Source organism: Oncorhynchus kisutch, linkage group LG20 (assembly GCF_002021735.2).
Source record: "Oncorhynchus kisutch isolate 150728-3 linkage group LG20, Okis_V2, whole genome shotgun sequence".
Taxonomy (NCBI): Eukaryota; Metazoa; Chordata; class Actinopteri; order Salmoniformes; family Salmonidae; genus Oncorhynchus; species Oncorhynchus kisutch.
Genome location: NC_034193.2, coordinates 34,817,801 through 34,889,889, shown reverse-complemented (window position 1 = coordinate 34,889,889; position 72,089 = coordinate 34,817,801). Strand labels below are relative to the sequence as shown.

Below are 72,089 nucleotides of genomic sequence, written 5' to 3'. Positions count from 1 at the left end.
GGGGAATGTAGAATGTTTACATTCTGTCAAAATGTCTGTAAATATCAGTAAGGAGGAGACTTAGCATAAAGGGTTAAATACCAGCGCTTGTGTCTTGGTCTTATGCAGCTGTGACTCAGTGGGTGAATAAACTTGGTTTGAGCTTTACTTATCGTCTGAGTTTTTACTCTTTATTTACAACTTAACTCGGGTGTAAAAGAAACACAGACAAGACAAGTAGGCGCGCAGTGGATTTTGGTCATTGTAGTTAATTACAACGTTTTATGCGCTAAACTATGTAGAATATTGGCCTGTTGGAAACTACAACTCTACAACATCACAGTTCATTCTGGGTCTGATTTATCTCAAGAGAAACTACAACACACTACTAGTTCACACAGTTCAGACTGGATCTGATTGATCTCTAGAGAAACTACAACTCCTTACTACATCACACAGTTCAGGCTGGATCTGATTTATCTCTGTGCAATGTTGTGAGGGAAAAATCGATGTTCGCCTCTTTAAGTTGATATGAATTCTAATGTGTTGTTTGTCTGGGTGTGCAACCACACACCCTCTCGGCAGACAGGCCAAAGGAGCATGGCTTGCCCCAATTCAGGGAACATTTGATCTACTTCAGAGGAACTGTGTCTAGAGTGATTTCCTGTTGTTTTGACACCTCACTGGTAAACTAGAATAACTAGCTGTTGCTACAGAACGAACAATTCAGTTAGTCTGTGTCTCGTTCTCCACACATGTACACATACCAAGATCACGTGTTTTCTATATGCACAAGATAGTTTGACTATATAAGACTTCAGAACTCCTTGTGTCATCGAGCTCTCGGCCTTCCACCTTAGAGTGTAGGGCTGACCAGCTACATTATTGAAATTCTTATCAAATAAAGGTTGATTGTATGAAGAAATAACAAAGTCTCTCCTGATTGGTTAGATTTTCCACCACAATGTGCAGTAGGCTTTTTCAATACCAACAACGATGGACCAGACTCGAAGTACAGAATGAATGACTGACTGCCCAGATCAACATCAGTTCACCGTCTCACCTCATACTGTATTGGAGCAGCAGCAGCTGACTGCCCAGTTCAACATCATAGTTTAGGAGACAAAGCTGAACGATTTATTATTATGTCTATGCTGTCTGACTATGTGTGTTTTTGCTATAAAGGATCTCAGCTGCAATGTGTAAGGAACTCTCAGAGAATTCATTGATAGACACTGAATTGATCTGAGAGTCACAGGGTTGTGATAGAGCTCATATAATTAAAGATGGACTTTGATAACTAACTGACTTGTGTGTGGTTTGCTCTCATGATTTGGTAAAGAGGAAATTTCCATGACACACCTTCCCACTAACGAGATGGACAAGCCAGCACAGGTGTAACACATACTGACTAACGAGGTGACACCAATCAGTGCTCCCTGCGTGCTAACGAGCTATACGTGCTAAATAAAGTCCAACCTCAAAACATAAATGTAAAAACCAAAGCCTGTAAAACCTTCCCCTTTAAGACAATATATCCTATATTTTTGATGGACGAGTTTGCTCACCACCAACAGAAAACAACTTCCATTTCCACTTCCAACTTCCATTATAATCAACGACAATGCTTCACCTTCAAAAATATAAACATGGCGTCTACTGGCTCGCAACAATTAACACGTATTTCTAAATAATAATAGACAATATTATTAATTTTCTAAATGTTCTTTACACAATCCGAACTCACAAGCTTCTAGAACTCTAGTGCACTTTTTATAAAAGTGGACTAATGAATGTAAAAATAATTAAACAATTGTCTTAAAATGAGCAAGAAAAATCATATTTTGTCTTGTTTTCACATTAGTAGTAACATCGATGATTGTAGGCTAGAAATAAGTTATTCATGTTGTTGAAACTCTAAGCAGTGTGCCAGAAGACCTTGGGTCTCCAATATAGGCCCCTTTCTGTGTTTGCTAAAATTGCGGCACGAGGGCGATGCACATGCAATTTAGTTGTAGAAACTCCTCCCTGCTAATGAGGAAACCGATAGTTATGGATGTAGTATATCTGCCTGCAGCAAAAATGGTGAACAAAGATATTAGTTTTTCACAATGTTTTCTGAATGTGAATGGGGGAAAACTCAGGGGAGTAACCTCCATTTACAGGTTGCTTATGAGTGCATTTCACACTACTTTGGATTATAATTGTAAGGCTCGTTTGAATGTCCTGCTTAATATAATGTTTGTGTCATCCTCGCAAGTCAACTGCTTTATATTTAAAAAAACACTTCAACCAGGAAAATACTCTTTGGCTAGCTTTTCCATCAGCCTGACAATGAGGGTTTGTAAACTAAGTGTTTGCCAAATTGGCCCATAACTTCACCTAACAACAACATAGACCTACTGTTGGGCCCATAACTTTACCTAACAACAACATAGACCTACTGTAGGACCCCAACGTCACCTATGTCATGATGTTTGTCATTTGACTGGCATTCAGACAATGATTTCCTGGATCAGCTGATGATAGTTGAACATGTGACTGTAACTAAACAGCTACAGTATTAAGAATGTGTAATTATTGAAGAACCACATTAATAACAGTATCCATTTGGGTGTTGTCAATAAAGTAAAGATTTTTTTAAATTATTTTTTACTTCACCAGATAGGCCAGTTGAGAACAAGTTCTCATTTACAACTGCGACCTGGCCAAGATAAAGAAAAGCAGTGTGACACAAACAACAACACAGAGTTACATGTGGGATAAACAAATGTACAGTCAATAACACAACAGAAATATTTATATACAGTATGTGCAAATGGAGTGAGGTAAGGCAAATAGGCCATAGTAACTTAGTAATTACAATTTAGCAAATGAACTTAAATAAAAACATGTGGATGAGGTAGGCAGTTGGATGGGCTATTACAGATGGGCTGTGTACAGCTGCAGCGATTGGTAAGCTGCTCAGATAGCTGATGCTTAAAGTTAGTGAGGGAGATATAGGTCTCCAACTTCAGCGATTTTTGCAATTCGTTCCAGTCATTGGCAGCAGAGAACTGGAAGGAAAGGCGGCCAAAGGAGGTGTTGGCTTTGGGAATGACCATTGAGATATACCTGCTGGAGCGCGTGATATGGGTGGGTGTTGCTATGGTGACCAGTGAGCTGAGTTACGGCGGAGCTTTACCTAGCAAAAACTTATAGATGACCTGGAGCCAGTGGGTTTGGCGACGAATATGTAGAGAGGGCCAGCCGACGGGGGCATACAGGTCACAGTGGTGGGTGGTATATGGGGCTTTGGTGAAAAAACAGACGACACTGTGATAGACTGCATCCAGTTTGCTGTGTAGAGTGTTGGAGGCTATTTTGAAAATAACATCGCCGAAGTCAAGGATCGGTAGGATAGTCAGTTTTACGAGGGTATGTTTGGCAGCGTGAGTGAAGGAGGCTTTGTTGCTAAATAGGAAGCCGATTCTAGATTACATTTTGGATTGGAGATGCTTAATATGAGTCTGGAAGGAGAGTTTACAGTCTAGCCAGACACCTAGGTATTGGTAGTTGTCCACATATTATAAGTCAGACCATTTAGGAGATGCATTTAGTTTTACTTGCATTTAAGAGCAGTTGGGGGCCACAGAAGGAGTGTTGTATGGCATTGAAGCTTGTTTGGAGGTTTGTTAACAGTTTCCAAAGAAGGGCCAGATGTATACACAATGGAGTCGTCTGCATAGAGGTGGATCAAGGAATCACCCGCAGCAAGAGCAACATCATTGATATATACAGAGAAAAGAGTCGCCCCAAAAATTTTGCCCTGTGGCACCCCCATAGAGACTGCCAGAGGTCCGGACAACAGGCCCTCCGATTTGACACACTGAACTCTGAGAAGTAGTTGGTGAACCAGGCGAGGCAGTCATTTGAGAAACCAAGGATGTTGAGTCTGCCGATAAGAATACGGTGATCGACAGATTCGAAAGCCTTGGCCAGGTCGATGAAGATGGCTGCACAGTACTGTCTTTTATCAATGGTGGTTATGAAATCGTTTAGGACCTTGAGCGTGGCTGAGGTGCACCCGTGACCAGCTCGGAAACCGGATTGCACAGCGGAGAAGGTACGGTGGGATTTGAAATGGTCGGTGATCTGTTTATTAACTTGACTTTCGAAGGACGGCCGGGGTGTTAAGCATATCCCAGTTTAGGTCACCTAACAGAACGAACTCTGAAGATAGATGGGTGGCAATCAATTCACATATGGTGTCCAGGGCACAGCTGGGAGCTGAGGGAGTCTATAAACAGGCAGCAACAGCGAGAGACTTTCTGGAGAGATTAATTTTTTTAATTAGAAGCTCGATATGTTTGGGCATGGACCTAGAAAGTATGAGAGAATTCTGCAGGCCATCTCTGCAGCATATTGCAACTCCTTCCTCTTTGGCAGTTCTATCTTGATGAAACATTTTGTAGATGAGGATGGAAATTTCTGAATTTTTGGTGGCCTTCCAAAGCCAGGATTCAGACACGGCAAGGACATACATAAAGGTTGGCGAAGTGTGCTAAAGCAGTGAGTCAAACAAACTTAGGGAGGAGGCTTCTGATGTTAACATGCATGAAAACAAGGCTTTTACAGTTACAGAAGTCAACAAATGAGAGCGCCTGGGGGAGACACAGGGCCTGGGTTAACCTCTACATCACCCGAGGAACAGAGTGGGATGAGGGTACGGCTAAAGGCTATCAGAACTGGTTGTCTAGTGCGTTGGGAACAGAGAATAAAATGAGCATATTTTTGGGTGTGTTAGGATAGATTCAGGGCATGTACAGACAGGGGTATGGTAGGGTGCCAGTACAGTGGAGGTAAATCTAGGCATTGAGTGATGATAGGAGGTTGCATCTCTGGAGGCACCAGTTAATTAAGCAAGGTGAGGTCACCGCATGTGTGGGACAAAAGAGTTCTCTGAGGCATGTTGAGTGGGACTAGGGGCTCTGCAGTAAAATAAAACAATGATAACTAACCTAAACAACAGTATGCAAGGCAAATTGACAGAGAGGGACATAAAACGATGCATAAAGCAATCACAGGTGTTGACTGGGAGAGCTAGCTAAGACAACAACAGGTAAGACAACAACAGTTCATCAGCTAAGACAACAACTGGTAAAATGGCGATGCATGGGCAGAGGGCCAGTTAACTACACACAGGGCCTGAATTTGAGGCTGGGGCCGACAGATAAACAAAACAAACAAAATGGAGTACTGTGATTAATGAACAGTCCAGCAGGCATCAGCTATGTAGCCAAGTGATCATAGGGTTCAGTGAAGAGCAATATATGAACCAGGGAAGCCGTTAGGTAGTCATTACTACGCTAGCCGGGAGAGGCGCCTGGGTCCAGGCTAACTGGTGCTAGATTCGGGACAAGGGCGACGTCCGGCAAAGGCCGGTTGAGGGCACATCGGACGGAATTACGTCGGCAGACCAGTTGTGATGGATCGGCGGGGCTCCGTGTTGACAAAGGGTCCAGGCCAATTGGCAAAAGAGGTATTGTAGCTGGAGTAATTTTGTTTGCTAGCCGGGAGATGCACCTAGCTCGAGGCTCACTGGTGCTAGCTTCGGGACAAGGGCGTTAGCCACTATAGCCAATCCAGTGCAAAGGTCCAGAGCTTACGGCAGGAATCCGGTGATGTAGTGGATTCTAGTCGTCTTAGTGAAGAGTCTGGGAGGCATCAGCTGTGTAGCCGAGAGATCATAGGGTCCACTGAGCAGGCCGGGAGATGGGCCTGGCTCAAGGCTAGCTTCGGGGCTGGGCCCCTCGGTGGCAGCTAGCTAGCTACGATTATCCGGTGTAATGGTCCAGAGCTTACGGCAGGAATAACATGATGTAGTGGAGAAAAACAGTCCGATATGCTCAGGGTTGATATCGCGCTGTGCAAACTGGAAGGTATTATCCAGGCTAAAAGCGGTTGGTGTCTGAGCTAAAAAGGTAAAGGCCGCTAGCAGTGGCTAACAATGACTAAATAGCTAGTAGCTAATCAGCTGGTTATCTTCTGATGGCTAGCTTCTGATGGCAGTTCTAGCTATAAGGTCTAAAAAATTGCAGATTCGTATCACATTGGGTGAGGCGTATTGCCGGAAGGTATATTTAAAATTCCCAGCGCAAGATAAGGAGCCACTAATTGATACATAGTTTAAGTGCATTTCAGAATACAAAAAAACTGTACGACAGCATGATCCCGTATTTAAGTTGAAGTTCATCATATGACAAGCGTAACGTTGTGACTATAACTACTGTTCCCTGAAGGAGGGAAACAAGGTACAACATACTATTAAATTCACACCTTGCTGGAAGCTCCACCTTTTACAGGTGATGAGCGTGATGCTCAGGTTTATTCCTTAAATTTAATACCACTCTTCACCGACCCAGGAAGGGGGTGTTGTACCTCGTTTCCCCCCTTCAGGGAACAGTCATTATAGTGTTTGGTTCTAATTTTTCAGAGTAAATAACTCATACTATGGGAAATACATTCATCCCCCTTGCTGACCCAAACAGATACTAAATGAAACGGTCCCTGGCAGACCACCCAGACCTAACCCCGCAAGATGCGTCAGTTGTCAATTTATTGTCTCTTGTTTGAAACACTCCTGTCAATGTTGAGTAAGAATGCACACTTAATTACGCATATAGAAGTAGGACTAGTCTACCCGGCCTGCGCGGAAATGTAGGCCTATAAATGTGCCAATTTGGGGATGTCTGATAGTATTTCTGTTTGTCTTAACGCACCACCACTAATGAGTTGTGGAGCTTCTCAAATACATTTTTTCTTCACCTCAAACAGCAAGTAAACAAAGTCTAATCAAAATCAAATGCGAATGACAACAGTTCCTCAAAGTATTTTCGTAAAACATTTCCAGCTCTCACCATTTCGATAACCACTTGGCATGAAAGGGAAAAATGTAAAGTTCTGATCCAGTGGAAATGTCATAAAATACCTGATGACTTCTTATCCTTTGCAAAAATAGCCGACAGCTATGTCTGTCCCGAACTCACTGGCGCAGGGAAACTGAGGGCCCAGAATATTTTATACAATGTTTCAAGTTTCAGAGGACCCTTTTGATAGTTGATACAATGTTTCAAGTTTGTTGTAGACAGGCCATGTGCAGCCAAAGTGATTTCTAGGATATTTATTCTTATCAGAATATTTTCTACCTGAAAAATGAAATGTATTTATTTGTTGGCTTTATGTACGCTATTTTTTTTACATAGTTGGCAATGGCAAAAAAAGTTACTTTTAGATTTGTAAAATGTTCATTTAGATTTAGATAGAATGTAGATTAATTACAGACAATAATTTTGAGATAACATTATAAATTAAATTGTTCCAAAAAAATGTGCATATGAAAATCATAACGGGCACACAGATTGGTAGAAATGGTTAGATAATTTGGCACTCCAACCGGAAAAGGTTGCCGACCGCTGGTGTAGTCTATTACTAGTCTATCTGTAGTTTATTAGTCTATTACTGAAAACTTCAGGAGCAGAACGGCAGAATTTACAAAGTCCAGCAGCGGGGGGCGGGGGCAGCGTATCCTAGTGGTTAGAGCGTTGGACTAGTAACCTAAAGTTTTCTAGATTGAATCCCCGAGGTGACAAGGTACAAATCTGTCATTTTGCCCCTGAACAAGGCAGTTAACTCACTGTTCCTAGGCTATCACTGACTTGCCTAGTAAAATAAAGGTAAAATACAAATTTTTAAAAAGGTTGTTGATGACTGGCTCCCTCTAGTCATTTGTGTGTGTTATTTCTTTAATCAAATAGCGTGCTTAAAGCATCAGACAAGTTCAGAACATATAGATTTTATACAAACACATTGGGCGATTTTTAGAAAGAACAGATGGCTCTTGGTTGACCAAGAGTTAGTTGTTAGTTAGTTGGGGACAGCACTAGAACATGATTTTGGGGCTCCCGCTTGAGGCATCACTACAGACACCCGGGTTAAACTATCATTATGACATCATGGATGGCCAGTCCTTGTATTTATAGTGTAGTGAATTCAGGGGGTAGCCCTGAGCTTAACTCAAACCTGTGTCCAGCGACTGTCAAGTCAACACCTTATAACTGTTACGCCAAGATGTCTGAACTTCTTGACGAGTTCGCTAGGTATTGGGTTACGGTTTCTAAAATAAATCAAATCAAATTTTATTTGTCACATACACATGGTTAGCAGATGTTAATGCGAGTGTAGCGAAATGCTTGTGCTTCTATTTCCGACAATGCAGTAATAACCAACAAGTAATCTAGCTAACAATTCCAAAACTACTACCTTATAGACACAAGTGTAAGGGGATAAAGAATATGTACATAAAGATATATGAATGAGTGATGGTACAGAGCGGCATAGGCAAGATACAGTAGATGGTATTGAGTGCAGTATATACATATGAGATGAGTATGTAAACAAAGTGGCATAGTTAAAGTGGCTAGTGATACATGTATTACATAAAGATGCAGTAGATGATATAGAGTATAGTATATACGTATACATATGAGATGAATAATGTAGGGTATGTAAACATTATATTAGGTAGCATTGTTTAAAGTGGCTAGTGATATTTTACATAATTTCCCATCAATTCCCATTATTAAAGTGGCTGGAGTTGAGTCAGTGTGTTGGCAGCAGCCACTCAATGTTAGTGGTGGCTGTTTAACAGTCTGATGGCCTTGAGATAGAAGCTGTTTTTCAGTCTCTCGGTCCCAACTTTGATGCACCTGTACTGACCTCGCCTTCTGGGTGATAGCGGCGTGAACAGGCAGTGGCTCGGGTGGTTGTTGTCCTTGATGATCTTTATGGCCTTCCTGTGACATCGGGTGGTGTAGGTGTCCTGGAGGGCAGGTAGTTTGCCCCCGGTGATGCGTTGTGCAGACCTCACTACCCTCTGCTTTCCAATTTGCTTACCGCCAGTGAACGGTTTCTCAAAACCATCTTACGGTTAAGTTACCTTTGGAACCATTGAATGCCTTAAGATGCGTTTGGGAAACCGGGACCAGGTATCCAGTTTCCTCCTCTTCTTCCTCCTCCTTTTTGGGTGTGGCAGTCATCTCCCCCTCTTTCACTCCAAAAACTGCATCCTGCTCTCCTTTTACTGGAACATCCTCCTCCTCTTTCACTCTGAACGTATCTTCCGATTCTTTCACAGTAACAGCCTCACCCTCCACTTCTTGTTTGACTGTGATATCCTCCTCTTTCTCCATCCAGCAGACCTCATCTTCTTTAGCAGGAGGAGAGTAGCTTAGTGACCTCATGGTCGAGGATGTTAGCTAGCTAGGCTAATGCTAACTTAACCAGCCCGCTAGCTGACGAATGACAACACGGTAAATATGAAATTTAATCGGATAACTAACTAGACGACAGAAGTGGGTTTAAAACACAGTGGCTAATATCAACTAAAGCGTCTAAAGAGCTGTATTGGTTCAGCTATGTTGTCTAGCAAGCGACCGAGGTGGCTGACTAACTGTTGCTGCTGTTGAAAGAAGCGTTCCGTCCACTAGATTATATGTTACACTAACAGCATTGCCTTAAATTCCAAGACTGCCACCTGCTGACTGGAGTGGGTAACGCAGTTGAGTTAAATGTAGATTTGAATTATTTTGTAACACCATGTAGGAGCAGTATAGACCTAGTCTGTTCATTATATACATCTACATGATGTATTGTTACACCATGTAGCAGCAGTATGGAGGTACAAATTGGTGAACAAATTGTTGACACCCATGATAAAGATGAGCAAAAATGACTTTATAAAGTACAGAATTCAAATACTGAGCTATATTGTATGTAAAAACAAATAAAGGAAATTATATTATTTTATACTGATACAATTTCTCAGAGAAAGAGATATAGTTTAACATGTAATTCTCAAAAGGTAGGGGTCTGAATTATTGCCACCCATGTTTTCAATACTCCAGCGCCCTCCCCTTGGGAGGATAACGACACTGAAATGTTTTATGAGATTAGAGAACACATTGGGTGGGATCTTAGACCATTCCAACATACAGAATCTCTCCAGGTCCTTGATTTCTTTTGTCTGCGCTTGTGGACTGCCCTGTTCAATTCAAACCACAGGTTTTCAATGGAGTTCAAGTCCGAAGACTGAGATGGCCATTGAAAATGTTGATTTTGTGCCCAATTAACCATTTCTTTGTGGATGTTGATGTGTCCTGCTGGAAGATCCATTTGTGGCCAAGTTTCAGCCTCCTAGCAGAGAGGGAACCAGGTTTTGGGCTAAAATATCTGGTAGTGGGTAAAGTTGATTTATTTATTTTATACATATATTTCTGCTCATCTTTATCAAGGGTATCAATAACTAGGTGATCATTTTGATATCTAGTTATTTGACTGAATCAGAAATACAGATGTGGAGTAAAAAACATCTGACCTAATCAAACAACACTTGTTGCTTGTTGTACGTGTTGATATAATATTCTTATTTAATGGAGAGGAAAAAACGTTTCCCTAAACTGATTTATAATATTATAATTAAATGAAGAAGAAAAAAAATTCCCTCCTCAGCTGGGTTTACTCCCTCCAGACAGCAGACGGCGATATGTGTCTTTCAGGCGATGTTTCTAGTGTGACGTTTAATCTAGTGGACGGAACGCTTCTTCAACAACTGCAGCCACCTCGGTAGCTCGCTAGCCAACAAAGTCGGAACATTCAAGTTCTTTAGACAATTTCGTGGTTTAATTTGACACTATGATTTAAACATACTTATGTGTAAACAACCAGCTACCCCATTTAATTTAATATTTACGTTGTAAGTCAACTAGCTGGCTGGTTAAGTTAGCATTAGTCTAGTCGCTAATGCTAACTAGCTATTATCCCCGACCATGAGTTCACTAAACTACTCTCCTCCTGCTGAAGAAGAGGTGGTCTGCTGGACGGAGAAAGAAACTCTCGTGAAAGAGGAGGAGGAAGAGGAGGCTGTTACAATACAGAAACAAGTAGAGGGTGAGGCTGTTACCGTGAAAGACGAAGAGAACGACGTTACAGTGAAAGACGCGTTCAGAGTGAAAGAGGAGGATGTTACCGTGAAAGAAAATGAGGATGATGCCGTTTTTGGAGTAGAAGATGAAGTTTTTGGAATAACGGATGAAGAGGGGGAGATTACTGTCACACTTGAGGAGGACGAAGAAGAGCAGACTGGAGATCTGATTAACACCAGTAAATACAGTGAGTACTATCTTAAACAGGGATACAAACTCTGCAATTGTTGAACTAGTGTGCGATTTTTAAAAGGGCGTTCTACACTTGAATATGTTTTTGTACTGTATGAATTGTTCATGACGTCCCCCAGGGATGTTTCACATTTTCCTTTTTTTTTTTTTTTGACAACTGCAGACTAGAAGGGGCGGCAGGGTAGCCTAGTGGTTAGAGCGTTGGACTAGTAACCGGAAGGTTGCAAGTTCAAATCCCTGAGCTGACAAGGTCGTTCTGCCCCTGAACAGGCAGTTAACCCAGTGTTCCTAGGCCGTCATTGAAAATAAGAATTTGTTCTTAACTGACTTGTATAGTTAAATAAAGGTAATACAAAAAAAGGAGTGAGTGATGTCATAGTAAGGCCTTCAAGTAGTTGGCTTGATGGGAAGTCGTGATGTCATCCAATAGGTGACTGATCTTCATGTGAATATTAATTATTATTTTTAAAATCCTTCCTGTTCTGTCAAGTTGGTTGTTGATCATTGCTAAAAAATACATTTTCAAGTATTGCAAGAGACTTTCAAGATGATTTAAGTCCAAACTGTAACTAGGCCACTCAGGAACATTCAATGTCATCTTGGTAAGCTCCTCCAGTGTAGATTTGGCCTTGTGGTTTAGGTTATTGTCCTGTTAGTACAGTTTTTTGTATTCAGATCTCTGAAATGCTCTCTAACTACGTAACATTTAGTGTCTCCTTATATTACGCTGGGAAAACAGTTTTCATTGGCACAGAAATCATAAATAATTTCAGAGTTTGCTAAATCCAATGGTTCTAACCGAGAGTCACCTTAACTTTATTGACAACACCCAAATGGATGCTGTCATCAATGCGGTTCTTCAATAATTACTCATAATTCTTAATACTGTAGCTGTGTAGTTACAGTCACATGTTCAACTATCATCAGCTGATCCCGGAAATCATTTTCTGAATGACAGTCACATGACAAACATCACGACATGCAACAACAACCAAAGTGCTTCTTCATTCATTACTCTGGTAAAGACAGTTATGCTGTGCTCCACGTTGGATCCAACATCCCTAACAAATTGGTGTTAATAATGTGTTATTGTCTGTGATTTATAGTAGGGTCTCGTTAGTGAAAACAGAGATACTTTGCTCTTAATGTGTAGAGAACTGTTCCTTGATGGATAGGCTATTGTACAACACACATAGCTTTTTTCCTTAATTCAGGGCATTTAGAATGACAACACATTACAGAGTAGCCTAGTGGGATTATTCACAAAATTATCTGGTGATCAGGTTATGAAATGTCATGACAAATACATTCCATGTTTCACCTGAAATATTAAATGATTTAAAGTCCTAGGTCTATGTTGTTGTTAGGTGAAGTTATGGGTCCTACAGTAGGTCTATGTTATTGTCAGGTGAAGTTATGGGTCCTACAGTAAGTCTATGTTATTGTTAGGTGACGTTATGGGTCCTGCAGTAGGTCTATGTTGTTGTTAGGTGAAGTTATGGGTCCTACAGTAGGTCTATGTTATTGTTATGGGAAGTTATGCGTCCTGCAGTAGGTCTATGTTGTTGTTAGGTGAAGTTATGGGTCCTACAGTAGGTCTATGTTATTGTTAGGAGAAGTTATGCGTCCTGCAGTAGGTCTATGTTGTTGTTAGGTGAAGTTATGGGTCCTACAGTAGGTCTATGTTATTGTTAGGGGAAGTTATGCATCTTACAGTAGGTCTATGTTATTGTTAGGTGAAACTATGGGTTAATTTGTTAAACACTTAGTGTACAAACCCTCATTGTCATGCTGATGGCAAAGCTAGCCAAAGAGCATTTTACTGGTTGAAGTGTTTTTTAAGTGTAAAGCAGTTGATTTGTGACAACACACACGTATTAAGCAGGAGATTCAAGCGAGCCATATAATTATAATCCGAAGTAGTGTGAAATGCACTCATAAGCAACCTGAAAATGGAGGCTATTTTTGCAGTCAGCCAATGATGACCCCTTGAGTTTTCCCCCACAGTGGTGAATTAGTGAATAGACACAGAGTTGAATGTGAGTTTCCTTGAGTTGCAGTAGTGTGCTGTAATATTCAGAATACATTGGGAAAACTTAAATCTAAGCTCACCATTTTTGGCCCATGCAGATATACTACATCCATAACTAGCGGTTTCCTAATTAACAGGGAGGAGTTTCTTCAACCAAATTGCATTTGCATCACCATCGTGCGGCAATTTTAGCAAACACAGAAAGGGGCCTATATCGGAGACCAAAAGTTTTTTGGCGCACTGTTTCACGGAACCCAAACCGGCTGTGCGCTTGCGCCATCGTGCATACCTGTATTTTGTCCCCTCACACCAAACATGATCACGACACGTAGGTTAAAATATCAAAACAAACTCTGAACCAATTATATTAATTTGGGGACACGTCGAAAAGCATTAGACATTTATGACAATTTAGCTAGCTGGCTTGCACTTGCTAGCTAATTTGTCCTATTTAGTTAGCTTGCTGTTGCTAGCTAATTTGTCCTGGGATACATTGAGTTGTTATTTTACCTGAAATGCACAAGGTCCTCTACTCCACCAATTAATCCGAACTTAAATGGTCAACCGAATCGTTTCTTGTCATCTCTCTTCCTTCCAGCCTTTTTCTTCTCTTGACTTTAAATTACAATTGGCAACTTTCATAAATTAGGTGCATTACCACCACTTTCGTCTTTCAGTCACCCATGTGGGTATAACCAATGAGGAGATGGCACGTGGGTACCTGCTTCTATAAACCAATGAGGAGATGGGAGAGGCAGGACTTGCAGCGCGATCTGCATCACAAATAGAACTGACTTCTATTTCAGCCCTTAGCAACGCAGACGCTCGTTGGCACGTGCAAGCAGTGTGGGTGCAATAATTGAATAATATAGATTTCTAATTTTATTTTGCAACGCGAGCGCATGCGAGCCTGTTAGGATTTAAACAACTTCAATAACTTATTTCTAGTTACTACTAATGTGAAAACAAGACAAAATGACTATTGTTGCTAACTTTACTGTCTTAATTGTCAAATTTAACAGACATCAATTGTTGTTCAACCTCATGGGAATGCTCTGGGCATCACCTTTTACCTGAAACAGTGGATTTCTGCTGTTGTGGGCTGTCTGACTGTCTGACTTTGTGATTCACACAGGATTGAGACGGGACTATCGTGGATCCTCTGGGGATCCTCAACAACATCATGATGCTGAAAAGGCAGAGAAAAGTCTCTCCAGATCAGAACTCCTCAAGAAACACCAGCAGAGACCTACAGGGAAAAAAACTCACTGCTGCTCTGACTGTGGGAAAATATTCAATTCTTCAGTAGACTTTAAAATACATCAAAGAATTCACACTGGAGAGAAACCTTTTGGCTGTGATCACTGTGGGAAGAGTTTTATTCGTCTACAAACCCTGAAATCACACCAGAGAATTCACACTGGAGAGAAACCTTATGGCTGTGATCAATGTGGGAAGAGTTTTACTCAGCTAAACAGCCTGATGGTACACCAGCGGGGACATTCAGGAGAGAAACCGTATAGCTGTAATCGATGTGGGAAGAGTTTTTCTACATCTAGCTATCTAACTATACACCAGAGAACACATACAGGAGAGAAACCATATAGCTGTAATCAATGTGGGAAGAGTTTTATTCGTCTACAAACCCTGAAATCACACCAGAGAATACACACTGGAGAGAAACCTTATAGCTGTGATCAATGTGCAAAGAGTTTTACTCACCTTAACAGCCTCATAGTACACCAGCGGACACACACAGGAGAGAAATCTTATAGCTGTGATCAATGTGGAAAGAGATTTTCTACATCTAGTTATTTAAAGATACACCAAAGAACACACACAGGAGAGAAACCACATAGCTGTAACCAATGTGGGAAGAGTTTCACTCAGCTAAACAGCATGATAGTTCACCAGCGGACACACACAGGAGAGAAAGTTTTTAAATGTGATCAATGTGGGAAGAGTTTTGGTACATCCGGATGTCTGAAGACACACCAGAGAACACACACAGGAGAGAAACCTTATAACTGTAGTCAATGTGGGAAGAGTTTTGGTACATCTGGATGTCTGACAACACACCAGAGAACACACACAGGAGAGAAACCTTATAACTGTAGTCAATGTGGGAAGAGTTTTACTACATCTAGCCAGCTGACTTTACACAAGAGAACACACACTGGAGAGAAACCTTATAGCTGTGATCAATGTGGGAAGAGTTTTTCACGGCCAGACAGCCTGAATATACACAAGCGGACACACACAGGAGAGAAACCGTATAGCTGTAGTAAATGTGGGAAGGGTTTTACTACATCTTGCCAGCTTACTTTGCACCAGAGAAGACACACAGGACAGAATCCTTATAGCTGTACTCAATGAGGGAAGAGTTTTACTTTGCTTAACAGCCTGGTGTCACACCAGAGAACACACACAGGAGAGAAATCTCTTAGCTGTAATCAATGTGGGAAGAGATAATATGATAAAAGATCTCTGACTAAACATCAGAAAATACATAAAGGAGTTGTTTCATGATATCAATGAATTAATTTCACAATATAGAATGTTTTAACATTGTAGTAGGAGTATTTTAATGTCACAATGTAGAATGTTTTAACATTGTAGTAGGAGTATTTTAATGATGTCACAATGTAGAATGTTTTAACATTGTAGAAGAAGTATTTTAATGATGTCACAATGTAGAATGTTTTAGCATTGTAGTAGGAGTATTTTAATGATGTCACAATGTAGAATGTTTTAACATTGTAGTAGGAGTATTTTAATGACGTCACAATGTTGAACCCTAAACGTTTACCACCTGTTCTATTGATTTTAGCCTCAGGGGAAAAATCCAGGCTCTGAAATGAAACTATTTAGGTGATTTAACAAAAAGTGAGTAACAAAAAAATAGTTGTGTTCCACTTAAAACATTGGTGACCCACTTGAATCAAAATGCAACACTTCAAAATGTAGCTAGCTAATTCTTCAAATTAACGCACTGATTGGTGTCACCTCGTTAGTCAGTATGTGTTACACCTGTGCTGGCTTGTCCATCTCATTAGTGGGAAGGTGTTTCACCTGAGCTGGTCCAGATTCTATTTAATAGTGTCTGGCCCAGTGTTCCAGTTGTCTTGATAGATGTGGAGAGTCAGCACCTTTTTGGTTTGCTTCCTGTCTTTAAGTTTGTGGGTTTTTCTTTTGGGTGCCTCTTCTTGGGCAGATTTAGTGGGTCTCATGGTGGGTGTCTTTTAAGTCCCAGTTGTTGTCCCTAGTCAACTTTCATTGGACATCCCCCATCGTGTCTTTCAGAACCCCTCCTAAAAAACAAGCTTATATTTTGATTTGGATATTTTAACATTTTAATCATTGGCAGTTCTTTAGGATGCTCATTAGTCTTTAAGTTGTTAACCTTGTTTTTTATCCTCTTATGTTGTGTGGTAAATATTTCTGTTTTTTCTTGTGAAGACATTGTGTTGCATCCATGTCTGAAATGTGCTGTATAAATAAAGCTTGATTTGATTTGAACATATTGCAAAACAAATTAACCCAATGACTGACCAATCAACAGACTCTTGGTCCATCTTAGTATGAAAATGGTATCAATCGCACTTTTCCAGCCTGCTGAAGGCGTGGTGGAATGGTAAACACCACCCCCGGCTCTACCAGGGGCTTGAGGTGGTCTCCCCAGTTCTGCTTATGTCATGTTCTGTGGCCTTGCTGTTCCATTTCTTGACTGCCCCTGCAACACATTTAGTCATATTATATAAAACACTCAAACGTAATGTATATGGAGCATCTATGGCCTCAGTTACACCTGGCACCTAAATGTGACTTCTGTCATCTGATCACTCCAAGCTGCATTAGGTTCAGATCTACCAGGATGGGCCTTTGACAGTCTGGATGCAGTCAGGCCTCTGAATATAAATAAGCAGCGTAAAGAGATGGGGTGAATGAGTGGGGAAAAGTACATTCTACACAAATTACCTTCATAATATCAAAGAACAAAATGTGTGTGTCTGAGGGGAAATTAACTTTCATACAGCCAAAAGGAGTGAGAAACTACACCCACATCAGTGGACAATTTGCACTAATGTAAATAATCATAGATAATGGAACCTTTTCCCTTTTGCTAACGTGATGAACTGCTAAGGGGACATAAATATTTACCATCTAAACCATGTGTGACCACTCACCTCTGGCTGTAGAAGTGTTCTTCCTAACCAGTCCCTCAACAGCTCTCTGACTCAGCTCCACCCTCACTCTGTCCTCTTCAGAGGACAGGAAGGCTGAGGAGGGATGGAAGGATGAATGGATCAGTCACTCAAAGGTTAGGGTTTAGGGTAGGGATGTCCCAAGGATTCCAGATAGCATTGACCATTGTGCATTATTCTGTCTCTTTTACATAGCAGGTGTAAAAGGAACACAGACAAGACAAGTAGGTCATTATGGTCATTGTAGTTAAAAAAAATAGCATCTAATTATGCCAATCTGTATGTGGGGTTGTTTGAGAAGAATGTGATTGTCAGCCTTAACAATCCATTCTAGCACCTCATCAGGCTCTGAAAAAGTCTTCATTGATGAAGTGTTCCTTCTATTCCAGGGGACAGCAGAGGAACTTCATCGATTCCACTCCTTGATCAATACAAGCAGTGAACATCTGAAATTCACCCTCACCTTTGATGAGCATGAACAAGTTACCTGGACATTTTTATTAAGAGGGAAGGGGGTGGCTTTAACACAGACCTATACAGGACGACCACTGACAGGAATTCCCTCATACACGGAGACAGCTTCCACCCTACACCCCATAAAAACTATTTGAACTTTTTTCAACTTGAGTAAAGAAAAAAAGAAAAATGTAAATTTTAATTTTAATTTTGTAAATTTAAAACAAAAACATAACTGTTTGTACTTATAGGTAACCAGATTGTGACTACAACTCAGTTGCTAAGTCTTTAACCACACTGTATCGTTACACTGGTGAGTTAAAACTCATGCTTCCTACCCTTTAACTTATTGTCTGAAAATAAAATCTACATTTTACTCAATTGCGTCCTGTCAGCAGATGTGACAAATGTTGCTGCCCTGTTTCCAATTGTCCACATGGCTGGGAGAACCTATTCAAGTAAGTAAATAGATTTTGAAAATGTGAAAAACCAAACGATGTATTATTAGCTAACTAGCTACAGTGCAGGCTAACTCAAATTAGCTGCTAAATAAGCTATCTAGTTGGCTAGCTATCTATATAACTAACTTCAAATACTGTAAGATAGCTAGCTAAGTGAATGAAATATCACCATCTACCTAACTTCTATCTTGATGTATTTATCACTTTAAAAAACAAACTCCAAATGCATTTGTAGGTAGCTAGCTAACAGCCATGGAGGGTGAAAGGATAGCAGCCCCAACTGTCAGTAGGAGAGGAGGCTATTCTGGATAGGGCAGGTACTTTGTGTTGTTCCTGTCCCTAGAAGTGAGGACGGAGATAAAATAGTAACATAATATTCAGTATTCAGACTATAATGAAGTCTGTTTCTTGTGAGGTTTTCTGTCCTCAGATAAAGAGCACTATGAAAGCCAGTCTACATATGAAGAGGTCCCAATGAAGAGCAGTGGTTTTCAGTCCTGGGGACTCAAAGAGGCACATTGTTGTTTTTGCCTTAGCACTGCACAGCTGATTCAAATGATCAACTCATCATCAAGCTTCAAGTGGTATTTATGTATTCATTTCTGATGCTATCCTTGATATGATCCTGTTATTGTCACATGCTACACATGCACATATGTGTGCCCATGCATCTATCAATCCAATGTTATCATGATTTGTTATCAGGGATATTATACTTTAGTAATCCACAATGACCTGGTGATGTAACAGTCTAATAATTACATCGTCTTCCATATTCCTACAGATACCTAGTAACTGGAGATTCCTTCAAAACGATTGCCTACAGTTACCGTGTAGGGCACTGCAAGGTTGGGTGACCAGGGTCATCTGGGACTGCCTCCTGGAGGAATTCAGGTGTGTGAAGGCTACCTGTGTCCTGCGTAAGTTCATGAGGATGGACACGAGAACCAGGAGGGGATCTGCTGCTTGCCGCCGTGTCCCAGAGGAGAAGTCTGCTGCTCTGCAGGATGTTTCAAGGATGGGGTCCAACAACGCAGCAAGAGAGGCAATCCGTGTGCAGGAGATCTTCATCTCCTACTTCTTCAAAGAGGGTGCTGTTCCCTGGCAACACCATAGACTACACTATGCACAACCAAAGGCTCTTTTAAGATCCATTCACATTGCAATAAGAGTATTCTTCCATTTACTTAGCTGTGTCAACTGCAGTTATTAAATTCACAGTTTCTCTCCCTTTGATTTCTACTTCTCATGTGAGGGTGCTGTTTAAGTAAGGGTGTGATGTCTGTGCAAGAACAAAACAGGCTATTTTAAATCACCCATATTGAAAAAATGTAGAACAATTAGACACCCTATAACCCACACCTACACACTCATGCATCAATCTGATTGATGGATTGTGTTGTGCAGTAAGCAGGTTCAGGTGTATAACTGTGGCTCCTTCCACCTTCAAAGAATAGGCAAGAGGGGCAACCATGGAGAATAGTAAGACACATCATTATTTCTATAACTACGCTATATTGTTTGTCCTTGTGTGTCCGTTCATGTTTTTCAGCATAAAGTCCTCTGCAGCCACTTAGTGTGGTGTGGACACCAGGTGAGGCCAAACACAGATTCCTGTTGAACACTGTCACTTTAACTACCTTATTTTCTCAATAACAGTCTCTCCCCTTCTCCCTAAATCCTCTAGGTTATATCAGCTGTGTCGGTGAACCCCTCCTGCATCTGAACTGGCTACATCGAGGGCACAGCATGATCAGATGTGAGCAGTTACATGGTCAGGTCAACAGGTATTATTAAAGATATGCTTTACATTGAAATACAGATAGAGATGCACTAGAACACACCTCCATCTCCATTAACTACATCACACCTGCCCAGACGCACTAGAACACACCCCCATCTCCATTAACTACATCACACCTGCCAAGACGCACTAGAACACACCCCCATCTCCATTAACTACATCACACCTGCCCAGACCCACTAGAACACACACCCATCTCCATTAACTACAACACACCTGCCCAGACCCACTAGAACACACACCCATCTCCATTAACTACACCACACCTGCCCAGACCCACTAGAACACACCCCCATCTCCATTAACTACATCACACCTGCCCAGACCCACTAGAACACACCTCCATCTCCATTAACTACATCACACCTGCCCAGACCCACTAGAACACACCTCCCTCTCCATTAACTATATCACACCTGCCCAGACCCACTAGAACACACCCCCATCTCCATTAACTACATCACACCTGCCCAGACCCACTAGAACACACCTCCATCTCCATTAACTACATCACACCTGCCCAGACCCACTAGGACACATCTCCATCTCCATTAACTACATCACACCTGCCCAGACCCACTAGAACACACCTCCCTCTCCATTAACTATATCACACCTGCCCAGACCCACTAGGACACATCTCCATTAACTACATCACACCTGCCCAGACCCACTAGAACACAGCCCCATCTCCATTAACTACATCACACCTGCCAAGACCCACTAGAACACAGCCCCATCTCCATTAACTACATCACACCTGCCAAGACCCACTAGAACACACCCCCATCTCCATTAACTACATCACACCTGCCCAGACACACTAGAACACACACCCATCTCCATTAACTACATCACACCTGCCCAGACACACTAGAACACACCTCCATCTCCAGCGCCCGCATCAGCACCATTTTATTTCTCTCTGTCACTTTCAACTTTTAGATAATAAAGCATTTCACCTTTCTATTGAATTACCGAACAGAGGATCAGTTGATTTCCAGGTTTTAATTAAGTATAGTATTTAAGATGATTGACGAGAAAAGTATCGTCCAACTCTGGGGTATCTCACTGCACACTCAAATGCCATGTCTTGAAATATACAGACAGACAGATTAAAAGTAATTTTACATTGTATAACAGTACTTCTGACAGCCAACTTTCTAACTCCGCCCATAACTTTTGGACGTTTTAACATTCCCAGAAGGATTATTGAGTCATTGTTAATTTTACACTGAAGACATGACTCTGCCGTTGTGCTGTAGAATTTGTGAATTTTGTCTCTTGTATAATAAGGGACTATCATTTGTCCCAACATCACAGGCCACAGACTTTGATACAGTTAAAGACTTCGAAAAGTTTTTCCGCAGTTTAAGATACAACAGAGTTTTTATTAATGGGGTTTCTCCTTGTTTACCTGACAATATAAATCCATTGAACTAGACAAGTTACCAGACAGGACATATTGCTAATGTTATTCCTATTGATAACCTAAATGACTATTAACTTGTGGGAGGTGGTGGTGATGACGGCCTATTGGATGACGTCGTCCATCGGGATTCCCCCAAGAAAGAAGACGCTCTGTATTGATCACTGGAGTCAGATGTGAAGGAGGAGGTTGATCATCAGGAGTCAGATGTGAAGGAGGAGGTTGATCATCAGGAGTCAGATGTGAAGGAGGAGGTTGATCATCAGGAGTCAGATGTGAAGGAGGAGGTTGATCATCAGGAGTCAGATGTGAAAGAGGAGGTTGATCATCAGGAGTCAGATGTGAAGGAGGAAGTTGATCATCAGGAGTCAGATGTGAAGGAGGAGGTTGATCATCAGGAGTCAGATGTGAAGGAGGAGGTTGATCATCAGGAGTCAGATGTGAAGGAGGAGGTTGATCATCAGTGAACCTCTAGGATTGTGGCTGGGCTGGCGTTTACACTTCCAGCTTGGTCAAATAATTTGATACATTGAATGTTGATATTTTGAACCTATGTTATATATTTGTACCTCCTGTTTCATGAAGTGATGTCACTGAGTACTGCCCTTATATATATATATATATACAGTGCATTTTGAACGTATTCAGACCCCTTCACTTTTTCCACATTTTGTTCCATTAATTCTAAAATGGATTAAATAATGACATCACAATACCCCATAATGACATCACAATACCCCATAATGACATCACAATACCCCATCATGACATCACAATACCCCATCATGACAAAGCAAAAACAGGTTTTTATAAAATGTTTCAAATGTAACAAAAACAACTGAAGTATCACATTTACATACAGTACCAGTCAAAAGTTTGGACACACCTGCTCATTCAAGGGTTTTTCCTTTATTTGTACTATTTTCTACATTGTAGAATAATAGTGAAGACATCAAAACGATGAAATAACTTATATGGAATAATGTAGTAACCAAAAAAGGGTTAATCAAATCCAAATATATATATTTTATAAAGCTGCCTTGATGACAGCTTTGTACACTCTTGGCATTATCTCAACTAGCTTCATGAGATAGTCACCTGGATTTCATTTAAATTAAGGTGTGCCTTGTTAAATGTTAATTTGTGGAATTTCTTTCCTTCTTGATGCGTTTGAGCCAATCAGTTGTGTTGTGACAAGGTATGGGTGGCTCTCATGAGGATTGCCACCGGAAAGGAAGACCCAGAGTTACCTCTGCTGCAGTTAACTGCACCTCAGATTGCAGCCCAAATAAACGCTTCACAGAGTTCAAGTAACAGACACATCTCAACATCAACTGTTCAGAGACTGCGTGAATCACGCCTTCATGGTTGAATTGCTGCATGAAAAAACACTGTGTCACGAACGTCATAGTGAGACCAAAGCGCAGCGTGATGTGAATAATTTTTTTAAATGAAAGACGAAAAAACACGAAGTACACTAACCAAACAAACAAAATAACAAGACGAACGTGACCGCTATCAAAACTGAGTGCTAACATGCAACATCACATAGACAATAACCCACAAAATATCCAAAGAGGATGGCTGCCTAAATATGGTTCCCAATCAGAGACAACGATAAACAGCTGCCTCTAATTGAGAACCAATCTAGGCAACCATAGACATACATAAACACCTAGATGGTAAACAACCCCATAAACCTACAAAAAACCCTAGACAGTACAAAAACACATACATCGCCCATGTCACACCCTGACCTAACCAAAATATATAAAGAAAACAAAGAATACTCAGGTCAGGGCAGGGCGTGACAGTACCCCCCCCCCCACACAAAGGTTCCTCTCTCTCTCCGGACTCCGGCCGCAAAAACCTAATCAAAAGGGGAGGGTCCGGGTGGGCCTTTTTCACGGCGGCGGCTCGGGTGCGGAACGTGGACCCCGCTCTGCCTCAGTCTTGGCCCACTTAGGTGGAGCCTCTGGAGCGGGGACCCTCGCAGCGGGCCCCGAACTGAAGATCATCGTAGAGAGCGCCACTGGACGGAAAGGCGCCTCTGGACTGAGGAGCGGCTCTGGCAGTTACTAGTCCAGCGGCTCAGGAGGGAGATTCCTGCATCGTCGGCATGACAGGCGGCTCTGGCAGCTCCTGGTTGGCTGACGGCTCTGGCAGCTTCTGGCTGGCTGATGGCTCTGGCACAGCTCCTGGCTGGTTGACGGTTCTGGCAGCTCCTGGCTAGCTGACGGCTCTGGCTGCTCCTGGCTGACTGGCTGCTCTGGCAGCTCCTGGCTGACTGGCTGCTCTGGCAGCTCCTGGCTGGCTGCCGGCTCAGGACAGACGGGAGGCTCTGGCGGCTCAGGACAGACGGGAGACTCTGGCAGCGCTGGACAGGCGGGAGCACCTGTAGGGATGAGACGGAGAGACAGCCTGGTGCGGGGGGCTGCCACCGGAGGGCTGGTGGCACCGGATAGACCGGACCGTGAAGGCGCACTGGAGATCTTGAGCACCGAGCCTGCTCAACCTTACCTGGTTGAATGCTCCCCGTAGCCAGACCAGTGCAGCGAGGTGGAATAGCCCGCACTGGGCTGTGCTGGCGAACCGGGGACACCATGCGTAAGGCTGGTGCCATGGATGCCGGCACGAGGAGACGCACTGGAGACCAGATGCGTAGAGCCGGCTTCATGGCACCTGGCTCGATGCCCACTCTAGCCCGGCCGATATGAGGAGCTGGAATGTACCGAACCGGGCTATGCACACGCACCTGGGACACAGTGCGCTCCACCGCATAACACGGTGCCTGCCCGATTCCTCTCTCTCTCCGGTAAGCACAGGATGTTGGCGCAGGTCTCCTACCTGGCTTTGCCACACTCCCTGTGCCCCCCCCCCCCCCCCCAAGACATTTTTGGGGCTGCCTCTCGGGCTTCCAGACACGCTGCCTCCTCATACCGGCGCCTCTCTGCTTTCGCTGCCTCCAGCTCTGCTTTGGGACGGCGATATTCCCCTGGCTGTGCCCAGGGTCCTTCGCCGTCCAGAATCTCCTCCCAAGTCCACTAGTCCTGCGTTCTTTGCCGCTGCTGCTGCTGACCGTTACCACGCTGCTTGGTCCATTATTGGTGGGTTATTCTGTCACGATCGTCGTATTGAGGAGACCAAAGCACAGCGTGATGTGAATACATCCTTTTAATAATAGATGAAAACAAACACGAAGTACACTAAACAAACAAACAACATATCAAAACGAACATGACCGCTATAAATACTGAGTGCAAACATGCAACATCACATAGACATACATAAACACCTAGATGGTAAACAACCCCATAAACCTATAAAAAACCCTAGACAGTACAAAAACACATACATCACCCATGTCACACCCTGACCTAACCAAAATATATAAAGAAAACAAAGAATACTCAGGTCAGGGCGTGACACACTGTTTACAAAAGCTTTGTTAAAGAACAAGAAGGACCACACAATGTTTACATAAAATGTGCTTTTCTTTCAAAAACAAGGACATTTCTAAGTGACCCCAAACTTTTGAACGGTACTATACATCTACAGCTCCCCATCCAACTTGACAAAGCTTGAGAATATCTGCAGAGAAGAATGGTAAAAACTCCCCAAATACAGGTGTGCCAAGTTTGTAGCGTCATACCCAAGAAGACTCAAGGCTGTAATCGCTGCCAAAGGTGTTTCAACAAAGTACGTAGTAAACGGTCTGAATACATATGTAAATATGATTTTTCAGTATATTCTAATAAATTAGAAAAAATAAATCTAAAAATGTGTTTTTGTTTGTCATTATGGGGTGCCGTGTGTAGATTGAGTATTTAAAAAATTTTGAAATCCATTTTAGAATAAGGCTGCCATGGTAATGTCAGAAAAAAATGGAACATTTCAATTCCAATTGTTACACCATGTAGGAGCAGTATATACCTAGTCTGTTCATTATATACATCAGAGAGAGAATAAAGTAGACAGCGCACGTCAAAGTAATTGATTTATGACCCTGTGTCATGATGACGTGTACATGTCCAAATATGGGCCTCCGGCCAGGCCATCCTGTATTGCATCCTTTGAAGTAGTCATGGTGATTGATGTCTAGGGGCCTGGTTGAACTGGGGGGGTTGAGTGTTTGAACTTTTTTAATGTGTATGGCCCCCACCCCCAGTTTTATTGCCCTTATGGTTGTTATCTATGAAGCAGGAATGTGTGTGTGTGTGTTAGAAACAAGGAATGTGTGTGTGTGTGTGTGTGTGTGTGTGTGTGTGTGTGTGTGTGTGTGTGTGTGTGTGTGTGTGTGTGTGTGTGTGTGTGTGTTAGAAACAAGGTCCCTTGGCATTGTGTCCATTTCAAGCTTTAAACAACAATTAAACAGCCATCTAAATAATGTCTCTCAGCCTAGTTTCCTATTTAGTTGTCTTTATATGTACAGGCACAGAGCTTCCAGATGGCTCCAGCCTAATGATTTTCAGGGCCTGCACACCTGGGGAGATTAGAACCCCAAAGAAAAGATCCTAAAGGTAATTTCAGATTCAGGTTTATCATGACAGCTTCTTTATGAAAGGCCTTTACTTATGGCTAAACAGCTTCTACACAGCTTATTAATTAATGCTGTGGGATGAAATTAGGTGTTCCTAGGAGGTCTTAAACAAATCTACAGTGAAACAAACATGTACACTTTACACACATATTTATTGACATTTAAAAAGACCACAGTAACAGGACAGAATTTGTGCAAATGCGACGAAATCTGCTGTGTAGTATTCGGTAACAAGCAATACGTGTTAAACATGTGGCACAGGCAATCATGACAGCCTCTTTATGAAAGGCCTTTAACTATGGCTAAACAGTTTTCTACACATCTTATTCATTAATGATGTGGGCATACCCAGAATTTACATGCAGGACGGTTGATCTACACATGGAGGGAAAACGTAAGGAGTTTTGATGGATCGGGCAAGCGACTTTGCGATGGTGAATTGGAAACGGATAATGGTCAGGGCTAACCGGACCCTTTATCTGTAAGAAATAGTAAACATGTTGAATTATAACGTGTGTTAAAATGTATGTACTAAATATTTTGAATTAAATCACGGGTTTTAAAAATGTATCTCACGCTTTAACGATAGGGGAAGAGGGGGTTTAGGGGGGTTATTAACTTTATGGAAAACAATATTCACACTATGTGGATTATAAACATGTACATACATAGAGAGCCAACACATCAAGATCTAACAGGGATGAGGGGGGATTCATAGTACAACAGGAGTCTTCTGTAACCTGCTGTTAAATATGTTTTACATACATCCACGACTGAATGGTTTCACAAACTACCTTTAAAGGTTTTGTAAGAAAGTTGTAACAGGCCTCATTCAACAGTCTAGAGATGAACCTAGAGACACCAAAAAACATCACTGTTTAGAGCAGCTTGGAGATTATTACCCATGTAAGTGGGGAGCAAAAGAGCGGATTTAACCAACTCTGTACAAACCCCGACACGGGGTATGATAACTCTGACGCGTACGTCTAATGATTATTGTAGATGTTTACAACTGAGGGAGTTGACAGTAGGTCAATGAGATGTATAAAGGCAAATTGACATAACGGACCTCAAAGACCAACAGCATACTTTATAATATAGAATGCAGGGGTGTGTACTGAACATGTAACCATTATAAAACAAAATGGTCTACGGTCAAATGCGTCTATAGTTTTTAATGAAGGGGTCGCTGCATTCATTTAGATTATTTCAACATAGTCTAGATCAGTCCACAGGTTGCATATACATTTTTTAGTATCTCAATATTGTGTTATATGTTGGTAGGTCTAATAAACAAATATATTGTATACATTGATAATATTATTTTGTCAGAAATTGAAGCCGTTGATACAGTTGTGTACTCTATCGCCCGCCCTGCTGATCGTGCTCTATCTGAACTACATTAAGCATTCATTATTTTGCATCAAATATTTATGGATCTTAAATTATTATAGAATACACAATATCTCACCCTTTAATGACAGGAAAATATCCTTTCCATCCAACACCCCGTTCTGTCACGAAGAAAAAAGACATTGATATCTCTAATCAGCGCCCGGTGCCCCCCACCCCGGTTGTAGACAGAATGTCTCGACATCCCCTCCTGTTGTTTGAATTCACCGCCTTTGTTCTCTAAAACAAATATACAGGGTGTTGCATACATGATATCTCCCGAAACAATCCCACCACGGCCCTGCAAACTCATTCCGTACTTTCTCGAGTTAGGGACAGAACGTGGAGCATATACTTTAACACTATGTTACCACAGCTTTAGCGCAAACCCACAGGCCCGAATATTTAGCTGCCAGGACAGATTAAAAAAGAGATGTGAATAAGTGAATCCCTCCTAATGGATATTTCTGAAGGCTACTGGACATAAGTGATTGGGAAAAGCGACTGTTAGACGTGGATTCTCAGAAGCAAACTGCGCCCTGCCCTTTACATAGCCCTTCACGTTCACACGAGTTTAGGCGTAAATCCAAATAATCACATACCCAAGAATATTTATATATTAAAAAAAGAAAAGTGCGCACTCTGAACGACTTGGTAAGACACCAGGCAGCAGTCCCAGAACAGATAACATAGTCTGTGAAGCCCTCCTAATGGATATTTCTGGAGGTATTATTATTATTATTTTTTTTTAGGTATGATGGATGACTTGGATGCATTAGGGACTCTGAACGACATCGGAGGAACCGATGAAACAGACAGTATTCTGTCTTTTTGTATGAAAGGTTTTCCAAACACTCCAAGAACAGAGAATTTAAACGTCCAGACAACTCCCCCGGGAACCTCAATCCACTCGCTACACATTCCATGCCCCAACAACCAACGCACAACTGTGGCCCAAGTGCATTGCGCAGAATCACCATAGGTATTAATTCTAGGCATTTACATGTATGTTTTTAAAAATGAAGACTATTTATACAATGAAACAATGTTTTTTTATTCACACTGTTTGTAAACAATAGCTTCTGCCCTCTTAGGGTCTACTTGACCCGCTTATTGATTAGAAAGTATGATTAGAAGCCAAGGCTGTGGAATATATTCTCTCTCACAGGCTATGAAAAAGACAAAAGCTAGGACATTGACTCCTCAGTGTTGAACTTATGCCCACTCTACAACAACCCAGTTTGTTATATGCCCCTGAGGATCATCTATGAACGTTGGAACATCTACAACTATTGAAGTTGCAAAAAGGGGGTTTCAGAAATACATTTGGTTTGCAGATATGTATTATTATAAAAATAATAACATTATTAGCATAATCTTTAGTATTATTATGTTACATGTGAGACAAGCTGAATTTAAAAACATATTTATGAGTTAGTTAATAAAGAAGCTGAATATAAAAAGTGTGGCTTCTTACATAGAAATGGGTCAACAAAGTGCATATAACAAAGTATTGAGATAAACTTTTGTTATTGACCAAATACTTATTTTCCACCATAATTTGTAAATAAATTCATAAAAAATCCTACAATGTGATTTTCTGGATTTTTTTTCTTCTCATTTTGTCTGTCATAGTTGAAGTGTACCTATGATGAAAATTACAGGCCTCATCTTTTTAAGTGGGAGAACTTGCACAATTGGTGGCTGACTAAATACTTTTTTGCCCCACTGTAATTGGTATATTTGGATAGGAAACACTCTAAAGTTTCCAAAACGGTTAAAATAATGTCTGAATATAACAGAACTGATATGACAGTCGAAAACCTGAGAAAAATCCATCCAGGAAGTGGGATTTTATTTTTATTTTTGTAGTTTTCCATTAACTGCCTATATAGATTCCATTGACTTAGGACTCAAATTACACTTCCTATGGCTTCCACTAGATGTCAACATTCTTTAGAAATAGTTTCAGGCTTATATTCTGAAAAATTAGAGTCAGACCACTCAATGAGTGGACCATTCAGTGTTCCAGAGATGTTTCATGCGCGAGACCGAGAGCACGCCTTTCTTGTTTACCTTTTATATTAACGTTATTGTCCTGTTGAAATGTTATCTATTATTTAGGCTAAAAACAACCTGAGGATTGATTATAAACATCGTTTGACTTTACTGATACTACTCAGATTTTTCGTCTGGCTGTTGTAATTGCCTTTACATTTTTTTTCTTCCTTTATTTAACTAGGCAAGTCAGTTAAGACCTCTTGGGGCTAGGGGCAGAATTTTCACTTTTGGATAAATAGCATGTCCAATTTCAACTTCCTGCTACTCATGCCAAGAATATAAGATATGCATATTATTCATAGATTTGGATAGAAAACACTCTGACGTTTCTAAAACTGTTTGAATCATGTCTGTGAGTATAACAGAACTTATGTAGCAGGCAAAACCCAGAGGACTAACTGTTCAGATTTTTGATTTTATCCCCCCTCTCTCTGAGTTGTCATTGTTTTCAGTTCCTACCGCTTCCACTGGATGTCACCAGTCTTTGGAATTTGGTTGAGGTTATTCCTTTGTGCAATGAAGAAGTACGCCAACGAGGAACTGGGTACACTGTTGAGAGTTGCGCAAGACGTAAAAAGTATCGCTGGTTTGTTTTCATTCCTGTATTGAACACAGAAAGACCAGTCTACAATTTGATCGATTATTAACGTTAAAAAATACCTACAGTTGTATTACAAAAGTAGTTTGAAATATTTTTGGCAAAGTTTATAGGCAACTTTTGTAAGCTGTTTTTTCTGGATCAAACACGCTTTATAAATGGACATTTTGGACGGAATTAATCGAACAAAAAGGACCAATTGTGTTGTTTATTGGACATATTGGAGTGCCAACAAAAGAAGCTCGTCAAAGGTAACGCATGTTTTATATTTTATTTCAGCGTTTTGTGTAGTGCCTGCAGGGTTGAAATATAACACTTGTATGTTTTATGAATTTTTATAATGAGTATTTCTGTTTTTGAATTTGGCGCTCTGCAATTTCACTGGATGTTGGCCAGGTGGGACGATAGCGTCCCACACCCTCTAGAGAGGTTAAGCATATCCCAGTTTAGGTCACCTAACAGAACGAACTCTGAAGATAGATGGGGGCAATCAATTCACATATGGTGTCCAGGGCACAGCTGGGAGCTGAGGGGGGTCTGTAACAGGCGGCAACAGTGAGAGACTTATTTCTGGAGATAATCATTTGTAAAATTAGAAGCTCGAACTGTTTGGGCATTGACTGGAAAGCATGATAGAACTTTGCAGTTCTATCTTGACGGAATGTGTTGTCGATGGGGATGGAAATTTCGGAATTTTTGGTGGCCTTCCAAAGCCAGGATTCAGACACGGCAAGGACATCAAGGTTGGCGGAGTGTGCTAAAGCAGTGAGTAAAACAAACTTAGGGAGGAGGCTTCTGATGTTAACATGCATGAAACCAAGGCTTTTATGGTTACAGAAGTCAACAAATGAGAGCGCCTGGGGACACACAGGGCCTGGGTTAACCTCTACATCACGCGAGGAACAGAGGAGTAGGATGAGGGTACGGCTAAAGGCTATCAGAACTGGTCGAATAGTGCGTTGGGAACAGAGAATAAAAGGAGCAGATTTCTGGGCGTGGTAGGATAGATTTCAAGGCGTAATGTACAGACAGGGGTATGGTATGGTAGGGTGCGGGTACAGTGGAGGTAAACCTAGGCATTGAGTGACGAAAAGAGAGGTTGCATCTCTAGAGGCACTAGTTATGCTAGGTGAGGTCACCGCATGTGTGGGAGGTGGGACAAAAAAGCTCTCTGAGCCATGTTGAGTGGGACTAGGAGATCCGCAGTAAAATAAAACAATGATAACTACCCTAAACAACAGTATACAAGGCATGTTGATATTAGAGAGACATAAAGCGAGGCATAAAGCAATCACAGGTGTTGATTGGGAGAGCTAGCTAAGACAACAACGGGTAAGACAACAACAGTTAATCAGCTAAGACAACAACAACAGGTAAAATGGCGATGAATTGGCAGAGAGGGTCAGTTAACTACACACAGGGACTGAGTTCGAGGCTGTGGCCGACAGATAAGCAAAATGGAGACCTGTGATTAATTTACAATCCAGCAGGCATCAGCTATGTAGCCAATTGATCATAGGGTCCAGTGAACAGCAATATATGAACCAGGGAAGCCGATATGGTAGTCTTTACTACGCTGGCCGGGAGATGCGCCTGGCTCGAGGCTAACTGGTGCTAGCTTCGGGACAAGGGTGTTAGCCACTATAGCCAATCCGGTGCAAAGGTCCAGAGCTTACGGCAGGAATCCAGTGATGTAGTGGCTTCTCGTCGTCTTAGTGAAGAGTCTGGGAGGCATCAGCTGTGTAGCCGAGGGATCATAGGGTCCACTGAGCAGGCCGCGAGATGGGCCTGGCTCAAGGCTAGCTTCGAGGCTGGGCCACTCGGTAGCAGCTAGCTAACTTCGATTATCTGGTGTAATGGTCCAGAGCTTACGGCAGGAATAAGATGATGTAGTGGAGAAAAACAGTCCGATATGCTCAGGGTTGATATCGCGCTGTGCAGACTGGCAGGTATTATCCAGGCTAAAAGCGGCTGGTGTCTGAGCTAAAAAGATAAAGGCCGCTAGCAGTGGCTAACAATGACTAAATAGCTAGTAGCTAATCAGCTGGTTAGCTTCTGATGGCTAGCTTCTGATGGAGGTTCTAGCCATAAGGTCTATAAAATAGCAGATCCTTATCACATTGAGTGAGGCGGGTTGCCGGAAGGTATATTTAATTTAAAAATGGAAAAAGAGATTGAAATATCTACAAAAGAATACTAACAAGTTTTGGCATATTTATTTTATTTCAAGTTTACTAAATAGTGTTGCCCTAATTACTTTTTCTATAATGAGCATGGAGGTTTCCCCTATCAACCAGTCATAGGTACTGGAGACAAAGAGCCCCGTAACCCAGCTGGGAATGGGACAGACGGAACACTTCTGTGGTAACAGACAGGGGCGATTTGTAATCAAATCTAATTCCCAGGAATGGGGTTCATATGAACCACAGAGACTGTGTGTGGGATAATAACATGGCCGTGTCCAACCCTGCTTGTTCCTTCGACTCCGCTACCAATCTCCAACAGGGCCCTCAACCTGTATCACTAGACACCTCATAGTGAGCTACAGGTAGGAATCAACAATGAATCCCAATAATGAGACACTTCTGGGGAGGGGTGTCAGCAACATTTAAAAAAATATATATATAGTGTTTTATGACGAACCGTTTTTTACAAATCCGTCAAGAAACCAACTTAGACGTTTACCGTGAAATGCTTTAATTACAAGCCCTTAACCAACAGTGCAGTTCAAGAAGAAGAAAATATTTACCAAGTACACTAAAATAAAAACTAATAATAAAAAGTAACACAATGATAATAACAATAACGAAGCAATATAGAGGGGGCACAGGTATAGAGTCAGTGTGCAGGGGTACAGGCTAATTGAGGAAATCTGAACATGAAGGCGTCGTGACTATGCATAGGTAACAAACAACCAGAGAGTAGTAGCAGTGCACAAAAGGGAAGGGGTTGGGGGGGTCCGAAACTTGGCCCGCCGGTACCGCTTGCCGTGCAGTAGCAGAGAAAACAGTCTGGAGACTGGAGTCTGACAATTTTGTGGGCTTTCCTATTACACCGACTAGTATATAGGTCCTGGATGGCAGGAAGCTTGGCCACAGTGATGTACTGGGCGGTTCGCACTACCTTCTGTAGTGCCTTAGGGTCAGATGCTGAGCAGTTGCCATACCAGGCGGTGATGCAACCGGTCAGGATGCTCTCGATGGTGCAGCTGTATTACCTTTTGAGGAGCTGGGGACCCGTGCCAAATCTTTTCAGACTCCTGAGGGGGAAAAGGTTTTGTTGTGCCCTCTTCATGACTGTCTTGGTATATACCCGCGTGGGTGATTGAAAGATGAACTGAGGTCCACACTCCAGTCCAGTTGATGGTGGTAATGCACCTTAAAGTTGGTTGCCAACCGCCATATAAAGTCCAAAGAAGAAAAAGAAGCCTGAAGGAAGGAGAAATGACGAGAAACCAATTTGGTTTACCATCGCGACTGGTTACCTATTTTGATGTGATATGAAAGTATTGTGTGAAATTATTTTGATGTGATATGAAAATATTATTTGAAATTATTCTGATGTGATATTTAAGTATTGTGTGATATGACTTATGTTGATGTGATATGATTTATGTTTCTAGAAACGTATCGCAATTGAGAATCGTTTTACATTTACATGGAATATTTTACTATTTTAGCTGCCAGAGCCAGTCTACCTCTGAAAATAACATAAAGTCCTTGGACCTCGAGGAGTAACGGGAGCAGCAATCACATGTAGAAACAATAACAAAGTGAACTCCCTGCCCGTTTCGGTAAAAAGCTGAGGGATGGAGCTGGAGAAATGCAACCATCCATGACATCAACACGATAGTTTTAACCATGTTTTGAGGATATACAGTGTTTGTTTATATTAACTGACAAACATTGGAGTAAAAAAAAGCTTATATTTGGGGTACGACAGTTGAACTAAAGCTCATGAGACATTTATAAGTGAATTCTTCAAGAAACAGATGGGTACATACCATTAATGTATACATCCCAAAATGGATGTAACAACTGCTGATTGCCCCTTTAAGACTACATATTGGGCTAATCTAATAGGAGATATTGAGGACTACCGTATTTCAGGCATCGTCATTGGATGCATTTAATCAACTGGTAACGTTTTGTTGCTAGTCCACTCTTGATGTTCTACACGTTACAGTGTAGCTTCAGCCATTCCTACAGAACAACATTAAAGTGTAGAACCCCTTTACTGCATATTGGTTCACCGACTGCAGAGACGGTACTTACTGGTGTTAAACAGATATCCAACCTCCTCTTCTTCCTCCATTATGACAGTCATCTCCCCCTCCTCCTTCACTCCAAAAACTGAATCATCCTCTCATGTTACTGTAACATCCTCCTCCTCTTTCACTCTGAACGTGTCTTCCTCTTCGTTCACTGAAATGTCTCTCTTCTTCTTTCACGGTAACAGCCTCACCCTCTACTTGTTTTTGTATTGTAACATCCTCCTCTTTCACCAGAGCTTCTTTCTCCGTCCAGCAGACCACCTCTTCTTTAGCAGGAGGAGAGTAGCTTAGTGAACTCATGGTCGGAGATGTTAGCTAGCTAGCATTAGCGATTAGCCTAGTTCTAAGCTAACTTAGCAAATCAGCTAGCTGACAAACAACGTAAATATATAATTAAATGGGCCAACGACTACATACGACAGAAGTGTGTTTAATACACAGCGACTAATATACACAAAAACAGTGTAAAGAGCGTGAATGTTGTAGCTATATTTGCTAAAAAGCTACCGAGGTGTCTGTTGACTAGCTGTTGTTGTTGAAGGAGCATCCCGTCCACTAGATTATACGTCACACTGGCAGCGTCGCCTTTCTATTTGTAGTCTTAGTGGCCTCCATCATACTTAATGGAAGAAGTTTATTATTATTATATGTAGTCTGAATCCGTGGAGCTACAGGGATTTGTAGATTTAGTGGCCTCTATCATACTTAAATGGAAGAAGTTTGTTATTATTATTATTTGTAGTCTGAATCTGTGGAGCTGCAGGGATTTGTAGTCTTTGTGGCCTCCATCATACTTAATGAAAGAAGTTTATTATTATTATTATTTGTAGTCTTGCATGTTGTCTACTTTGATGCTAATTAGCATGATCGGATCCGTGAATAAAGGATCTCCATTAGTTCCTGCCAAGGCAGCAGCTACTCTTCCTGGGGTACAGCAAAATAAAGGCAGTTATACAATATTAAAAACATTACAATACATTCACAACACACGGTGTGGCATCAGTCACCTTGTCCTAGAGAGATTCACATGGTTATCAAAACGTCACACCAGGGTAAGCCTAAACAAACACAGCCCTATGGGAAAAATGAATGGTGGAAAAACGATTGGAGCCATTTCCCTGTTTGACCTCTAGTTGTTATGGATATTATGACTCTACAGCGCCCCACAGTGGACGTGTCAAAATATGTTACATTCATAAAGCACACTTTATTTAACCTCAATGTCATTCTCTCATGCTCCTTCAGGCTCCCTAACTGGGTACAACTCTTTCCACAATGGGAACATTAGAAAGGCTTTTCTCCTGTGCGTGTCCTCTCATGCCTTTCCACGCTCCCAAACCACCTAAAACTCTTTCCACACAAGGAGCAGTGGTCAGGCGTCTCTTCTGTGTGTCTTCTCTTATGTGTTTTCAGGCTCCCTAACTGAGTAAAACTCTTTCCACACTGGGAGCAGTGATGTCGTCCTGCTGGTTTGGACGTCTCAGGGTCTGGTTCCCCTGAAGGACTCTTCCTGCTGTCAGAAGGAGAGTCTGGTCTCTCTCCTGTCAAAGACAAACAGATTATTTAAACAGAGACCTGAATGAAACCTCACATGATAATACTTCCTATGACGTTTAATCTAGACTAGATCCCTCAATCACTTGAACACCACAAGGAGGCGCTAGAGCCCGATGGGACGGCCAAACCCTCCCCTAACTTGGACAACACTGGGCCAATTGGGATACAGCCTGGATTAGAACCAGGGATTGTAGGGTCTCCTCTTGCACTGAGATGCAGTGCCTTAGAATGCTGGCCCACTTGAGAGGCCCTGCTTAAATATTTATATCCCGGAGTCTGACATCGTTCTGATATTTCTTAATTTCTTTCTTGTTATTTTGGGGATTTGTGTGTGTATTGATTTGTATTGGTAGGTATTACTGCACTGTTGGAGCTATAAGCATCAGCATTTCGCTGCACCTCTGATAACATCCGTAAAATATGTGTAAGCAACCAAAAACATTTGATGACAAGTCTGATTTATTTGGACAGTTTTTAGGCTGTAGAGACCACTATAATAAAATATATTGTGGACTACAGTATTTAACTAAAATAATATATTGGATGCATGATTAATGCCTTTTGTTGGTGGCCCGCTCTTTGATGGTATACACACGTTACAGTTTAGCTTCATCAATTCCTACATTATAAACAACATAATAAAGAGTAGAACTTACAGTTTAAACCTGCATCAGTTCAACAACTGCAGACAGTTTGTGCCCGTTTCCAAGATAGTACTGAATGTTGTTAATCAGATCCCTAGTCGCCTCCTCCTCCTCGTTCGATGTGACAGTTATCTTCCCCTGTTCCTCCGCCTCTTCTTTCACTGTAACATCCTCCTCCTCTTTCACTCTGAACGCGTCTTCCTCTTCTTTCACCGAAACGTATTTTTCTTCTTTCACTGTAACATCCTCCTCTTCCTTCTCCTCTTTCACAACAATGTTCTGCCACAGGCTCTCTTTCTTCGTCCAGCAGACCTCTTCTTTAGCAGGAGGAGAGTAGCTTACTGACCTCATGGTCGGGAATGTTAGCCATCCAGCTAGCTACTAGAAAGCTAAATATGGAATTAAAGGGGGTAACTAGCTAAACGGCATAAGCCGACAGAAGTGTGTTTAAAATATAGTGGATAATATACACCGAAACAGTCTAAACAGCTTGAATCTTTCAGCTATGTTGGCTACGGAGGTGGATGACTCGCTGTTGTTGTTGAAGTGTTTCGTCCACTAGATTATACGTCACACTAGCCGCGTCGCCTGAAAGACGCACATCGCCATCGACAGACACGCCTGCTGACGCAGTGGAGTGAAAAGTTGTGTTTTTCCAAACAAATCGTTTAAAATGTTTTATTATTAAATAATAATATTACATTGAGACATCCCGAAATGGGATGAACTACCTGAAATGGTCCAATAACAATCAGATTTGTGTTTTGTTGCAAAATGTTTGTGTGCCCTAAATCCCATCTTGGATTAATGATTCACTCAGACTTCTCATTCCTAACTCACAATATTGAACTAACTTGTTATAGTATTTAGTAATTGTTATGGCTCGATCTTGTAGAGTACAGATGTTACCATTTTTACAGATGCACGTGTTGATTAGTGCAGATTTGAATCAGTGAGAATCAAACTTGACATCTGACATCTACATCCACTTGACATCTTCATTTTTAATGAAGTTTCTGATTAATTCAGTCAAACTAACAGAAAATAATAAATAAGCAGCGACGTCACAATACATCATGTAGATGTATATAATGAACAGACTAGGTCTATACTGCTCCTACATGGTGTAACAATACATCATGTAGATGTATATAATGAATAGACTAGGTCTATACTTCTCCTACATGGTGTAACAATACATAATGTGCGGCTTTAAGGCAATGCTGTTAGTGTGACGTATAATCTAGTGGACGGAACGTTTCTTTCAACAGCAGCAACAGTTAGTCAGCCACCTCGGTAGCTTGCTAAACAAAATAGCCGAACCAATAAAGCTCTTTAGACGCGTACGTGTATATTAGCCACTGTGTTTTAAACCCCCTTCTGTCGTCTAGTTTGTTATCCGATTTAATTTAATATTTTCCGTGTTGTCATTAGTCTAGCTAGCTAACATCCCAGACCATGAGCTCACTAAGCTACTCTTGTCCTGCTAAAGAAGAGGAGGTCTGCTGGACGGAGGAAGATGGTCTGTGGGTGAACATTGTCGTGAAAGAGGAAGAGGAGGCTGTCACAATACAAAACAAGTAGAGGGTTACAGTGAAAGAAGAGGAGGATGTTACAGTAAAAGGAGAGGAGGATGCCGTTTATGGAGTGAGAGGAGGAGGGGGAGATGACTGTTACATCGAAAAAGGAGGAGGAAGAAGAGGAGGAAACTGGATATCTGGGCCCGGTTTCCCAAACGCATCTTAAGGCATCCGATGGTTCCAACGGTGAACTTAGCCATAAGATGGTTTTGAGAAACCGTTCCCTGATTAAAGACTTAGTAACTTAGATGTAGCCACAATTTGGTTACCTATAAGTACAAACAGTTATGTTTTTGTTTTATATTTACAAAATTAAAATGACATGTTAAATGTTTTCTTTACTCAAGTGTGTCAATTGGGTACTTTTTCCACCACTGTATTTTTATAACGATCCATTGCGTCATACAGCCGTTCCTCTGGGTAACCCTGCTGTCTGAAACACTCATCCAGACATTCCTCTGGGTAACCCCGCTGTCTGAAACACTCATCCAGACATTCCTCTGAATAACCCCGCTGTCTGAAACGCTCATCCAGCCATTCCTCTGGGTAACCCCGCTGTCTGAAACACTCATCCAGACATTCCTCTGGGTAACCCCGCTGTCTGAAACACTCATCCAGCCGTTCCTCTGGGTAACCCCGCTGTCTGAAACACTCATCCAGACATTTGGCTTGTTTGTCATAGTCACTCTGTGTACTACAAATCCTGTGTATGCAATTGTATTGGCTGATGGGGAGGTAATTTTTTAGGGGTGTAGGGTGGAAGCTGTCTCGAAGTAACAGGGAATTCCTGTCAGTCGGCTTCCTGTAATAGTCTGTGCTAAAGCCACTCCCCGCCCTCTTAATCAAAATGTCCAGGTAACTTGTTTCATGCGCATCAAAGGTGAGGGTGAATTTCAGATGTTCACTGCTTGTATTGATGAAGGAGTGGAATCGATGAAGTTCCTCTGCTGTCCCCTGGAATGGAAGGAACACGTCATCAATGAAGCCTTTTTCAGAGCCTGATGTGCTATAATGGATTGTTAGGGCAGTCAATCACATTCTTCTCTAACAAACCCCACATACAGATTGGCATAATTAGATGCTATTTTGAAACTACAATGACCATAATGCACTGCGTGTCTACTTGTCTTTATTTTACACCTGCTATGATTTCAAGGTTTTACTGCTAACCTACAAAGAATTACATTAGCTTGCTCCTACCTATCTCTCTGATTTGGTCCTGCCGTACATACCTACACGTACGCTACGGTCACAAGACGCAGGCCTCCTAATTGTCCCTAGAATTTCTAAGCAAACAGCTGGAGGCAGGGCTTTTTCCTATAGAGCTCCATTTTTATGGAATGGTCTGCCTACCCACGTGAGAGACGCAAACTCGGTCTCAACCTTTAAGTCTTTACTGAAGACTCATCTCTTCAGTGGGTCATATGATTGAGTGTAGTCTGGCCCAGGAGTGTGAAGGTGAACGGAAAGGCTCTGGAGCAACGAACCGCCCTTGCTGTCTCTGCCTGGCCGGTTCCCCTCTTTCCACTGGGATTGTCTGCCTCTAACCCTATTACAGGGGCTGAGTCACTGGCTTACTAGGGCTCTTTCATACCGTCCCTAGGAGTGGTGCGTCACTTGAGTGGGTTGAGTCACTGATGTGATCTTCCTGTCTGGGTTGGCGCCCCTCCTTGGGTTGTGCCGTGGCGGAGATCTTTGTGGGCTATACTCTGCCTTGTCTCAGGACGGTAAGTTGGTGGTTGAAGATATCTCTCTAGTGGTGTGGGGGCTGTGCTTTGGCAAATTGGGTGGGGTTATATCCTTCCTGTTTGGCCCTGTGCGGGGGTGTCATCGGATGGGGCCACAGTGTCTCCTGACCCCTCCTGTCTCAGCCTCCAGTATTTATGCTGCAGTAGTTTATGTGTCGGGGGATAGGGTCAGTTTGTTATATCTGGAGTACTTCTCCTGTCCTATCCGGTGTCCTGTGTGAATTTAAGTATGCTCTCTCTAATTCTCTCTTTCTCTCTTTCTTTCTCTCTCTCAAAGGACCTGAACTCTAGGACCATGCCTCAGGACTACCTGACATGATGACTCCTTGCTGTCCCCAGTCCACCTGGCCGTGCTGCTGCTCCAGTTTCAACTGTTCTGCCTGTGATTATTATTATTTAACCATGCTGGTCATTTATGAACATTTGAACATCTTGGCCATGTTCTGTTATAATCTCCACCCGGCACAGCCAGAAGAGGACTGGCCACCCCACATAGCCTGGTTCCTCTCTAGGTTTCTTCCTAGGTTTTGGCCTTTCTAGGGAGTTTTTACTAGCCACCGTGCTTCTATACCTGCATTGCTTGCTGTTTGGGGTTTTAGGCTGGGTTTCTGTACAGCACTTTGAGATATCAGCTGATGTACGAAGGGCTATATAAATACATTTGATTTCATTTCATTTCATTTAAAAGAGACAGAAGAATGCATAATGGTCAATGCTATCTGGAATCCTTGGGACATCCCTACCTTAACCCCTACTTTCACCATTTTAAATGTCAACTTCAACGGGCTAGGGACGTCCCAAGGATGTATCTCTACCTGAAAATACATGATCTAAGTGATTGATCGTTGCTATTCAGCAGTCATAAAGCCTTATTTACTTTAATGAACTACTAAAATAGTGTCTTTGTCACAGCAGCTCTACACTTTATTGACTGATTGATCCATTCATCCTTCCATGCCTCCTCAGCCTTCCTCTCCTCTCCTCTGAAGACCCAGTGAGGGAGGAGCTCAGTCAGAGAGCTGTTGAGGGACTGATTAGGAAGAACACTTACAGCCAGAGAGGTGAGATGTCACAGATGGTAAATATTTATGTCCCCTTAGTGGTTCATCACGTAAGCAAAAGGGAATATGTTCCATCATCTATGTTTATTTACATTAGTGCAAGTTATCCACTGATATTGGTGTAATTTCTCACCCCTTTTGGCTGTATGAAAGTTAATTTCCCCTCAGACACAAACATTTGTCCTTTGATATTATGAAGGTATTTGTGTAGAATGTTCTTTTCACCCCATCTCTTTACATTGCTGATACATATTCAGTGGCCTGACTGCATCCAGACTATGTCAAAGGCCCATCCTGGTAGATCTGAACCTAATGCAACTTGGAGAGATCAGATAACAGAAGTCACATTTAGGTGCCAGGTGTAACTGACACCATAGATGCTACATATCCATCACTTTGAGTGTTTTATATAATATGACTAAAAGTGTTGCAGGGACAGTCAAGAAATGGAACGGCAAGGCCACAGAACATGACATAAGCAGAGCTGTGGGAGATCACCTCAAGCCCTGGTAGAGCCGAGGGTTGTGTTTCAAGCCTGTTGAAGGAGTGGTAAAAGTGGGATTGATCCATTTGTTTGTTTCTGAGTAGTTGAATCCTTTGACATGGGATTGATACTGATTTTCATACTAAAGAGGGACCAAGACTCTTTCGATTGGTCGGTCATTGGGTTCATATATAGATCTCCCTCACTAACTTTAAGCATCAGCTGTCAGAGCAGCTTAACGATGATTGCGCCTGTACACAGCCCATCTGTAAATAGCCACACCCAACTACCTCATCCCCGTATTTTTATTTATTTTTGCTCCTTTGCATCCCAGTATCTCTACTTGCACATCTTTCACCCCAGTGTTTAATTGCTAAATTGTAATTATTTCACCACTATGGCCTTACCTCCTTACTCCATTTGCACACACTGTATATAGATTTTTCTGTTGTGTACTTTTGTTTATCCCACGTGTAACTATGTGTTTTTGTCGCACCGCTTTGCTTTTTCTTGGCCAGGTCACAGTTGTTAATTAGAACTTTATCTCAACTGGCCTACCTGGTTATATAAAGGTGAAATAAAAATAACATTTTGTTGTTGAAATCAAATCAAGCTTTATTTATACAGCACATTTCAGACATGGATGCACAGGAAAAAACAAATAAAAGAATGAAAATAAACAAATATTTAGTACACAATAAACAAGACTAATAACTGAAAGACTAATGGGCACCCTAAGGAAATTCCATTGATTAAAATATTAATAGGATGCAATATCCAACCCAAAATACAAGCTTGTTTTTTTTAAAGAGGGGTTCTGAAAGACACTATGGGGGTGTCCACTGAATGTTGACTAGTAACAACAACTGGGATCTAAAAGACACCCACCATGAGACCCACTAAATCTGCCCAAGAAGAGACAAACAAAAGAAAAACCCACACCAAATATAGACAGGAAGCAAAACAAAAAGGTGGCGACTCTCCACATCTATCAAGACAACTGGAGCACTGGGCCAGACAGTCTTAAATAGAACCTGGACCAGCTCAGGTGAAACACCTTCCCACTGACGAGATGGACAAGCCAGCACATGTGTAACACATACTGACTAACGAGGTGACACCAATCAGTGCAACGAAGACACATTTCAGTTGAACACATTCAGTTGTTCAACTGACTAGGTATCCCCCTTTCCTACGAGCTAAGGTCCAACTTGAAAATATAAATGGAAAAACCAAAGCCTGTAACACCTTCCCCTTTAAGACAACAAATATATCCTATATTTTTGTTGGACAAGTTTGCTCAACACCAACAAAAAACAACTTGCTGTCAACAATTAAAAACAAGGAAAAAAAACAGTTCTAAATATTAATATACAATATAATTGTACCCAAAAATTGTCAGTTGGTTGCATAAATAATTATTACTGAATGTTACATGAATTGTAAATATGAAATATCAAAACCAAATATACACCTCTTCGTTAATATGTGTTGGCAATAATTGACTTAATGGTGAGGCATGGAATAATAAAACATCTTTCGTCAGGCTTTTGTCAGGCTGAATGTTTGAAATATGGGATCATTTGAGACATGCTTCTTCAGTAAGTGGAATAAAGACAAGTAGCATTTGAATGTTGTAAAGAAATACTGGAGTGATGTAGGATTTTTAAGAAAATTGATTATAGACCAATGTATTATACTGTGTCCATGTGTTTATGCTGCAAGTATGTTGAAATTAAGTTGTTTTCCAGTCATTGAAAAAACAACCCGAAAATACATCTTTTCAACTTTCACTTTCAACTACAATCGAACATAGTCCTATTGTCTTTTCAATGACATTTTGCTAAATTGGAATAGCGCAATGTCAAAACACAGTTTTAACATGTCGAAATCAATAACCAATATGCAAAAAGTTCAGGATATATTGAAAACCGAAACATGTTGAAGTGTTGCGTTTTGATTCAAGTGGGCCACCAACATGGTAAGTGTAACACAATTGTCACTTTTTGTTAAATCACATAAATAGTACTCTTTCAATTCAGAGCCTGGATTTTTCCGCTGAGGCTAATATCAACTGAACAGGGGACAAACGTTTAGGTTTCTACATTCTGACATTCATTCAAATATTGCTACGACAATGTTAAAACATTCTACATTGTGACATTGATATCATGAAACAACTTCTTCATGTATGCATTTTCTGATGTTTAATCAGAGACCTTTTATCAGAGTATCTCTTCGCACATTGATCACAGCTATAAGATTTCTCTCCTGTGTGTGTTCTCTGGTGAATAGTTAGATAGCAAGATGTGGAAAAACCCTTCCCACATTGATTACAGCTAAAAGGTTTCTCTCCAGTGTGTGTTCTCTGGTGTACTATCAGGCTGCTTGGGTGAGAAAAACTCTTCCCACATTGATCACAGCCAAAAGGTTTCTCTCCAGGAGTGTGTGTTCTCTGGTGTTTAGTTAGACAGCTAGCTGTGGTAAAACTCTTCCCACATTGATTACAGCTAAAAGGTTTCTCTCCAGTGTGTGTTCTCTGGTGTGATTTCAGGGTTTGAAGCCCAATAAAAGTCATTCCACAGTGATCACAGCCATAAGGTTTCTCTCCTGTGTGTATTCTCTGGTGTATAGTTAGACAGCTAGATGTAGTAAAACCCTTCCCACAGTGATCACAGCTATAAGGTTTCTCTCCTGTGTGTCCCCGCTGGTGTACTATCAGGTTGCTTAGCTGAGTAAAGCTCTTCCCACATTGATCACAGCAATAAGGTTTCTCTCCAGTGTGTGTTCTCTGGTGTATAGTTAGACGGCTAGATGTAGTAAAACCCTTCCCACATTGATCACAGCTAAAAGGTTTCTCTCCTGTGTGTCCACGCTGGTGTACTATCAGGCTGCTTAGCTGAGAAAAACTTGTCCCACATTGATAACAGCCAAAAGGTTTCTCTCCAGAATGTATTCTCTGGTGTGACTTCAGGGTTTGTAGCAGAATAAATCTCTTCCCACATTGATCACAGGCGTAAGGTTTCTCTCCTGTGTGTGTTCTCTGGTGTATAGTTAGATAGCTAGATGAAGTAAAACTCTTCCCACATTGATCACAGCTATAGGGTTTCTCTCCTGTGTGTGTTCTCTGGTGTATAGTTAGATTGCTAGATGTTGTAAAACTCTTCCCACATTGATCACAGCTATAGGGTTTCTCTCCTGTGTGTGATCTCTGGTGTGATTTCAGGGTGTGTAGCAGAGTAAAACTTTTCCCACATTGATCACAGCCGTAAGGTTTCTCTCCTGTGTGAATTCTTTGATGTATTTTAAGGTTTGATGAAGAGTTGAATCTTTTCCCACAGTCAGAGCAGCAGTGAGTTCTCTTCCCTGTGGTTTTATGTTGGTGTTTCTTGAGGAGTTCTGATCTGGAGAGACTCTTCTCTGCCTCGTCAGCATCATGATGTTGTTGAGGCTCCCCAGAGGATCCACGATTGTCCCGTCTCTCTCCTGTGTGAACGACAAAGTCAGACAGATGCTTAAAGGCCCACAACAGCAGAAATCCACTGTTTACTTGAGGTAAAAGGTGATGCCCAGAGCTTACCCATGAAGTTGTACAACAATTGACGTCTGTTAAATTTGAAAGTCAAGATAGCAACAATAGTCAGATGTAGTCTTGTTTTCACATTAGTAGTAACATCGATGATTGTAGGCTAGTTGTTGAAATCCTAAACAGTGTGCCAGACGACCTTTGGTCTCCAATATAGGCCCCTTTCTGTGTTTGCTAAAATCAATGCGCACACAATTTGGTTGCAGAAACTCCTCCCGGCTAATGAGGAAACTGCTAGCTTTGTATGTAGTATATCTGCCTGGAGCAAAAATGTTGAGCGAATATTTTAGATTTTCACAATGTATTCTGAATATTAAGAGTGCTACTCAAGGAAACTCACAAAGTTCTGTGTCTATTCACTAATTCACCACCATGGGGGAAACCTCAGAGAGGTCTCATAGGCTGAGAGCAAAAATAGCCTCCATTTACAAGTTGCTTATGAGTGCATTTCACACTACTTTTGGATTATAATTGTAAGGCTCGCTTGAAACACCTGCTTAATATGTTTCTGTTATTGTCGCAAATCAACTGCTTTATACTTTAAAAATACTTCAACCAGTAATATTCTCTTTGGCTAGCTTTGCCATCAGCCTGACAATGAGGATTTGCACACTAAGTGTTCAACAAATTGGCCCATAACTTCAACCAACAACAACATAGACCTAGGACTATAAATCATTTCATTGTTCAGGTGAAACATGGAAACTAAAATTTCTTTGTCATGACATTTCATAACCAGATAATTTTGGGAATAATCCCACTAGGCTACTCTGTAATGTGTTGTCATTCTAAATTTCCTGAATAAAGGAAAATAGCTCTGTGTGTTATACAATAGCCTGTCCATCAAGGAAAGGTTCTCTACACATTATGAGAAAAGTATCTCTGTCTCCAAACAGGCTAACGAGACCCTACTATAAATCAAGCAGACAACAACACATTATAAACATCAATTTGTTAGGGATGTTGGATCCAACGTGGAGCACGGCATAACTGTCTTTACCAGAGTAATGAATGAAGAAGCACTTTGATTGTTGCTGCATGTTGTGATGTTTGTCATTTGACTGGCATTCAGAAAATGATTTCCTGGATCAGCTGATGATAGTTGAACATGTGACTAACTAAACAGCTACAGCTACATCATTAAAAATGATGTAATTATTGAATAACCACATTAATGACAGAATCCATTTGGGTGTTGTCAATAAAGTTAAGGTGACTCTCGGTTAGAACCATTGGATTTAGCAAACTCTGAAATGATTTAGGATTTCTGTGCCAATGAAAACTGTTTCCCCAGCGTAATATACGGAGACACTAAATGTTACGTGGATAGAGTGCATTTCAGAGATCTGACTACAAAAAACTGTCCTAACAGGACAATAACCTAAACCACAAGGCCAAATCTACACTGGAGGAGCTTACCAAGATGACATTGAATGTTCCCGAGTGGCCTAGTAACAGTTAGACCTTCAAGGCAATTTAAGTCCTATGGAAAGACTTGAACATGGCTTCCTATAGCAATGATCAACAACCAACTTGACAGATCAGGAAGGACTTTCAAAAGAATAATGAATATTCACATGAAGATCAGTCGCCTATTGGATGACATCACGACTTCCCATCAAGCAAACTCCTTGAATGCCTTACTATGACATCACTCACTCCTTCTAGTTTGCAGTTGTCTAAAAAAAAAACTATTTTCCTCAAAACATTTATTTGTTTCCCTTTAGTGTGTTTATACTTTACTGTATTTATATATCACTTTTCTACAGGAAAATGTGAAACATCCCTGGAGGACGTCATGAACAATTCATACAGTACAAAAACATATTCAAGTGTAGAACGCCCTTTTAAAAATCACACACTAGGTCAACAACTGCAGAGTTTGGTCATCCCTGGTCATCCCTACTGCCTCTGATCTAGCGGACTCACTAAACACATGCTTCGTTTGTAAATTATGTCTGAGTGTTCCCATGGCTATTTCTTAAATAGAAATACAAGATAATTGTGCTGTCTGGTTTGCTTAATATATGAAAGGTCAAATCATTTATAGTTTTACCACTGATACTTAAGTATCTTTTAGCAATGACGTTTACTTCGTATTTTACTGGGTGACTTTTACTTGAGACATTTTCTATTAACAAATCTTTACTTTTACTCAAGTATGAGAATTGGGTACTTTTTCAACCACTGTTCAGGACGTTTAGCACCCAATACCCAACATTCACTTGGTGGCTTGAAATAGGAGTGCTGAACTAGGATCTGTTTAGCATTTGTGAGTAGAATGAAGAACATTACTTTAACACTACTGTCTATAAGCTATCATAACATGTGGGTTTTTTCTTGGGGACAAGGTATCGGAACGCTTTTGAATGGTCTACAAAGCATGCCCCCAGGTCAAAGTTGGCTTTTTGCAGACAAGGATAACAACAACATAGTATGTTATCACAACTCTATTAAAAGGATATTCTATACAAGGTGTCACTTCAGCCCTTCTATTTGATGGGAACTAGCCCCTACCCCCCTACACACCTCAAGTTAGCTCTTTCATGCAAACAAAAGGCAACATCAAAAATGGCTCTCTAAAAAGGCTCTCCTCAGATTTGAACTGTCAAACTCTGGTTTGGGGAGCAAACAACATAACCACTACTCTACCGGAGAGACAGAATCTTTTTTTTATTTTTAAAATGCAGAGACCCCTTTTTCCCATGCTATTACCCAACAACCTGTTAAGGGATTTTTTTTATCAATAATGACTAATTATGTATACATTTCAATCAGGACTGACTAATCAGAATACTATTATGTTACTGTATATGTATGATAAAAAATGTAAAAATCCTAGTACTGAATATAATGTGTGTAAATATAATCAAGAATTAGAACAATGACTGTCTGTTCCTTGGTAGAAATGAATGAACTATATCGCCAGACTGGCTAGAATGCTTATCTACACAGGCTGACCTTGGCTCTAGACGATGTGGGAAGGCTTGAGAACTATACAGCCTTTGTACCAGTGTCAAGAAGAGACGGAACAGTTAGAAAACGCTGACGCCATTTTCAGTTTATAACCGGTGGTAAAATGTATCATGGGCAGTACTCTCGAGAATAAATGCTGCTGGTTGATTTTAAAGACGGGTCTCTGTCCATTTTATACAAATAAGAGCCTTACAAATTCTTATGAATTGACAGAGTGTTTAATTTTAATTGGGTATTACAACATACAGGAATTAAATTCCTCTAACACAACCGTATTCTAACCTTATTCTAAAATCAAGCTAGATTGGAGACTTATTTTTGAATAGAAATAATCAGTATACAGAATTTGACATTGAATGTAAAGAACATGGATTGAAAGTGAATTACAATAGTATTTTTTTTTAAACCCTGTAATCAATGATCATTTCTAAATACATAACTTGCCCAATCATGTCTAAGCAATGATTACTTCCAGTGAGGATGGAATTGCGCTATGACGCATAACCACAGTGGGCTACAGGCATAATCCACATAAGCAGTAGCCAGGGGGCCACCGACCATTATTATCATTATTATTTATTTTTTATCAGCGGTCACTTACTGTTGTGTTACAATAGTGAAATACACAAGGTGACATTTAGAGATTTTGTTGTGAATCAGCAGTTGGTTATCAAATAAAAGTTTGTCACATACACATATGTTATCGCACGGACAGCAAAATGTTGGTTTCTAGCTCCAACAATGCAGTAATACCTAACAATACAAAACACACAATCCTAAAAATGTATGCAGTAAATATCAGAACAAATATTGCCAGTCACAATTAGCCATGTCAGCTACAAAAATGTCGATTGGTAAGTTAGTCTAGCCAGTTATCTAAACTTCTTGTAATAATGGCCCGATACCGACTGGGCACGCAGGGGCAAGTGCCCAAGGGCCCTGACCTCCAGGAGGCCCCCAATGATTGTGTTAGACACTCTCACTCAGATATGGTTAACACTGCATAAATCTTGGCAAAATGTGTAGAATTGCAGCAAATTCACTGTAATACTGCACCTTTTCTCTGCTCCATGGCAAAATGAGTCTAATTGCATGAAATGTATTCAAAATTGCTATAAACCTTTCCCTGCAAAATGGCCACAATTGAAATTGCTGAATTATTTACATCTCTCTCCACCGTCAAGAGGGGGGAGGGCACTACAACATTTTGCCAGCGAGGTGGGCAGCCCCCAAACCAAATATTGGTTAGGGCCCCCAATAGCCATGTTAAGATCCAAATGAACAACATAACATGGACAGAGGGGGACCTGGGACTTCATCCACAAATCATCTCAGAGTAATTGCTGATCTAGGATGTGTCTATAATCTTATTTTTGTTGTAAACTGATCACTCCTACTCTGAGACACTTGATACGTAAGGCCCCAGGCTAGATTGAATGTTAACACTTGGCCCCTGGGGTTGAGTGGGGTCATATGGGTATCAAACTTCATGCTAATGAATTTACCTGGAGTAGGAGTAATGAGTTATTGCTGATGTGGACGAGGCAGAGGCTCAAGTATTTCCACTGTACAAGATATATGTGGAATGGTTACAGACAATATACAGGTGACAGGTCAAAAGTATATTATATGCAAATAACAGGATTGGGTTGTGTAGCTGACAGTAGTGGCTCGCTCAATCTTTACATATATCCCTCCTTTTGTCCTCCCTAGTAGTAATCACTGATTAGAAATGACTAGACGGGTTAAAGCCCTGTAGTGGAGCCCTGCCCATTCCTGTCTAAGCAATGATTACTTCAAGGAGGGAGGCGCCGACAGAGATGGCCGCCTCGCTTCGCGTTCCTAGGAAACTATGCACTTTTTTGTTTTTTTACGTGTTATTTCTTACACTAGTACCCCAGGTCATCTTAGGTTTCATCACATACAGCCGAGAAGAACTACTGAATATAAGATCAGCGTCAACTCACCATCAGTACGACCAAGAATATGTTTTTCGCGATGCGGATCCTGTGTTCTGCCTTACAACCAGTGCCACGGGATGGTTCCCATGCAGCGACCCAAAAAAACGACTCAGAAAAAGAGGGAAACGAAGCGGTCTTCTGGTCAGACTCCGGAGACGGGCACATCGTGCACCACTCCCTAGCATTCTTCTTGCCAATGTCCAGTCTCTTGACAACAAGGTTGATGAAATCCGAGCAAGGGTAGCATTCCAGAGGGACATCAGAGACTGTAACGTTCTCTGCTTCACGGAAACATGGCTAACTGGAGAGACGCAATCCGAAGCGGTGCAGCCAGCGGGTTTCTCCACGCATCGCGCCGACAGAAACGAACATCTTTCTGGTAAGAAGAGGGGCGGGGGCGTATGCCTTATGGCCAACGTGACATGGTGTGATGAAAGAAACATACAGGAACTCAAATCCTTCTGTTCACCTGATTTAGAATTCCTCACAATCAAATGTAGACCGCATTATCTACCAAGAGAATTCTCTTCGATTATAAACACAGCCGTATATATCCCCCCCCCAAGCAGACACATCGATGGCTCTGAACGAACTTTATTTAACTCTCTGCAAACTGGAAACGATTTATCCGGAGGCTGCATTCATTGTAGCCGGGGACAAGGCTAATCTGAAAACAAGACTCCCTAAATTTTATCAGCATATCGATTGCGCAACCAGGGGTGGAAAGACCCTGGATCATTGTTACTCTAACTTCCGCGACGCATATAAGGCCCTGCCCCGCCCCCCTTTCGGAAAAGCTGACCACGACTCCATTTTGTTGATCCCTGCCTACAGACAGAAACTAAAACAAGAAGCTCCCACGCTGAGGTCTGTCCAACGCTGGTCCGACCAAGCTGACTCCACACTCCAAGACTGCTTCCATCACGCGGACTGGGAGATGTTTCGTATTGCGTCAGCCAACAACATTGACGAATACGCTGATTCGGTGTGCGAGTTCATTAGAACGTGCGTTGAAGATGTCGTTCCCATAGCAACGATTAAAACATTCCCCAACCAGAAACCGTGGATTGATGGCAGCATTCGTGTGGAACTGAAGGCGCGAACCACTGCTTTTAATCAGGGCAAGGTGTCTGGTAACATGACTGAATACAAACAGTGCAGCTATTCCCTCCGCAAGGCTATCAAACAAGCTAAGCGCCAGTACAGAGACAAAGTAGAATCTCAATTCTTCCTGACGGGCCGCCCCCAGGTGGTGAGGGTAGGCAACAACATCTCCTCCCCGCTGATCCTCAACACTGGGGCCCCACAAGGGTGCGTTCTGAGCCCTCTCCTGTACTCCCTGTTCACCCACGACTGCGTGGCCACGCACGCCTCCAACTCAATCATCAAGTTTGCGGACGACACAACAGTGGTAGGCTTGATTACCAACAACGACGAGACGGCCTACAGGGAGGAGGTGAGGGCCCTCGGAGTGTGGTGTCAGGAAAATAACCTCACACTCAACGTCAACAAAACTAAGGAGATGATTGTGGACTTCAGGAAACAGCAGAGGGAACACCCCCCCATCCACATCGATGGAACAGTAGTGGAGAGGGTAGCAAGTTTTAAGTTCCTCGGCATACACATCACAGACAAACTGAATTGGTCCACTCACACAGACAGCATCGTGAGGAAGGCGCAGCAGCGCCTCTTCAACCTCAGGAGGCTGAAGAAATTCGGCTTGTCACCAAAAGCACTCACAAACTTCTACAGATGCACAATCGAGAGCATCCTGGCGGGCTGTATCACCGCCTGGTATGGCAACTGCACCGCCCTCAACCGTAAGGCTCTCCAGAGGGTAGTGAGGTCTGCACAACGCATCACCGGGGGCAAACTACCTGCCCTCCAGGACACCTACACCACCCGATGCTACAGGAAGGCCATAAAGATCATCAAGGACATCAACCACCCGAGCCACTGCCTGTTCACCCCGCTGTCATCCAGAAGGCGAGGTCAGTACAGGTGCATCAAAGCTGGGACCGAGAGACTGAAAAACAGCTTCTATCTCAAGGCCATCAGACTGTTAAACAGCCACCACTAACATTGAGTGGCTACTGCCAACACACTGTCAATGACACTGACTCTACTCCAGCCACTTTAATCATGGGAATTGATGGGAAATGATGTAAATATATCACTAGCCACTTTAAACAATGCTACCTTATATAATGTTACTTACCCTACATTATTCATCTCATATGCATACGTAGATACTGTACTCTATATCATCGACTGTATCCTTATGTAATACATGTATCACTAGCCACTTTAACTATGCCACTTGGTTTACATACTCATCTCATAGGTATATACTGTACTCGATATCATCTACTGTATCTTGCCTATGCTGCTCTGTACCATCACTCATTCATATATCCTTATGTACATATTTCTTATCCCCTTACACTGTGTATAAGACAGTAGTTTTTTTTGGAATTGTTAGTTAGATTACTTGTTCGTTATTACTGCATTGTCGGAACTAGAAGCACAAGCATTTCGCTACACTCGCATTAACATCTGCTAACCATGTGTATGTGACAAATACATTTGATTTGATTTGAGTTGCTCAGTAATTTGTATCAAACATCTCAGTTCTCCCAAAGTGCCCCCTTTCAATTCTCTGCATGAACAGGAAATATGGTGGAAACTCCTTTTGGGCCAATCTAATGCTTTTACATTTATGGCGAATAGTGAATCATATTATGTACGCCCTTCAGGAGAAGTGAGTGTTTGATGTCATTACACTAAATTGAAATATTGATCATAATAAGTGATTTCTTACAGACATCCCACCAAATGATGTTAAATATTTTTCAAAAGGACAAATTAAGAAAGACTACAAATGAAATGCATCACCCACACATATTCAATGTCTACATGAACAAATATAGCAATGTGTAGAATAAATTAGCAATTTCAATTGTCAATGATTGACATTTCCCCTCATCCCAAATCACACGTCATGTCTACATCAAGTAGCTCCTTTCCATCTAACTGCACCGTAGGTCGGCCCACGTGGGACAAGTGAGAGGGGGAAAAAAAATTGCACGCTAGATCAAACAATGAAAGTTCAGCAGGATGTCATCCAGAATGTGGAAATTTAAGGCCCTTTGCAAGGGGTCAAAGGTCACAATAGGGCAGAATGGAAAGTATCACCAATAACCAGAGACTGGATGTATTATTAGTGTATTTGTATACTGTTCTGCATATACACAAAGAACCTGGTAAATTTTTCCCCCGTTAGTTGGAATTTCTCTACCCCACACTGTCAGATAGTCAAGTTATAGTTGTCATAGTTCATGAATGTCATTGACAGGAAAGTTGTGGTTAGCTAATGGCCAACTTTCACCAAAATGGAGAAATGTGTTGTTCTTGTGTATATGTAAGACTTAAAGCATAATAAATGCAAAAAGTAACTAAATGTTTTCTGGTAGGGTCCACTACATTATAGGCCCTGTCCGGGGGAATCATAGGCCCAGTCCGGGGGAATCATAGGCCATTGGCCACAGTGTCTCCCTACCCATCCTATCTCAGCCTCCAGTATTTATGTTTTTTAGGAGGGGTTCTGAAAGACACTATGGGGGTGTCCACTGAATGTTGACTAGTAACAACAACTGGGATCTAAAAGACACCCACCATGAGACCCACTAAATCTGCCCAAGAAGAGACAAACAAAAGAAAAACCCACACCAAATATAGACAGGAAGCAAAACAAAAAGGTGGCGACTCTCCACATCTATCAAGACAACTGGAGCACTGGGCCAGACAGTCTTAAATAGAACCTGGACCAGCTCAGGTGAAACACCTTCCCACTGACGAGATGGACAAGCCAGCACATGTGTAACACATACTGACTAACGAGGTGACACCAATCAGTGCAACGAAGACACATTTCAGTTGAACACATTCAGTTGTTCAACTGACTAGGTATCCCCCTTTCCTACGAGCTAAGGTCCAACTTGAAAATATAAATGGAAAAACCAAAGCCTGTAACACCTTCCCCTTTAAGACAACAAATATATCCTATATTTTTGTTGGACAAGTTTGCTCAACACCAACAAAAAACAACTTGCTGTCAACAATTAAAAACAAGGGAAAAAAACATAGTTCTAAATATTAATATACAATCATATTTTTTTCTCCTTTTCCTAGAATCCTATTTTAGAATCCTAAAATTCACAAGCTTCTAGAACTCATGAGCTTCTATAACACTTGTCTTCCTACAACTGCAGAGTTTGTGCCCCTGGTCATCCCTACTGCCTCTGATCTAGCGGACTCACTAAACACATTCTTCGTTTGTAAATTATGTCTGAGTGTTCCCATGGCTATTTCTTAAATAGAAATACAAGATAATTGTGCTGTCTGGTTTGCTTAATATATGAAAGGTCAAATCATTTATAGTTTTACCACTGATACTTAAGTATCTTTTAGCAATGACGTTTACTTCGTATTTTACTGGGTGACTTTTACTTGAGACATTTTCTATTAACAAATCTTTACTTTTACTCAAGTATGAGAATTGGGTACTTTTTCAACCACTGTTCAGGACGTTTAGCACCCAATACCCAACATTCACTTGGTGGCTTGATCATCATAGGCCCAGTCCGGGGGAATCATAGGACATGGCCACAGTGTCTCCCTACCCCTCGTATCTCAGCCTCCAGTATTTATGTTGCAAAAGTTTGTGTCAGAGGGCTAGGGTCAATCTGTTATATCTGGAGTATTTCTCCTGTCTCATGCACCCTCTAATTCTCTCTCTCTTCCTCCCTCTCCCCTCCCAGAGGGCCTGAGCCCTGGAACCATGCCTAAGGACTTCCTGGCCTGATGACAACAACCTCTCCCTCAATGTGAGCAAGACAAAGAGGCTGATCGTGGACTTTAGGAAAAGGAGGGCCGAACAGGCCCCCATTAACATTGACAGAGCTGAAGTGTAGCGAGTCGAGAGTTCCAAGTTCCTTGGTGTCCACATCACCAACAAACTATCATGGTCAAAACACACCAACACAGTTGTGAAGAGGGCACGACAAAACCTTTCCCCCTCAGGAAACTGACCATCCCCAGATCCTCAAAAGTTCTACAGCTGCACCATCGAGAGCATCCTGAGAGATTGTATAACCGCCTGGTACGGCAACTGCTGGGCATCTGGCCATAAGGCGCTAGAGGGTAGTGCGTACGGCCCAGTACATTACTGTGTCAAAGCTTCCTGACATCAAGGACCTATATACTAAGCGTTGTCACAGGAAGGGCCAAACAATAGTCAAAAGAGCCCCCACCCCCCCAGTGTTTTTACACTGCTGCTACTCACTGTTAATTATAAATGCAAAGTCACTTTACAAATGACCTCAACTAACCTGTACCCCCGCACATTGACTCGGTGCCGGTACCCCATGTATATAGCCTCATTATTGTTATGTAATTGTCTTGTGTTATTTATGGATGTAATTACATTTTTTTACTTTAGTTTACTTAAGAAAATTTTTACGAAAATCTTAATATTTCTTAACCTGCAGGAGTGCTGATCTACGATCAAACCCACCCCTGTCCATATGATCTTATTCCAGAGACAACTGATTCAGAATGATCTAGGCAAAGCTGATCGAAGAAAAATTATCCTCTGTACGCATTTATGAAATGTCTCAGGCTAAGAATGCTGAACTGGAATCAGCCCCCCCCCCCCCCCCGTCAAAGTAATGTTATTCATTCTACTCACAAATGCTAAACAGATCCTAGTTCAGCACTCCTACATCAAGCCACCAAGTGAATGTTGGGTATTGGGTGCTAAACATCTTGAACAGTGGTTGAAAAAGTACCCAACTGTCATACTTTAGTAAAAGTAAAGATATGTTAATAGAAAATGTCTCAAGTAAAAGTGAAAGTCACCCAGTAAAATACGAAGTAAACGTCATTGCTAAAAGACACTTAAGTATCAGTGGTAGAAGTATAAATTATTTGACCCTCCATATATTAAGCAAACCAGATAGCACAATTCTCTTGTATTTTTATTTATTAAATAGCCATGGGAACACTCAGACATAATTTACACATGAAGCATGTGTTCAGTGAGTCTGCTAGATCAGAGGCAGTAAGGATGACCAGGGATGTTCTCTTGATAAGTGTGTGAATTGGACCATTTCCTGTCCGGCTTAGCATTCAAAATGCAAAAAGTACTTTTGGGTGCCAGGGAAACTGTATGGAGTAAAAAATATATTATTTTCTTTAGAAATGTGGTGAAGTTAAATGTAATGTTGTAAAGAAACAGAAATAGTAAAAGTACAGATTAAAAAAAACAGATATAAACGGAATGTTGAAAAAATGGTTGGTTAAGGGCTTCATTTCAGCATTTCACTGTAAGGTCTACACATGTAGTATTCGGCACATGTGACAAATTCAACTTGATTTGTTACACATGAAAACATGTTGCGAACCTGGTGTGACATGTTGAAGCTGTGCTGACACCTAGTGGACATCAAGAGGACCTACACTACACACACACTATAACCTTAAAACAGATAGGATGCTTTACATTAGTTGCTCTTTTTTATTAGACACTAATATAAATGTCCAATAAACAGACGTTCAAAAGTCGGAATGTAAAGCAAAAACGACTGGAAAGTTATTCAAAAGCAGCTGTAGTGAATCAAACATCTTGGGGTTACCTGAAATAGGTAAAAGTATATATTTTACATGTTCTAATTTATTTAATATTTATTTAACTAGGCAAGATGAACTCAACAACATCGACATAGACACAAGTTACCTGCTATATTTGGGAAACAGGATTAACAGAGAACTTGGCAAAATACAATGCATGTTTCTGTAGTATGAGTAGGTATATACAGTTAAATAGGTAAAAATTGTGTACAAGCCACCTAGCAAATAAAATACTGGGGCTTGCGGTCATTAGTTACATTTTAACCACAGCGATTCCCCAATTGAGGCGCAACAGAGTTCACCGGCAAATGCAGGAACACCGGAAATAATTACTAAACCAACGAACGAGAAATGGTAGATGCTACCAAAATGAAAGCACATTTTTCCGAATAAACGTGGTGAGTGAAAAACGTAATTACATAGCTCACTTCCTACCCGGTATCTCATTCTACTGTTATACGACTCTGTATGCGTTGTTTGTTGGCAACCTTGATATTTACGAAGTTTTTGGAACGGATTCCTGTTGGAACGTACCTCAAATTATACCCACCCTTTTATAAGATAGTACTCACTGTATTTACTGGTGTTAATCAGATCAATGTCCCTGTTTTATAAGATAGTACTCACTGTACTTACTGGTGTTTATCAGATCTCCAGTCTGCTCTTCTTCGTCCTCCTCTAATGTGACAGTAATCTCCCCCTCATCATCCTTCATTCCAAAAACGTCTTCATCTTCTTTCACGTCATCCTCCACTCCAAAAACTGCATCTTCCTCTTCTTTTACTGCAACATCTACCTCCTCTTTCACTCTGAACGCGTCTTCCTCTTTCACTGAAACGTCTTTCTCTTCTTCTTTCACTGTAACAGCCTCACCCTCTACTTCTTGTTTCACAGTAACATCCTCTTCTTCCTTCTCCTCTTTCACGACAATGTTCAGTCCCAGAGCTTCTTTCTCCGTCCAGCAGATCTCTTCTTTAACAGGAGGGGGGTAGTTTAGTGAGCTCATGTTCGGGGATGTTAGCTAGCTAGCTATCATTAGCGACTAGGCTAGTGCTAACTTAACCAGCCAGCTACTATAGCTGACTAATACAAAATAAGGTAATATTAAATTAAATAGGTTAACAAGTAGATACGACAGAAATGTGTCTAAAACACAGTAGCTAATATAGACCGAAAGCGTATTAAGAGCTTGAATCTTTCGGCTATGTTGGCTACCGAGGTGACGAGCTGTTTCTGAAGAACCGTCCAATAGATTATACGTCACGCTGGCAGCGTCGCCTGGAAGACGCACATCCGCTGACTGGAGGGGAAACGCAGTTGAGGATTATATTTTATTTTCAGACAAAGATTATTTTAAATGGATTTTATTAAATAATACTATTGTACTGAGACATACAAAGACAGGAATGTGTTGATGGATTAGTGCAAATAAAACGAATGTTTTCTACAGTACATTTAAGGCAGTTTAATTAAGTCAGTAGCCAGCTACTGTAGGTCTATTCTGCTCCAACATGGAGTAACAATACATCATGTAGATGTTTATAATGAACAGACTAGGTCTATACTGCTCCTACATGGTGTAACAATACATCATGTAGATGTATATAACGAACAGACTAGGTCTATACTGCTACTACATGGTGTAACAATACATCGTGTAGATGTATATAATGAACAGATTAGGTCTATACTGCTCCTACATGGTGTAACAATACATCATGTAGATGTATATAACGAACAGACTAGGTCTATACTGCTCCTACATGGTGTAACAATACATCATGTAGATGTATATAATGAACAGACTAGGTCTATACTGCTCCTACATGGTGTAACAATACATCATGTAGATGTATACTACCGTCCAAAAGTTTGGGGTCACTTAGAAATGTCCTTGTTTTTGAAAGAAAATCAAATGTTTTAATTTATCATTTATAAAAACCAGTTTTTGCTTTGTCATTATGGGGTCTTGTGATGGGGTATTGGGATGTCATTATGGGGTATTGTGTGTACATTGATGAGGGGGGGAAAATATATTTAATCCATGTCAGAATAAGGCTGTAACGTAACAAAATGTGGAAAAAGTGAAAGGGTCTGAATACTTTCCAAATGCACTGTATATATAGGGGCAGTACTCAGTGACATCACTTCATGAAACAGGAGGTACATAGGTTCACAATATCAACATTCAAAGTATCAAAATATATGACCAAGCTAGAGGTTCACTGATGATCAACCTCCTCCTTCACATATGACTCCTGATGATCAACCTCCTCCTTCACATCTGACTCCTGATGATCAACCTCCTCCTTCACATCTGACTCCTGATGATCAACCTCCTCCTTCACATCTGACTTCTGATTATCAAGCTCCTCCTTCTCATCTGACTCCTGATGATCAACCTCCTCCTTCACATCTGACTCCTGATGATCAACCTCCTCCTTCTCATCTGACTCCTGATGATCAACCTCCTCCTTCTCGTCTGACTCCTGATGATCAACCTCCTCCTTCTCGTCTGACTCCTGATGATCCTCCTTCACATCTGACTCCTGATTATCAACCTCCTCCTTCACATCTGACTCCAGTGATCAACCTCCTCCTTCACATCTGACTCCAGTGATCAATCCCCCCATTAATTAGAGCTGTCAGCTAAGTGGTGATCGATAATGGTGAGGGGTCAAGAGTTAATTCAGTTATGTTGTGTGACCTGTGAGTGTGTTAGTGAGTTGGAATGAACTTTTAAACTCGCTTAATTCTAGGTCAGGAGGAGGGGATTCATTAAGCAATGAAATTACGTCATGTTATTGTACATAAACTGTTCCTCGTGGTAACGTGGCAGCGCATTCCGAGAATAAATTCTGTTACCTATTATTGATAAGACTGGTCTCCGTCTATTTTATGCAAACAAGAATCTTACAAATTCTCAAAATAGATTAAGGGAATTCAATTAATGAAAACATATTGGAATAACTAAATTACAGTAACAGAAGTAATATGGAGGACCAGCCTATTCCCTATGATGTAAACTACAGCAGAAATAACTTCAAATGTGTAACTTCATATTAAACCAATCGTTTTCAGTTATGACTTGAGTGATTGTTGATGAATGATACATGAGAAACGAGACCAAGTTGAGACTCTGGACAAGGCGGATACGGTATAGTAAAGGCAGTTTATTCAAGAGTAATGATATCTGGCAAAGCGTGCTGCACGGCCCCGTTTCGTCAAGCTCTTAGTGAACTATTGGAAAAAAGAGCCCGGACACATGTCGTATAGTTCATTTTATACATTGAAATGACGTAGGTAGATTCTGGTAGTCCTGGCTTCTGGTAGGTTGCTTGTAGGTGATAGACAGTCTCCTCCAGCCTGGTGTCAGTATCCCATTGGTTCTCGACAGAGTTCTTTGTCTTTGGAGCCCATCCAGAAGGGGGGTCGAGTGTGTGTTTTAGGAATTTCAGTGTATATGTTCAGTGTATATGTTATCTCAGTCAGCCCCCCCCCGTACGGGGTTGTACCAGTGCGATTAGTATCTACAGAAGGACAGAGGGAGGGGAAGGTTATAACACAGTGTGCAAGCTATCATTTTGCATGGTTAGGCACAGGCAGACAACGGTCAGTGTATGCGTCATTACATGTGTTAATATGTTATTACAAATCCCCCTCTTCACATCTGAATAGACGTGACAAAAACTAAAAGTAAGAAAAAATAGAACAGGAAAATTGTAGTCCCCCTCTTCACGTCTCCAAAGAGAGAAAAGAAGAAAAAACTACTCATATGTGCATGTTTCAAACTCCACCAGAGGATCCTCCTGTTGTAGGAGGGGGAACATCAGTGCAGGGTCATTATTTGGTGCAATAGCCGAAGTAATAACTCGAGAGAGCAGGGAGCGGGCACATGGGATGCAACAACAGCCACAAAGGGTTAATATAGCAGCAAACACAGAGATAGAGACCAGAATAGAAGAGACCAGGACCTTATATTTACCAAATGCATCCATCCAGGAGTCCCACATGCTGGTATCAACCCCAGAGTGGGATTTCATTTTACCATTAAGGGTACGCAGGCCTTCTAACGCCACAGTGAGGCTGCCATCAGAGGCTGTGTTATTAGGGATAAATGTGCAACATTGCTCCCCAAACATAAAACATATCCCACCCTTCTCAGCCAGCAACATGTCAATGGCAATGCGATTTTGAAAAGCCATAAGGGAGGTGGCAGCCAGTTGACCATGTACGGCCTCAAAACCTTGTTGAGTCCAGTTACCTAATTTTTGGACATTGAAATGTATATAGTTAATGCGGTCAACATTTTTATTCACAGTGCACCACCAGCAGAGAGATGATTCAAAACCTGCGGCGACCTGGTCCACCAGCTTGTACTCATCAGGGACCCCCCTAGGAACACCTATGGCATCAATATATGTGGGATCCCCACCAGTCGGGGCTGCTTCCCGCTTGGTTCTGGTAGGCAGAAACTGTGGGTCCACAGCCTGTATCCGGGTCACCAAATCACCCACACCTATAGGGTAAACAGAGATAGGCAGCAGAAGTGTTACAAGCGCACAAGTACCCGTAGCATTATTGGGAGTTCTGTCAAAAAGCCGAGGTCCCCCACACCACCACCAGATGTCAGCCCTGATCACTGGCTTAAAACCACCAACTATTACGATAGTATTTGTACACCAACCCACAGGGAGCAAACCTAACTGTAGTATACCCCCTGTCATGTTAATACAGGAGAATTCGGCCCTGGCAACATCAGAGGAAAATACTGGTGCCCTGACCGTAGCGGAGACAACAGGGTAAACTGCATCCCACAAGGAGCAATTACCAGTCGGATTGTCTTTGTCCATAAGGGGCATTAAACATCCGATGTTGACAGTGGCCGGGACAATGCGGAGCAATGGTCTGGCACTCATGCAAACTACGCAACTAGTGGGGGTTGTATTGGCTGCTTGTTCAGTCAATAATAACCAATTGTTAGACAAACCTGAGACACCTGTAGCAACCCGAATGTTCTCATCCGGGGTAGGGGTAGTGACCACTAAAACAGCAGAACCCCACCCATCCCTGTGCTGGGGTAGGGTATGTGGCTTTGCCATATCGTCACGCACCGTCACAGAAGTAGGCTGTGGTTGTGGCGTAAAGCAGATATATAGTGTGAAATAGACTTCGGCCCTGCTGCTATCTACATATGGGGCCAACGTAAAAACCTGGCAACCCATAGTGGTCCCAGGCCGTACAATCAGCTTCATTTGAAAACCAGTGTGTGAAAGTGTAAGCCGTTTGCGCCAGGCAAGGACAACCCGTCCCTTGGAATAGCTGGACCAGTCATATCCTGTTTCCGCCACCAGGTTTTTCCAAGACCACTCACCATATCCCCCTTTGGTTATATACCAGTTAAAACTGGAATATGTCCAGGCAGGTAGCCCCAGACTATTTCGCGCATGACCCAAAAGGCTCCAAGGCAGGTAAGCGGTGGTGGTGGCATTGAAAGGCAAACACAAGGTGGTGCTCTTCAACTCCTGGGGGGTGCACTTAGTGACCCCCACCTCACGCCTAGAAACGGTATGGTCTTGTGGTAGATAAGAGGGAAGAGAGAGAGAGTTAGTTTCACCTGGCAGAGTAGAATTCAGTGTGTGAATCTGTAGTGGGTGCATCTGTTGGTCTATGAGCCATGTGAGTGTGCATACAGTGACTCCTCCTATGAGAAGAAAAATAACAAACAGGGGTCCCGAGATCCCCAAACGTTCCCAGGGGGAAAGGTGTGATTTAGTCAGGGAGTATGGGGCTGAACCTCCCATTTTCCTTGGCTAAATAGATGTAGAATTTGGGACCGAATGTAGACCACTTAGGTCAGTTCTGACTTCCGTCAGTGTGCGGGAAGGGGTTGGAGCTGGTGTACAATGTGTGAGGTGGTGCCAAGGTGCGCCCAAGTGTGGATGCCACCATATGTGTGAGACCCTCTGCAGGGTCTTTAGTTTGCCTTCGTGTGTGTGGCTATGTGCTTCTCGTAAAAGTTCTGGGTCCATCAGTGTGGACTGCTCCATGGGCATATGCTGAGTCTGTATAGATATTCACAGTATTTCCTTTTCCTCTGATGAGGGCCTGCGTCAATCCGATGATTTCACCTAATTGGGCAGGTGCTGGTTGAGGGATGATGGCTGATTCAAGGGTAACGTGTGAGCCGTCTGGGCCTGCTGCACCACTGCATAGTCCGCCACATTACCATTCTCTTCCTTATGGTTTGGTCAGTGGTGTGTTTCCCAGGTCGGGTCTTAGTTTCAATTCTTGAGCAGCTGTTTCGGTGCAGGAGTGAGGTAGCCCTTCTTCCGCGTTGAGAGCGTCAGCCATGTTCTTGTCCGTGTTATCTAACTTGGAGGAGTGGTACAGCAGCACCCTACGCTCCCCCTCTTGTTTCTGAAAAAGGACAGAGACCATGAACCCCTCCTTTTCAGAAACATCCAAATGGAAACTCTTGGAGTAGTCAGGGGAGGTGAGAGAGGCATCCGTAGAGAGGTCAGGTCCTTCTCTCGTGGTGATGGTGGGCAGCTTCATTGCCAAGGTGGGTATTCTCCTGACATACCCTGGAACGGCGCCTGCTGTGGTGGGTAGGAGGCAAATGGCACTGGGTGGCTGTATGCAGGTTGTTCACTCTGAATTCTTGATTGCGGCTGTGGTTGTGGCTGAGGGGATGGCCTGTAGCCACCCCTCCCTCTAGGTGGACCGTAGAAGGGCCTTCCTCCCCTGGGTGGGCACTGAGGTTGAGACAGTGGATATGGGCAGTCCCTGGAGTAGTGACCGGGCGTCCTACAGTTGTAGCAGACTCCCCCTCTAGGCAGTCCTGGAATCCATTGTGGCTGGAATGCAACCTGTGGTCCCCCTTCTGGTGCCATTGGCATTGGTGTTAAGTGCGCAGGGGCAGGAGCGGGTGCGGAGGTCTGCTGGACAGTTTGTTGCTGCATCATCTGGGTGACTCTTTTAGTGACTATATCGGCAATGTCTATAGATGCCTTGGCCACCATCTGTTTCTGTGGTTTGTCTCCCCTCTGCGCGTCTTTCAGTTGCAACTTCAAGAGCTCAACCTGGAGCTTTTGAACCTGGGATTCAGCTCCCCCTTTATCCTTGTGATGTTGAGCAACGTGATGATGGATGTGTGTGTTGAACTGGGTCAGAGGGAGGGAGATGAGGCCCACTGTGCCCCTCAACTGTGCTTTCACTTCAGTAGGACATCCATTCACCACCATTTCTTTCCACATGCTGAGTGTGGTAGCAGTGTGATCATATGGGTCTTCATGAACGGTTCTCCATGTTGTCTTTGCTCTCTCCAGGTAGGCTGCTGGTTGTTCCCCTGGATTGATGGTGAATGATGACAGGGTTGAGTGGTTTCGTTCGGTAGGGTATGCTCTTCTCAACTCAGCCCATAACTGAGTTCGGAATCATCCTAGACCTAGTGCAGCTGGGGCCGTGGCCAGATCTGCGTCTCTTATGAGAGCCATCATGGTGGTATGGTCTGTAGCTCTAGCCAACAGGGCCTTCATGTCTCCCAGACAGAGGCGTAGGCCAGAGGTAAGTGTCTGTAGTTGGAGGAGCCATGCAGAGGCACCCCCATGTAGACTGGGCAACTGTTCCATTAAAGTGGTGAGGTCTGTCATTTTCCAGGGTTGGTACTCTTCGTATTCTCCATCAGGAGTGGGCCTCAACGGCATTTGGAAGCCTGTCCTTCCTGTCTCTCCATGTTGGGGATCCCAGTCTGCTCTGGACGAGACCCCCCTGCTTCTTAGTTCTGAGAGCCTTACGGACTGTCTGACAGGTTCGATCAGGTCCGTCACTGTTCCTACCATTACCCCTTCCACATGGAATGTGCCACCCCCATGTTCAGCCTCGTCTATCATAGTTCTGGCTTGAGCTACAGAGTTCCGGATGTCCCGTCCCATTTCCTCCTCATCATGTCCAGGTCTACTTTCGTTTTCATCGTCTTTACTGGGGTGATCTCTTGACGAAGCCCCGACGGAACATTTTCCTTGTGACACCCACGACCCTTGATCATCTTCTTTACCTCTGCGTCCGTACCAGTCTGTGTTCGGAGTAGAGGAGAGCTGAATAAGATCGTGGCCCTCTCTCTTTAGGAGGCCCGGTTGATATCCACCTTCCCTTGGTTGTGGGTAGTTCGGCAGGGACCCACCTGGGCCTTGTAGTGCTGTGGGGCTTGAGCAATCGGGCCTTTCTTCACAGACGAGGAGGCCATCTTGAATACCCACAGTCATGTTCCTTTTTAGCTGTCCTCCCTGCACCATGAAGACCGGGGCCTGCACGGCGGCTGGGGTGGTGTGGGTTTTAAACGGGTTGTGTGGGAGGTGTGCGAATGGATTTTGTGAATAGGGAGGTGGCACTGCAGTCTTCTCTTCCTGTGGCAGTGGCGGGTATAGAGAGAGCGGGGCCGATGGGGTGGTCACGGTGGGCTGTGGTGTGTTGTGGTTGTTGATTGTGCCTTCGCTGACGTCAGCTGAGGTCCCAGCAAGCACGCCCATCATATAAGGTTCTTTGTGTGGGTGTGCCCTTTTTGTCTCCTCTATTGCCCATTTCCCTATTCTCAGCTCAGCCTCAGCTCTCTCCCTATCCTTTGTCCCTTCCTTCTTGAATAAATAGCTCTTATTCCTTTCTGCCTCACTTTCTTTCCCGTGCTTCACTGCTCCCTCTAGTTCTCTCTCCATGTAACCTGCCTGGGTCCATCTCAGCCTAATTCCCCCCATATCTTTTTTATCGATTTATACTCCTGTTTTCCTCCTGCCCTTTCCTGTATTCTCTGATCTAAGTATTCGTTGAATTTGAGTTTGGGAATGGTAGTTGTGGCCATTCTGTCGTTTAACTATGTCTGGGTTTTATGACTATCTTGGTGCACTTAGCCCGTCACTTGGTCAAAACCAGCGATGTATTCACGGTGCCGACACAGACTTATCTCGTGTCTCACCCTCGTGCACAAAGAGTTTTGTAGAATTACTATACTATAATATCGAAAAGGGATATTCGCGAGATAATTATGCGTCTAGGGTAGTTTATTGGAGTAATTCTACAACTTCACACATTTCTACTGCCTGGCCAAATGTTAGTGTCCCTAACGCCTACTTTTGGGTCAGTGACAATGCATTCAAATGCCTTCTATAATATTTGTCGAATTAATTCTAGGCAACACCAACAGCACAAAGGGGACAAAAATCAATTAGTTACACAGCACGGCGGCCGCACAACCCCGCCCCACTTTTGACTCGGCGGTCAAATTTAGAGTCGGTGGTCAGTATCACTCGGTCTCATGAAACGGTCAATCAGTGACATTAATCTGGAGAGATCAGGTTTAATTCCTTCACTCCTAGTCCAATTTTTTTAACTTATTAACTGATGCTCCTAGTAGGATGCCAACTCCACTAGTCCCAGTCTTGGCTATACGTCTCGATCAATTAACAAAACATTTCATAATCACATTCACATTCACATTTCATAGAGTCATCAAATTCCTCACTGTTACACCTAGTAGATTGCCACATCCACTATTGCCAGACTATATGAATAAGACTTAACAATGTATCACATTTCATTTCATTATGTCATCAAATTCTCACCGTTACACCTAGTTGATTGCCACATCTACTATTGCCAGACTATATGAATAAGACTTCATCAAATTCTCACCGTTACACCTAGTAGATTTTCACATCTACTATAGCCAGACTATATGAATAAGACTTCATCAAATTCTCACCGTTACACCTAGTTGATTGTCACATCTACTATTGCCAGACTATATGAATAAGACTTCATAATGTATCACATTTCATTTCATTTTGTCATCAAATTCCTCACCGTTACACCTAGTAGATTGCCACATCTACTATTGCCAGACTATATGAATAAGACTTGACAATGTATTTACACAGATATCATTACGGAATGCCTTTTGTTATCGGATCATTTTTCCATAAATTTAACAGGAATTTATACTCACTCCTCCAGTACTCCTGATCATAATTTGGATAATGACTATGATATAATATGCAGATTTTGATTTAACAGGTTTCTGCCTACCTTATAGTGTCGAGCTCTTTGATCAGTTTCCTGAGGCGAGTTGAATCCCCGATGGCTCCTGTAGACAGGTCGCCCGTCCTTCTAGAATCTGTCGTCAACTTGTCTTTTCTCTCATCAACTCTCTATGGACCGAATTCATGGGTTTAAACCATCCATCTGCTACCAATTTGTTGATGAATGATACATGAGAAACGAGACCAAGTTGAGACTCTGGACAAGGCGGATACGGTATAGTAAAGGCCGTTTATTCAAGAGTAATGATATCTGGCAAAGCGTGCTGCACGGCCCCGTTTCGTCAAGCTCTTAGTGAACTATTGGAAAAAAGAGCCCGGACACATGTCGTATAGTTCATTTTATACATTGAAATGACGTAGGTAGATTCTGGTAGTCCTGGCTTCTGGTAGGTTGCTTGTAGGTGATAGACAGTCTCCTCCAGCCTGGTGTCAGTATCCCATTGGTTCTCGACAGAGTTCTTTGTCTTTGGAGCCCATCCAGAAGGGGGGTCGAGTGTGTGTTTTAGGAATTTCAGTGTATATGTTCAGTGTATATGTTATCTCAGTCAGCCCCCCCGTACGGGGTTGTACCAGTGCGATTAGTATCTACAGAAGGACAGGGGGAGGGGAAGGTTAAAACACAGTGTGCAAGCTATCATTTTGCATGGTTAGGCACAGGCAAACAACGGTCAGTGTATGCGTCATTACATGTGTTAATATGTTATTACATGATTAAAGTAAACCACAGTTTTGGAAATACATAACACCATCTAACCATATATCAAAGAATGTTAGCTATATGCAGTTATCTTAACCAGCCAGCTAACGTTAGCTATTTAGCCAACTAGCTATTAGCCTAACGAGCATAGCCAACCTGCACGGTTATGGTCAGCGAGCTGGAGCACCAACTACCGGAGACCATTTAGAGCCCAACTAAAACATAACTGCAGATAAAAAGAGACAGAATGATGGACGAAATGAAGCTTCAGACGTCATTGATCACTGCTGATAAAAGTGGCACACTGCTTTGAAGTATACTGCTTAGCGATTTCGGCGCATGCCTCGTAGCTCCGGTATTAAATGTAACACGCGTGCTACAGGTGAGTGTTGTTATCGTGACTAGTGAGCTGAGTAACATCCATATCGAAAAGTTGACAAAACAAAAAGGAGCAACCATGTTAATTTCCTCTGTCGTCTTGAGCCCACAGCAAGAAGGCACCAGAGCCTACCGTGCTAACGAGTTCCCACTAGATAATACAACCACAGAGTTCATGAAAAGCATGAGGTGAAGCTTGAGCTAGATATCAACCTAGCGTGACCTTCCTGGTCTCTCAAGTCAGTGAGTCAACACAGAAAGGAGCAATGAATGGATAGTTAACTTATTTCCAAAGCTGCAATGATGGGACACACACAGTATGGATGAATGATCACTAGTGAGGGGATATAAATAGGACTCCCACAGCAATTCTCCATAAAACTGCTGTATAATATATTAACAAAAAAACGATTGAAATGTCTATCAAAGTTATTGTGATCGTATAGTGGATTTAACAATTCCTACTAATTCCTAATTTACTATAATAAATTAATCCATTGTTTCCATGTGTCTCATATTCACTACATCAGAATAAACTGTCATCCATTTTACTATCAAAATATATCAAATGAACCTGAAAAATTACTCAATGTCCTCCTCTGGTGGTGAATAAGTATAATACACCTGAACTAACAAAACCGGGCTAAAAAGCTGGCTGGTGTTCACGAGTTTATAAAACATATACTTTATACATTTGTCATAAATTGCCTGCATTGACGAGACACACAGTGTGGATGAATAATCAGTAGTCAACAGGGTAAAAATAGCACTCCTAAAGAAGATGCATTTTCCAGTTAGCTACCAACTTGAAAGAGGGAACTTTAGCATAAAACCCACATGGTAAACTGAGATTCGGCAGGTAACATATAAAGATAGCTGATAGCTTTATAGCTTTACACTGGCATACAAACTCAGTAGCACAGAGTAGATCATCCATATGACCTTGGGAAATAGTGCATTGTGGGTAGTTTAGAAGATTTCCCGAAATAAGTTAATAAATATGTAATAACGAAAAAATATAACTGTTTGTAATTATAGGAAACCATATTGTGACTACAACTAGCTTACTAAGTCTTTAACGTTTACTAATACCTAAAGTTGCATTACAAAGGTATTTCGAAGTGTTTTGTGAAAGTTTATCGTCGACTTTTTTAATTTAAAAAAATGACGTTACGTTATAAAACGCTATTTTTTCCTGGATCACACAGTCTTCATAGATCGATATCTAGGCTATATATGGACCGATTTAATCGAAAAAAAGACCCAATAGTGATGTTTATGGGACATCTAGGAGTGCCAACAAAGAAGATGGTCAAAGGTAATGAATGTTTTATATTTTATTTGTGCGTTTTGTGTAGCGCCGACTATGCTAATTATTTTGTTTACGTCCCCTGTGGGTCTTTTGGGGTGTTACATGCTATCAGATAATAGCTTCTCATGCTTTCGCCGAAAAGCATTTTAAAATTCTGACTTGTGGCCTGGATTCACAACAAGTGTAGCTTTAATTCGATACCCTGCATGTGTATTTTATTGAACGTTTGAGTTTTAACGAGTGCTATTAGCATGTAGCGTAGCACATTTGCATTTCCTGATGTCTAGATGGGACGTCTGCGTCTCAGGTAGGAGCAAGAGGTTTTAACCACACTGTGTTGTTACACTGGTGAGTAAAAACTCATGCTTCCTACACTTTAACTTGTCTGAAGATAAAATATACATTTTACTCAACAGCGTTACCCACTCCAGTCAGCAGATGGAGGTCTGCGACTTTAAGGCAATGCTGTTAGTGTGACGTATAATCTAGTGGATGGAACGCTTCTTTCAACAGCAGCAACAGTTAGTCAGTCACCTCGGTAGCTTGCTAGACAAAATAGCCGAACCAATAAAGCTCTTTAGACGCTTCAGTGTATATTATCCACTGTGTTTTAAACCCCCTTCTGTCATCTAGTTAGTTATCCGATCTAATTTCATATTTACGGTGTGGTTTTTAGTCAGCTAGCGGGCTGGTTAAGTTAGCATTAGCCTAGCTAACATCCCCAACCATGCGGTCACTAAGCTACTCTCCTTCTGCTAAAGAAGAGGAGGATATCACAGTAAAACAAGAAGTAGAGGGTGAGGCCGTTACTGTGAAAGAAGAGGAAGACGCGTTCTGAATGAAAGAGGAGGAGGGTGTTACAGTAAAAGGAGAGGAGGATGCAGTTTATGGAGTGAAAGAGGAGGAGGGGGAGATGACTGTTACATCGAAAAAGGAGGAGGAACTGGATATCTGGGCTGGGTTTCCCAAACGCATCTTAAAACCTGTTAAGGCTATGGCAGAATACTGCCCCCTTTGGAGGAATGCGTGCCCATAGTAAACTGACAAAAAATCTGTCAAAAATTGCTAATATATGCATATAATAAATATTATTGAATAGAAAACACTCTAAAGCTTCTAAAACCGTTCAAATTATGTCTCTATGTAAAGCAGAACTCACAGGGCAGCCATTCTTCCAAACTCTTTCTGTCAGCAGAAAAGTTGGCCCAACTTTGACGTCATCGCCCCCACCCTTCCCAACCAGCTACAGATCTGGGAACAGTTCCTATCTCTTCAGCGCGATGTCCTCTTTCAATGGGGCGCTTCATTGTGAAGATCGCGCCCTCACCCTTTGGCGGGAAGAAACCCTCGGGTCACGCAATAATACGTGCGCGCCTCGGTATTTTTCTCTCTCGGTTCCAAGATCCACCAAACGATATAGGCTTGTCCTTTCGGGCCAAGGATTTTTATGTATGTTTATAACATGTTTTAGCTCGATTCTGAACTTAGTTTGACCAGTTTAGTCGACATATAATATGTAATTTTGAAGTTTTGATGCGCAACCCATAGAATTTTGGGTGCATTTCAGCCGAAATTAGTCGCGTTTGATAACCCAAAGACACACATTTGAAAGGCAAACGCTGGTTTTGGTAAGTATGACTTCTTCCACGACTTCTGATCGAACAACGGCAAAGGTAAGGGAATATTTATGTGGTTATTATGTGTTTCTGTGGACTCCGAAATAGCGGAGCCATATTGCTAATCTATGAGCGCCGTCTCATATTATTGACAAGTGAACGAATTCTGTAACGTTAAAAATAAATGTAACACAGCTGTTTTATTAAGAAGAAGTGTATCTTTCTAACTATATGTAGAACATGTATATTTAGTCAACGTTAATGATGTGTATTTCTGTTATCTGGCAGAGTTAAAATAATTTCTCCGGACATTGTAGTAGCATTTTTTTAACATGACGTTCAATGTAAACAGTGATTTATGGATATAAATTGCATATTATTGAAAAAAACATAAATGTACTGTATAACATGTCCTATTCCTGTCATCTGATGAAGATTTTCAAAAGGTTAGTGAATTCTTTTTCTTTTAATCCTGCTTTTGTGATTGCATCTATTGTTCCACAAATATGGCTATGTAAATTAGCCTATCTTTTGGTGGTGGTTTGACATAAATATGTGCTATGTTTTCGCCGTAAAACATTTTAGAAATCTGACTTGCTGGTTAGATGAACAAGGTGTTTATCTTTCATTTGAGCTATTGGACTTGTTAATGTGTGGAGGTTAAATATTTCTACGAATATTTTTGCGTTCTGTGCGCCACTGTGTCAGTTGAGCAGGGGGGATGGTACCCCTAGAGGTACGTGTGGCGTGATGTCGTTAAAACCTCTTAGAGCTACACCCCTACTTTTTTCAATTTCCACCTGAAGACATACCCAAATCTAACTGCCTGTAGCTCAGGCCCAGAACCAAGGATATGTATATTCTTGGTTTCATTTGAAAGAAAACACTCTGAAATTTGTGTAAATGTGAATTGAATGTAGGAGAATATAATACAATAGATCTGGTTTAGATAACAGAATGAAACAACCATACATATTTATTTTTTTGTCGTATCATCATCTTTAAAATGAACAAGACAAAACAAACATTCAGATAGGATGATGGGAACAATTTCAGTGAAAAACAGAAGAGGGCACCAGTACTTGTGCAAAGTTTCAGAATGATAACTTCCAAAATGAGTGTGCTACATGACATTTATCATGAAGTCACCCAGGTGTCCCACACAAGTAGCCCAAATGTACCCAAGTGGCCAAATTGGTGAAGTTATTCATTTTGAATGGAATAACTATATACAAAATACCAAAATGGTATTCTAACACCCC

At 41.9% G+C, this 72,089-nt stretch overlaps 2 protein-coding genes and 3 long non-coding RNA genes across 6 annotated transcripts in view; 2 read left to right on the top strand and 3 right to left on the bottom strand.

Annotated features, from left to right (window-relative positions):
- The window catches only part of LOC116355381 (uncharacterized), a 15,780-nt gene extending 15,633 nt beyond the window's left edge, over positions 1–147 (top strand). Inside the window, exon 2 of the long non-coding RNA XR_004204398.1 lies at positions 1–147. This exon is cut by the window's left edge and continues 6,116 nt beyond it. This is a non-coding gene — a long non-coding RNA (uncharacterized LOC116355381).
- LOC116355378 (uncharacterized) overlaps positions 1–9,509 on the bottom strand; it is a 12,572-nt gene extending 3,063 nt beyond the window's left edge. Inside the window, exon 1 of the long non-coding RNA XR_004204394.1 lies at positions 8,737–9,509. This is a non-coding gene — a long non-coding RNA (uncharacterized LOC116355378). The remainder of the gene's footprint in view (positions 1–8,736) is intronic.
- Positions 9,510–14,416: 4,907 nt separating this feature from the next.
- LOC116355357 (zinc finger protein 180-like) lies at positions 14,417–16,753 on the top strand. Its single transcript, XM_031798772.1, has one exon. It carries the CDS (start codon positions 14,707–14,709, stop codon positions 15,598–15,600), a length of 894 nt encoding a protein of 297 aa, XP_031654632.1. The 5' UTR covers positions 14,417–14,706; the 3' UTR covers positions 15,601–16,753.
- A 9,148-nt stretch (positions 16,754–25,901) lies between these two features.
- LOC116355375 (uncharacterized) lies at positions 25,902–37,252 on the bottom strand. The gene is made up of 3 exons (XR_004204389.1): positions 36,657–37,252; positions 34,445–35,984; positions 25,902–26,598 (listed from the first exon to the last, which is right to left on the bottom strand). It is a non-coding gene; the product is annotated as an uncharacterized LOC116355375 (long non-coding RNA).
- Positions 37,253–42,112: 4,860 nt separating this feature from the next.
- LOC109884407 (zinc finger protein 135-like) lies at positions 42,113–58,019 on the bottom strand. Of its 2 annotated transcripts, none has more exons than XM_031798737.1 (2): positions 57,358–58,019; positions 42,113–45,003 (listed from the first exon to the last, which is right to left on the bottom strand). In XM_031798737.1, exons 1-2 carry the CDS (start codon positions 57,734–57,736, stop codon positions 43,703–43,705), a joined length of 1,680 nt encoding a protein of 559 aa, XP_031654597.1. In that variant the 5' UTR covers positions 57,737–58,019; the 3' UTR covers positions 42,113–43,702. The 2 variants fall into 2 exon arrangements, with proteins under 2 accessions (XP_031654597.1, XP_031654598.1); XM_031798738.1 differs by having other exon boundaries at positions 57,367–57,559.
- Positions 58,020–72,089: the final 14,070 nt, after the last annotated feature.

Coding starts and splice junctions, on each gene's coding strand:
- LOC109884407 (XM_031798737.1), bottom strand. CDS start 57,736: ATGAGCTCACTAAACTACCCCCCTCCTGTTAAAGAAGAGATCTGCTGG. Junction 45,004..57,357: donor GATAAACACCAGTAAGTACA/GTGAGTACTATC, acceptor TCGTTCACACAG/GAGAGAGACGGGACAATCGT.
- LOC116355357 (XM_031798772.1), top strand. CDS start 14,707: ATGGTACACCAGCGGGGACATTCAGGAGAGAAACCGTATAGCTGTAAT.